This window comes from Phoenix dactylifera, chromosome 14, assembly GCF_009389715.1.
Source record: "Phoenix dactylifera cultivar Barhee BC4 chromosome 14, palm_55x_up_171113_PBpolish2nd_filt_p, whole genome shotgun sequence".
Taxonomy (NCBI): domain Eukaryota; kingdom Viridiplantae; phylum Streptophyta; class Magnoliopsida; order Arecales; family Arecaceae; genus Phoenix; species Phoenix dactylifera.
The window spans coordinates 17,266,001-17,337,358 of record NC_052405.1 but is presented as its reverse complement, the minus strand read 5'-3'; the positions used below and the strand labels follow the sequence as shown (position 1 = coordinate 17,337,358).

The window sequence follows — 71,358 nt, the reverse complement described above, 5'->3', positions numbered from 1 at the left end:
TGTAATTATGACCCCTCCTAGCTTATATTGTCATTCAGTTAAAGAACAACTAAAATAATTGCCAAAAATGCGATTGCCTTTATTAAATCATAATTATATTAATGTTAAAAAAATAATTAAAACGTAAGGTTTTCCAAAAAATAGATGGACAATCATAACCGTTGATTCTTTTTATCTCACAGATGCTTGACAGATGCCAAACATTATTTTTTTTTTCTAAAATCAAAACATTTAATAGTAAAAAACAAACAAAAGTTAACTTCTGCTCCCCGACCTCGTCCGTCGTGGCGGCCAGCCGATGCAACCAAAGGGAAAGAGCAAGGGAAAAATCCCCGCGCATTTTAGCAGGGCTCCTGCTCCCTATTCCAATTCTCTTTTCTCTTGCGCGCTTCTGTCCTCCTCTCCATCGAACTCCCCACAGACCCTAACCTGATCCCAGATACTCTACCGAGGGAAGGAAAGAAGGCGATGTCCAGACCCTGGGGAGGAATCGGCGCCTGGGCCCTTGATGCCGAGCGCGCCGAGGCCGAGGAGCGCGAGGGGGGCGGAGGCCGAGGCCGCCGCCCGCCCCCCTGCCCTCGCCGCTGGCGAGCCTCCCCAGAGCTTCCCCAGCCTCAAGGAGGCCGCCGCCACCAAGCCCAAGAAGAAGAAGGCCGTCCCCTCTCCCTCTCCGAGCTCACCATCGGCGCCTACGTCGGCCCTGGCGGCGGCCGCCGCCACCCATCCTCCCTCGAGCCCCGCGGCCTCACCCACGACGAGATGCTCCGCCTCCCCACAGACCCCCGCATGCGCTCCGCTGAGGAGCTCGAGCAGTCCCGCCTTGGTGGCGGCTTCCGCTCCTCCGGCTATGGCGCCGGCGGGTTCCTCGGACGGAGGTCCGACGATGGCAGGAGGACCTACGGCGGCGGCTTCGAGGAGGAGCAGCAGAGGGGTCCGCCATCTAGGGTGTCTGACCTCGACCAGCCGTCGAGGGCGGATGAGGTGGACAACTGGGCCGCTAACAAGAAGACATTCACCCCGGTGGCTTCGATGGATTCAGGGCGGCATGATCGGTATAGCTCGCTTGGCAGTGGCAGCTCGTCCAGGGCTGATGAGGTCGATAATTGGTCTCGAGGAAAGTACCCCAGCTTCGGATCGGGATTCAGGGATTCTTCCGGTCCTTCAGATTCCGATCGCTGGGTCAGGGGAGGAGCTGGAGTACCGCTGCCGCGCAATGGGGAGCGCGAAAGACCGAGACTTGTACTGGATCAGCCCAAGGGAGAGACTTCCCGGCGAATCGGGTAAGGCTAGAAGGGATGGTAGGTCAGCGGCTTCATTCAGCAGCGGCAGGGGCGTCGGCAGAACCTGCAAGGAGTCGGCCTAGCCCGTTTGGTGTTGCGAAGCCGAGGGAGGAGGTTTGGCAGAGAAGGGATTGGATTGGAGGAAGTTTGACTCTGAGATGGAGCTCAACAAGACGAGTAGGCCCACTAGCTCTCACTCCAGCAGGCCTTCGAGCGCTAAGTCGAGTAGACCTGGAAGCCCGGGATCCCAAGCAGCAGGAGGAGGAGGAGGAGGAGCTGAAGGGAGCTCCAAAGGCACGGCAGAAGATGAATCCTTTTGGTAACGCCAGGCCGCGAGAAGTTCTGTTAGAGGAGCAGGGGAAGGATTGGAGGAAGCTAGACCTGGAGCTGGAGCATCGCAGGGTTGACAGGTTTTAACTTTCTTTGCTCTTCACATGGTCATATTATGACTGACACTATGTTTCTTAATATTTTCTTTCAGTGGCACATTCCTGTAGTTTTCTGTTGGTAGTGACGGCAACCTAACCTGGATGTCTTCTTGCGTCCATTTCATGATTGACATTGTCTACTTCCTAGTTGAAAGTTATTTGCTAATGCAAAAACATCTTGAAAAGTTCCGAAGTGTTTTTTTTTTTTTGTCATATTTTGTTAAAATCGGTGCTTCAACTGCAGTGTTACAATTCTCCCCTAAATAAAAAATTAATATTAGTTGTTAGAGCGATGGAAGGGCGATGGATTTTCATGAATTTCTTTATCTTTATTTTGTTCTATAAAACATAATGCTTCTTATTTTCTTTTTGTAATTCTAGAGTAAAATCTTTACAGCAAGGAAGTCTAATTAGAAGGTAGTTGCTCTATTTCAGGCAAAGTAGGGTAGGGTTAAGGTATTCAGAGGGGATAACTCATTGATAACTCAGTAGAGAATTAACCACCATTGGCTTTTTATTAGCATGGATATCGTCTTGAAATTCACATTTAAATTCTTGCAATATGCATGTCCTTGCTTTCTCATAGTAACCACTTTTAATTCATTAAGAAAGTCATTTGACCTGATATTATTCTCCTAGTTTGCCATAGTTTGTAGGTAGGGTCCATTGTTCTAAAATTGGTGCCCCTGGAGGCTGCTTGTGTTTGTGTTTGCCATATTATGCCTATAACCCATATGAAGATTCTTTTAGAACTTGGTTCTAATTTTGGTTTAGGTCGATTTGTGTATAATTTAGGTTTCAAAGGCTCTGGTCTGAAGTTTTAATCAAAAAAGTTAAAATAAAGTCAAGAAATAGATGAATTAAGTGGGGAAAAGGAAATCAATTCAAGCTCACATCATATTGTTGTATTAAATTTCCTAGGATCATAATGTGTATCTTGGATAGCTTTAGGTTGAACTTAAATTGCATGGATACTGAATGTAGTAAATATATGATAGGAGTGCACCAATCTATTGTGAATCGATTTCAAATATGACATAATTAAATCGATACTAGCAAGACATGCATAGGTGTAGTCATAATCGTTATTATTATTGCAATCTTGTGGAATTTTTGAAGATCCATCCTTCAAACGAGGATAAAGTTACGAATCAAAAAAGAAGGATAGCTAGTATCCGTCCCAAGGTTCATCGTATCAGTACACCTCATACCGGGCACACTGTACCACCATATTGGTACCGGAGATGAGACTCGGTACGGGAGGTATACCGAGTTTCGGTACACTGAATTGACTTTGTATCTGGCATGCTAACATTGTACTAGCATGGTACCGGGATGGGATCCTATACCGAGACGATGAATCTTGATCCATCGTATCTTTCACTAACCAATAACTAAACAAGTGGAAGGCATTGAGATTTTGTTAAAATAGGAAATCCCATACCACTCCCCAAATAGCAATAAAATCCTATTTGGAAATAGATTGGACAATTTTGGCCGAAATTGCCATTCAACTCAAATTCAAAAGTTGATTGAAACTAAGCAAAACCAAAAATTTTGGTTGGTTTTAAACTATCTCAAGTCAAAACTAATTTGTTTTGGCCAAAACTTCCAATCCTTGTCAATACTTGGTTGATTGCATTTGCTTCCTTAGCAAAGCTTACTTCTTGTGGGTGATGACTGATGACTCGTTGTTTGAGATTTTCTCCTCTCTTTTTGAAGTTCCATCACTTCAATATGTGTATATAATATATATATATTATATGTATGTATGTATGCATGTAAGTATGTATGTATTTTAAAGTTCGGTATGCTCTTGATCAGGTGTTTATATCTTTATCTTCATCATATTGTTTGATCATGTAAATATATATTATATTTGCGCCATAACTTAGTTTTATTCTACTTGTATCCTACAGTTTAATTTGAGATTTGGAAGTTTTTTGGTGAAGGAAGTTACATATTTGGACCTTTATTTAAATGGATTGGAGAATTGGAGATCACTAAAATTTAGAATTGGAAATTTTACGTAGAGAAGATAGCTTGATTTAATCAATTTTGTGATTATCCTTTCTTTTATCGTGAGCTCCTTCTCTGAGCTCAAACTTTTTAATCGCCTCAAAGAAAACTTCAACTTTAAAATGCCTTGATTTTGTACTTGGACAAAATCTGTTTTCTTCAAAAAACATAAACACCAAAAGAAAGATTATTCTAACTTCTAGTGGTTGATTAATTTGGAGATGTTGAGCCTCCTCTGAATAAAAATTATATCTAATTCATAAATGTTCACTCTGCATTATCATACGTAGTCACAACTTGTTGACTATCAACTATGTTCAAATCATTTTTCATTTTTTGTTATTGATTTTAACTCATATAGAGGCTATTTTGATGAAGAAAAGTGGAAGCGCCCATCTTTTTGATCTTATCAACTCCTTAAATTGGGATGACCTGGATAATTGATCTATTGTGAAGAAGCATTTACTTAGGCACCGATGGATTCAAGCAAAATAGGTAGAATAGCTTGCTTAGGAGTGGCAAGGTTCACAATGTTTGTCTCTGTGTAGTAGAAGTTTCGTCCATCTATGCGAGCCATAAATTGGATTTAGGTTGAGGGCACATTTGGTGGTGCTTTAAAAGAAGTCCTTTTGTGACTTATAAAATAAAAAAGGTGTTCTCTAAAAAGGATATGTGTTTGGCGACATTATTTACAAAATGCTTCTTATAGAGAAGTACAAGCAAAAAAGTGGCTTTTATGAGAAGCTAGAAAAACTAGCTTTTGGTTTCTACTTGCAAGTTTGTTCCTTATCTTTCATATGTGATAAGCCCATCCATAAAGTGTAGTTTCATAATATCTGATTACCAAACTCCCAATATACAAAAAAGTGCTTTATGTTTAAGAACTTAAATGAAAACACTTCTTGGGAATGACTATTAAAAAGTAGATGCAACGCTCAACATGCCCTTATTCCTATAAAAAGTTTGGCTTTAAGTAGCTAGAAGTGAGTGTTGGTGCGAGAAAGCAACAATGTCTAAAAAGTGGAAGGATGAAAGCTCCTGTTAAACATCAATACAAATTTATATATTTTAAATTTATAAAAATAATTATTAAAATGAAGGTTACCGGTATGAGTGGCGTACCGACATTTGGTATGTCAAAAAAATTTTGTACCGTATTGTACCGATACCGTGCTAGTATAGCACCGGTACGGGGTCCGACACCAAGACGACAAACTTTGATTAAAATTCTAGATTTTTTTAATATGTAATCCTGGCTTGAAGAAATTTCTCAATGTATTATCTGACATTTTTTTCAACTACTAAAATGTTAATAGGAAAAGATATTTATTCTTATGTTAGGCAAGAGTCAGTCATGACTTAGGAAATATTGCTCGATATAAAATATTTAATAAAACATTAATCATATATATATATATATATATATATATATATAGATTTTATTTGCTATCATTATATTCAAAAATCATCTAGATATATTTTAGATACCATCACATTTGTTTATTTTTCTTTCTTTTTCCCTTACCCTACCATCATCACAATTAATGAAACTAGCTGGATCCCATCACATCAACCTGCTCTCTTGTTTCCCCTTCTCCACCTATCCTAACTTCATACAGGAGAAATCTTTACATGAGGGGTGAGCTCATCCCTGCCGCCTCCCCTCTCTCTCTCTTTACCCCCCTCCCAAGGCCAAAGTAGTTTCCCACACTGCTATTATTTGAACTATAAGTGAATGATCCCTCCACCACATAAACCATGATCGATGGCAGCTGGAGGATGGCTAGCCTTAACCCCACCAATGCTGCAAACCTTCAACACCTCTCCACTCACATCATCATCATCCCCTCTGCCCATCACAAGTTCATGCTACCTACCTTGCCTCTCTCTTCCCTTAGCGCTGACCATTGTACTTGAGTTGTTTACTTTCTTTTTTCTCTTTTATTCTTAAGAGAAAACTCTCTTGTTTATCTCAACAACCTTATCTCTCTTACCTACTTTCTCTTAATTATATTTAGAATTTTATTGTTTGTTTTTGGCAGATCCTTATTTATAATGTTCTCAAGCAAAGTTGTCAAACCAGTATTGGTGCTTGTATCGGCTGGCGACCAATTCGGCTTGGTATAGGATGTCGTGGAAGGATGCTTTTGTGGTCTCATGTTGTTCATACATATCTACAAAATTTGATGGATTTTTTTTAATATTTAGGCCCAAAATGGTTCATGTTTTCAGATGTTGGGCATTGCAGAAGGTATAGGTACATAGGATGATTGTGGTAGAGATTTTTATTCTTGAGGTGGATGTGGGGGTATTGAAGGAGTCACACCAATTGTGAGCAGAATGTCCAACTATAATGAAATAATATGGCCTTGTACACTATAATATGATGGCCTTCCTCTAGGGAGAGGCTTGGGATTTATGTTGAATGCTCAAGAAAGACAGGAAGGTCTAGAATAATATGAATAAAGTTATACAAGAGGAGTTGTAGAATTTAACAGTGCAATGGATTTAGCTATGCATTTAAACTAGTGCTATTAGAAGCACTCATAAAGCTGATCCCTTGTAGCTGGTGAAGGCTAGCTGGTCATATGGTCTATTCTGCATTTACTCTCAAACTTCACAAAGCATAAGCACAATCTCAATTTCAGCTCTGCAAAATTAGTAAGAGCCACTATGCTCAACAGGTCATTTGGACAGGCAGATGTCCGCTTGATTGGCTTTCAACAATAGGTAATCAGCAAGCCAGTCTGTCCTCTCTAAAATATCTACTACTGAAATACTGAGAGCGTGCACCAATTTGAACCTGAGCACACCATAGGATGTTCAGATCAAAACACGCATATTCCAACAATTCACATTACTGATAATAATAAAATAGTTGATAGGAAATAAAGTAAAACCCTGAAGGTTTGTGATACCTGTTGCACTAAATGCTGTACATATGCAATTGATTTGCAGCATGAATCTCTTGGATGTTTGGAACTTGTTCATGCGCATGAGAGAGAGAGAGCTTTTAGTGATTTATGTTAGATATGTCTCTGTTTGTATACATCTTTCCTTGTACGGTTGGAAACAATATTTTATTTATTTATTTTTTTGATGTAATATGGAGGAAGGAACACCTTCCCCTGGTGGAAGATTTTTTTTATCAATATGTGCACTCTATAATTTGAGAACTTGAAATCTCAGACCAGAGACAGCTGAAGAAAAGCTGCTGAAAGAAGAAATCAATCATCTGAAGAAGGAACTGAAAGAAACAGAAGGGAATTTGGGTGGTGATTCTGTGCAAACTTCTGCTGAAGAAATAACCAGTCTACATGATCAGATAATTAGGAGAGAGAAAGACTTGGAGCTACTTATACGTGAATTGGATGATAAGGTTCGGTTTGGACAGAGAGCCACAAGTGATATTAGGCCTGGTTCTGGATCAGGCAGGATTGCTGTGTTTCAGATAGGCAACCTTCACATTCTGGTATATCAGAGGACTCGAGGAGTACAGAGTTCATGGAGAGACCACGATCCCGTGGTGGGAATGGGAGACATGTGGGTCAGGGCCGATGGATGATAAACGCGGATCTGAAGGAATTGGAGAGAGGGGCTTTTTTTGGCAGCAGAGTTATGGGACAGGTACATTCATTCTTTTTCCATGCTGACTTTCTTGTGCTATTCTCATATTTTGAAACTTCTGTTACTGGGCATGGTATCACCTGTTTGATGTTGTGTCATCCTAAGATCTGAATAACCCACCCTTTGTATATTCACTTAAATTTGGATTGAAGCTATCCAACTACACATTTTCCTTTCTGGGTGGTTTAGCAAAAGTTATACTCCATTGAAGGTCATCTTTATTTCAGTGCCCCATTGTTTCTTGCACCTTGATCATTAGAATGCCAGCCACTCTATAATTATTATTGCTTCTAGCTAGTCTGTTTTTCTGGCTGTGAAAGAACTGACCATATGATTAGGCCATCCGTTTCATTTCTGTTTGCAAAGATATGAGTGGGTCCCATGTAAATTATGAAGTTAGGGCATCTAGAGTCTTTGTGGTTGCATTCTGATAAAATTTCAAATTATTAATTCAGAGGACCAACAGGGTATATTGATCATATCTTCACAATGCTACTTAGAAGTTGACTACTATTTTTATGACAATTTTTTGTGAATGGTTGTCGTCGTTCTCACCTTCCTTTTATTTTCGGGTCAAAGTCAAGGAGAGATGGTGAAAAAGCTGTTGCTTTGAATCTTTTTTGTTTTCTTTTTTTTTGACACAAAAAACAAAATAAGCTGTTTGTTTTTTATATTTTCCTTTTGATCCTCCTTTCTTTTTTGTTTTGCTATGTAAGGTGGCAAGAAATCATGTGTAACTGAGTTAACATCTTGTCACGTAATTTATTGCTACCTTTGATGTGGTGTATTTGAATTTTGTTTCCATGTCAAGGCAAGTGGCAGCAGCCTTTGTGACTCTTAGAAGCGTAAGTGTGTTTTCTCTACCTCTATGGTCTAGTTTTATGGTGGTGTCTCCCTGTAAGCCATCCTACTGTTGAGGACGTGCTGTGTGCTTTTAGAAGTTAGAACATTATATCTTTTGATGTCGTTTGCTCATTGAATAAGCATGGGCTTATCAGCTATGAAGTAGAAAACTTAATAGTCTGAATATTCTCTCTTTCATCTCATGTGTGATGATCTTAATTAGTATGAAGTACGAATGGGTGCTAATAGTCCTGATTTGTGCTTGCATGCATGTGCCTGTGGATATGTTTGTATGCATATGCATGTGACGAAGATGATTGATGTTCTAAGACTCCAACTTTGTCAGGAGCTGCAACAGGAAAAAGAAGAGAACAAATCTGAGAACTATTGGGGAATTTGAAAGTAGAAAAGAAACAGGGATAAGTAGAAGACCTTGGGTTACTCATTGGCTCAACAAAGGGAAAAGGTAAAGTGACTTGAAATGGCATCGAAGCCTTATTTAGATATGTTTCCTTCTGTAATGGCTCGAAGTGTGATGGCATCAGATTCGGAGCTAATAATATAGCCGCTAAGCGGCTATCATTATGATAGATTTCAAACATTTTCTAGATAATCATGAAAATTAATTTAGTTTAAGTTTTTGGATTTTTTAGGATATTTAACAAATTTTAAATTCTGAAAAAAGGTCATATATTTATCCTAAAATTGATATACGTTGCCATGCAGCAGATAGTGGTAGAAACTTAATTATGAAGTCAATATTAGAAAATTCAAGTTAGAGCATATTAATTTTTTTTGTGGTATTTTGTGTTTAATCCTATAATCAATCAATATTTGGTGGAAAGAAACAAGCGACAAAGGTAGTATGTGAGATGCAGAGTCATTCTAGAAATGTTGACCCTAAAGATTTGGTTTAGATGATGCAAAATATTTGAGTAAAAAGTTTACTAATCAGTTGCTTAGGTATACTTGAATGTTTGCAGAAAGCTAAGAAGAAGGCTTTTAGTAACTCTCAAATGAAGAATAATTTTCCAAAGCTCTACACAGAGATTCAACTCCAAAAGAATCTTGAAGTAACTCTTAAATCTTCGCATGCAAATATAGCAAATTTTGACTTGGGCTATCTCAAGAATCGGCCCCTAGATTACAAGTCGACCCGAGCATACTAATACAGACTGATACACTTTTACAAGTTAACTTCTGCAGATCACAAATTGACCTCAGAATATGCTTAGAAGAAAACAGAAAGCTGTACAATATATTATATTGGCGAGTCGACCCATAAAGAATACAAGTTGATTCTAGTCATATAAGAGTCGACCCTATAAGCAAACGAGTCGACCCCTAAGTGACCATAAACAAAAGACAGAGAGTTGTAGAATTCATCATATTGGCAAGTCGACCCATGAAGAATATAAGCCGACTCTAGTTTGACAAGAGTCGACCCGAGAAGCAAATGAGTCAACCCCTGAATGACCATTTACAAAAGTCAAAAAGCAATAAAATTCAATTTGTTGCAGAGTCAACCAATGAAAATAACGAGTCGACCCCACAATGGTCACAGGAGAAAGACAAAGCGCAACAAAAACAATAGCTAGTTTGAGTCAACTCTTGAAGATCATGAGTTGACTCCTGAAAATTATGAGTCGATCCATCTGTACCTAACAACAGTAACGACTAGTTTTTCTGTGAATCAAAATGGCTATTTTTGTCTCACAACGGCTCTCTCGACCTATCTAATAGCTAGGAGCATCTTCTAACCATTCCTAAGTAGTACAAATGCACGAGAACACCAAAAGGAAGAAAAGAGATGGAAAATAGAATGAATTAAATAGCCAAGAAAAAGAAGAGAGATTAAAAAAGAAAAATATTCAAGTGTATTTACTAACATCTGAAAGATAACATCTTCTATAACTGAAAGAGTTGGTGAGGTGCATTCAAATTCAATCAAGGCTAACCAACTAATTCAGAAATCCATTTATTTTGTATATATCTTATTTTGAGAAGCTGTAATCCTATTGCTTTATATTTTCTTCATACTTTGTATGACAAGTTTCAAGGTTCAAAACTTGCGAAAAACTTGAATTAGATTGTATTGAGCCTAGAAAAATGCTCGGATATGATTTTAGTTGATTGCCAGTAAAAATCAACTAGATTGATTTTGAGCCTGGCTAAAATAATCGAACTGTAATCTTAAAAAATTATAATAAAAATTTTCAAAAAGGGCGTCTTGGAGAGTGGACGTAAATGTAGGGTTAGCACCGAACCACTATAAATTTATTGTATTTGTAGTGAATGAATTCTGTGTTTTGATCTCTTGTATATTTATTTTTGTTAATTATTCATTGCAACTCACACACGTTCATCAAGTTTTATTCTGCTATATTTTACTTAAAGTTTTTGAAAAGCCCAATTTACCCCCCTCTTGGGTTACATAAATAGGCAACAAGAAACTACCGAAAGATTAAAATGCAAAGTTGCTTTTTATGTTTTCAAAGAAAGTTGTTTGTGATCAATTTCTTACAATTACCAAGTTAAATAAAGTGAAGCCATGATCAGAGGTATCCCGAAACCTTCAACAACTATCTAGACTTAGTGTAAGGAGTTTCTATGGAGCAAACTTTTCATGAATCTCTTGTATATTGATTCATCAACATGATAATCATTCTACCCTGATGAGTCTCCTGCCTTGTACTCAATTATCCTTATCTTATTCAATCCCTTTAGGTTTGTTTATTTATTTGCAAATTATTACAATCTTTTCTGCTTGGTTCTTTTGATTGGTTTTCTTTTATTATTTTCCATCTAGCAGAAATGTTGAAGTCCTCTAATCAAGGCAAAACCAAACCCTATCTCCTAATAAACAAAAATCATTGACCGATCTGCTTGATCTAAGCATGCCAACATCCCATCACCCATAATAGTTTCTTAAAAAGAAATTATTTTTTATCCTGTGTATATAGGTAATTGGATTGTCACATATTCGACCTTAAGTCATTCTCTATACTTGTGCATGAAAATACCATTATTTAGTTTGCATACCTTCTTTTGTAGTTGGTGATATTATCAGCTCTAGCAAAATGCCAGTTATTTTTCATGCTTTCTTATTAATTATAGACGAGGTTTAGAAATTAGGGAACTAGAAAATGGAATCACCCTAATAACTTGCTGCTATGTTAAATTCTTATTCTAAAAGGAGTTGACACGATATCTTTATTGTTTGGGGGGAATAAGATTTTTTCCCAAATGACATAAATGCCCCTAAGAAGCCGTACAACTTCCGACCCCGGACGGCCGAAGTCGGCGCCCGACTTCGGAACGCCCGACCTCGAGACCTCCGGCCTAAGAAAAACCCCAATGTTCGAGGTCTACTCTTGTCAGCCACCTACTACGGCCGTGCGCCTCTGAGGTCTGGCCGAGGACCATACCCTGACGCCCCTCTGGCATTTATTGCGCATGGTCGCTGTAACTCTCCGGCTTACTCCACAATAAATGCGGATCTCCGGCTTACTCCACAATAAATGCGCATGGCTCCTGTCATCTACGGACTCTCAGCTCTCCACGGCAAATCAGCCCAGCAGAGTCTAGTCAATTATGATAAGTCTCCGATCTCGGCCATACCTCCGACACCAATGCAATAATTCGCCTGATAGCGTGCTAGTTCGGGCTGTACGACGCCCTCACCGCCGACATCAGTGCAATGATTCGCCTGACGTGCGCCGACCCGAATGACATGCCGAGCCGTACTACGGCTTCGCCCTGTTACATTGCAGGTAAACCGACCCCCGCCTATAAAAGGGAGCCTTGGCCTCTCAGGAGGGGGTTAAAAAAATTGAAGCACTCTACAGACACTGTTCATCTCCTTTCTACACTACTTGCCCCCTCCCTGACTTGAGCGTCGGAGGGCCGGCGCCGGAAAACCCGGCCACCGGCTCGTGTGCAGGCACCCAGACGGAGGACGCCGCCAGCTGACGGATCCCCGCCTCGCCGCGTGGGCCAGCCGTCCCTTCTCTCCGACGCCTCAGACGGAGGACGCCGCTCGCCGACGGACCGCCGCCCGCCGTGAGAACACGCCGCTCCCTTTCCTCGACCGAAGATTGCCCTCGGGTCCAATTTCCAGCAACAGTTGGCGCTAGAGGAAGGGCCCGAGTAGCAGTCATGAAGTTGAGAAGTAAGGGAGCCTCTAACATCTCCCGGCGTCCCCCGCAAAGCCCTGGACACTCTGTCCAGAATTCTCCAACTCCGGCTGACCCAGTTCCTCAGGTCCAGCCGGAACAGTTCGACGCCTTGGTACAGCAAGTCCAGGCCCTGGCCGCCGCCGTTCAGAGTCTGCGGCGCGAGGAAGCCTTGCCTACGCTCCCCCCACGGGCTCAGGCCCCGCCGGAGTGTCTCCCCAACGGCCCGGTTTTCCCAAGCCAAAACTTGCATGGCTCTTCTAGAGCCAACAACGGAGAACGAGCTTCTCCCCGGAGGGAGTTACCGGGAGAAGGTTTCGATCGGAGACCCCAACTTTCTGAGGCAGAGTCAGCCCCAGATCACCGTGAGCCGGCGCAAACCACAGCGACAATCCCACGGGTGGGGGAGCTCGACCGGAAAGTTGAGCATCTGGAGCGTCAGATTGCGGCGCTCTACAGCAAGAAGGCAAGACAAGAGGGAGACTTTGAGTTCACCACCAAGTCCCCCTTCTCCCGCCAGATCGAGGATGAGCCGGTTCCCGCGAGGTTCAAAATGCCTCAGGTGGAACCCTACAATGGGACGGCCGACCCTCTCGACCACCTGGAGAGCTATCGGGCCCTCATGGCCCTACAAGGGTCTTCGGAGGCCATACTCTGCAAGGCCTTCCCAGCGGACCCTCCGAGGGACCGCTCGGCTTTAGTTTCTGGACTGAAGCCGAATACGGTTGTCCTCTTTTGAGCAGCTCGGCAGGCAGTTCGCCACCAACTTCGCTGCCAGTCGGCGCCAGCGACGGACGTCAGACTCCCTCCTCGACATCAAACAGAAAGAGGGGGAGCCCCTCAAGGAGTACCTGGACCGCTTCACCGCCGCCACATGGGAGGTTCGCGAGCTAGACCAGTCGATGGCTATGTCGGCTCTGAAGACTGGGGTCCGCTCCTACCGATTCCTCTTCTCCATCGAGAAGAGCTTCCCGGCCGACTCACTGAAATGTTGGCCCGAGCCCGGAAGTATGCCAAGGCCGAGGAGGCAGTTGCATCCAGGCGGGGGGCAATTGAGCCCGCCTCCAAGAAGCAGAAGGAAACGCCGCGAGGAGCGCGGCCGACAAAGGAGCCGATCCCCCCGCCGAGAGAAGAACCTCCCCAGACTGAGAAGTCCGCCCCGACAGCAGAGGCGATCTCAGCAAAGGACCCCTCCTCGGCCGAGGTCCCCACCACGGCCTCGGACGTACCCGGGAAAGTACGAGAACTACACACCCGTCAACGCTCTCCGGGCCGAAATCCTGATGGAAATCGAGGGTCGGGACTTCTTCCGACCCCCGCCTCCTATGCGAGACACGGGATTCTCCCGGAATCCCAGGAAGTATTGCCGCTTCCACCGAGATCGTGGGCACGACACGGAGGACTGCTACCAACTCCGGGATGAGATAGAAGCGCTCATCCGACGGGGAGTACTCAACCGGTTCGTGAGGAACCGACCTGAGGAAAGGAGGCCGGCGGAGAATGTCGCACCCAACCGAAAATCCGGGCGACAACAGGCCCATCGCCGGCACCATCAACATGATCGGGCGGGCCTCGGCAGGAACGGCCACCCAGGGAGCACCCCCGAAGCGCCCACGTACTGGTGAAGTCATCTCGTTCTCGGACGAGGACTTAGAAGGGGTCGAAACCCCCCATGATGACGCCGTGGTCATCTCTATGATTGTAAATAGGTTTGATGTAAAGCGTGTCCTAGTTGACAATGGAAGCTCAGCCAACATTTGTATTATCATGCCTACCAAAAAATGGGATTGACAGAAGGACATCTCCGGAGAGTCAATGCCCGTTGGTTGGGTTTACCGGAGATGCAGTCCCGGTTGAAGGTGAGGCTAGCTTCCTTGTCACAGTCGGCCTCGCCCCCCGGGAGAGCACTGTGAGGATGGACCTCCTGGTGGTCCGTCTGCCCTCGGTCTACAACGCCATCCTTGGGCGCCCAGGGCTAAATGCCCTTCGAGCCGTGGTTTCAACTCGCCATTTGCTCATGCGGTTCCCCACCGACCAAGGAGTAGGCGAGGTCCGCGGAGACCAGCTGGTCGCCAAGCAATGCTACATGGCGGCCCACCCAGTAAAGCAACCAGCCGAGGCGCCGGACCACCCGATGGGCCCTTCGCTGCCCATAGAAACCCTCGATGCGAGGGACACCCTCTGGAAGAAGCAAGTAGAGCCCGGTGAGCTCCTTATTCAAATCCCACTACAAGAAAATTTTTCCGAGCTAACTGTGCAGGTCGGCTCCGGCCTCGGCGCCCGCGAGAGGGATTGCCTTGTCAGCTTCCTGCGGGACAACGCTGACGTCTTTGCCTGGTCGCCTGCGGACGTGCCGGGAATTGACCCTGGAGTCATGGTCCACCGACTCCATGTAAGGCCGACCAGCAGGCCTGTGAAGCAGAAGAAAAGAGGCTCTGCTCCGGAACGACAACGGGCTGCAGCTGAAGAGGTGGACAAGCTCCTCGGAGCCGGTTTCATCCGGGAGGTCTCCTACCCGGACTGGCTCGCCAACATAGTCCTCGTAAAGAAGGCCAACGGAAAATGGCGTATGTGCGTGGACTACACCGACTTGAACAAGGCCTGCCCAAAAGACAGCTTCCCCCTCCCGAGCATCGACCAGCTCGTCGACTCCACTTCAGGACACCAACTGCTAACTTTTATGGACGCCTTTTCAGGATACAATCAAATCCGAATGGCGCCAGAAGACGAGGAGAAGACGGCCTTCATCACCGATAAGGGCACCTACTGCTACAAGGTGATGCCCTTCGGCCTGAAAAACGCTGGGGCCACCTATCAGAGACTGGTCAGCCAAATTTTTAAAGACCAGATCGGCCGGAACATGGAAGTCTATGTGGACGACATGCTGGTAAAGAGCCGAGCGGCGGAACACCACATAGCCGATCTCAACGAGACATTCGCCAAGCTCAGAAGGTACCAAATGAAAACTCAATCCGGCGAAGTGCGCGTTCGGGGTCACCTCGGGCAAGTTCCTGGGTTTCATAGTGACCCAGCGCGGAATTGAAGCCAACCCGGAGAAAATCTGGGCACTGCAAGAGATGTCGCCTCCAAAGACAGTTAAGGAGGTGCAACGGCTCGCGGGGCGGGTTGCCGCCCTCGGAAGGTTCGTCTCTCGGTCAGCCGAGCGATGCCTCCCCTTCTTCAAGAGCCTCAAACGGCCGAAAGACTTCCGATGGACAGAAGAATGCCAGCAGGCCTTTGAAGAGCTTCGGAGCCTTCTGGCCTCTCCCCCGCTGCTTACCAAGCCCCAGAAAGGCGAGATCCTTTACTTATATCTGGCCGTCTCTCCAGCTGCAGTGAGCTCAGTTCTCGTCCGGGAAGAGGACAAGCTCCAAAAGCCGGTCTATTACACCAGCCGGGTTCTCAGGGATGCTGAGACTCGATATTCTAAACTTGAGAAGACCATCTTCGCTCTCATCATCTCGGCTCGGAGACTCAGGCCTTACTTCCAAGCCCACATGATAGCCATATTGACGACCAGCCTATGAAGCAAATACTGCAGAGGTCGGATCGTGCGGGGAGGATCGCCAAATGGGCAGTCGAGCTCGGGGAATTCGACCTCGAATATCGGCCCAGGCCGGCTATCAAAGCTCAGATACTCGCCGACTTCATCGTGGAGTGCACCCTTCCGGACGACCCCGAGAGGCCACCCGAATCCGTAAAGGAGGCCCCGAGGCAGCCATGGGTCTTGCACTCGGACGGGTCTTCGACCTCGGGGGGTAGCGGGGCCGGACTCATCCTCACCAGTACAGACGGAGTGGTGGCAGAGCAAGCTTTGCGCCTCGAATTCCCGGCCTCGAACAATGAGGCGGAGTATGAGGCTCTCATCGCCGGGCTCAAGCTGGCGAAAGAACTAAAAGTGGAAGACCTGACGGCCTTCAGCGACTCCCAGCTGGTAGTGAACCAGATCCAAGGAGACTTCGAGGCTAAAGAGCCATCCATGCAAAAGTATCTCCAAAAGGTGCGGGAACTCATATCTACCCTGAATTCCTTCAATATTCAGTACATTCCCAGAGCGGAGAACCTCAGGGCAGACCAGCTATCCAAATTGGCAACCTCCCGCATGAGCGAGCTTTCCAAGGGAACAGCGCTCGAATATCTTCAGATCCCCAGCACGGAGGAACCCGAGCCCACCATGTGCATCGACTCCGAGCCAAGCTGGATCGATGGGCTCGTCTGCTACCTTCAGGACGGAACCCTACCTCACGATGAGATGGAGGGCTCGCCGAATCAAGCGCCAGGCTCCCCGGTATGTCTTGTACGAGAATAAACTCTATCGACGATCATTTACTTCTCCCCTTCTCAGATGCCTCCGCCCCTCCGAGGCGGACTATGCCCTCCGGGAGGTCCATGAAGGGATCTGCGGAAATCACCTGGGGGGTCGGGCACTAGCCCATAAAGTCCTGCGACAAGGATATTATTGGCCCACACTCCAGAAGGATGCAACAGATTTCGTCCGGAAGTGCGATCGGTGCCAACGAAACGCCAATATCCAGCGCCGACCCTCAGCTCTGCTGACCTCCATCATCGCCCCCTGGCCGTTTGTCCAATGGGGGATCGACATCCTGGGGCCCTTTCCCCTGGCCACCGGACAGAGAAAGTTCCTGGTCGTCTCCATCGACTACTTCACCAAATGGGTTGAGGCTGAACCCGTCGCCCGGATCACCGAGCAAAAGATGCGGGACTTCATGTGGAAGTCCATAATCTGCAGATTCGGACTACCCCGTATCCTTATATCTGACAATGGTCGACAATTTGACAATGTTCATTTCAGGAAATTTTGCTCTGAGCTCGGCATTGATCACCGTTTCACCTCAGTCGCTCACCCCCAGACAAACGGAGAAACTGAGGTAACTAATCGCACTATTTTGCAGGGACTCAAGGCTAGGCTTGATCGGTCCAAAGGACAGTGGGTTGAGGACTTGTACAATGTTCTTTGGGCGTACCGGACCACGTTCCGACTGCCCACGGGAGAGACCCCTTCAACCTAGCATACGGCACTGAGGCCGTCATCCCGTTGGAGATCGGCCTGCCTTCTCCAAGGGTGGAGCATTACGACCCCAACACCAATTCTTCCCAGCTCAGGAGCAACTTGGACCTCGTCGAAGAGACAAGAGAGGTTGCCCGGGTCCGCATGGCGAGATACCAACAGCGAACGGCCCAGTACTACAACTCTAGAGTCAAGCCCAAGCTCTTCAAACTGGGGGACCTCATCCTCAGGAGAGCCGAGGCTTCTCAACCGACTGAGCAAGAAAAGCTCGCCCCAAATTGGGAAGGGCCGTATCAGATCGCCCGGGTACAACGACCAGGGGCGTATAAATTAAAGTCCCTAGAGGGGACCCTGATCCTGCGAAGCTGGAACTCCGAGAATCTACGAATGTACTACCAGTAAAATCCCTAGGGGTTCAAGACAATCAGGACAATGGACTCAGCTTCCTTTTCGCAAAACAATTCTCTTATCTTGATGGCTGTAATTCTCTTCTAATATTGGGTCGTCTGTGATCCTCAGATTCCCCGGCCAAAATCGGGATGCCTCGAGGCTCGACCGTAGAGTCCCAAACTCCCTTGACCTCGGGAAGAATCGCAGGACGACGAAACATCGACTTGGCGCGAAATTCCCTCGACTAAGGTCAGGATGCCCCGGTTCGTCAGGATGCCCCGAGACGTCGGGATGCCCCGGCTATAGGGATGTTCGAGACGTCAAGATATGAGTACGGTCCTCTCTGACCAGACGAGCTCGGCTCGTTCTCCATCAACTTCCATCTATGAGCACGGTCCTCTCTGACCAGACGAGCTCGGCTCGTTCTCCATCAACTTCCACCTATGAGCACGGTCCTCTCTGACCAGACGAGCTCGGCTCGTTCTCCTACCTCGACTAAGGTCGGGATGCCCCGAGGGTCGACCGTAGAGAACCAGACTCCCTCGACCTCGGGAAGGCGCCGTGAGGGGTGGAAAGGGTGGCTCCACCCGGGGCGCCACAAAGTGGACCCCCGGGAGCGGTCGACGATCCCCGATCCCCGAAGCGAGCAATCCCTCGACTAAGGTCGGGATGCCCCGAGGGTCGACCGTAGAGAACCAGACTCCCTCGACCTCGGGAAGGCGCCGTGAGGGGTGGAAAGGGTGGCTCCACCCGGGGCGCCACAAAGTGGACCCCCGGGAGCGGTCGACGATCCCCGATCCCCGAAGCGAGCGACCCCTCGACTAAGGTCGGGATGCCCCGAGGGTCGACCGTAGAGAACCAGACTCCCTCGACCTCGGAAAGCGTCGCAGGTCGGTAGAGCGTGCCCAGACCCGCCGACCTGACGAACGATCCCTCGACTAAGGTCGGGATGCCCCGAGGGTCGACCGTAGAGTCCCAAACTCCCTCGACCTCGGGAAGCACCACAGGTCTGCAAAGCGTCCACGGACTCGCCGACCTGACTCAAGATCCCTCGACCAAGGTTGAGGCGCCCGAGGTCCTACCATGGGGTCTGAAACTCCCTCGACCTCGCAGAAAGCTACAATTCAATGAAGCCTCGCCAAATCCTCTCAACCTCGGTGGGCGCTGTTGGGTCCGTGAGAAACCCGAGCCCCCCTTTAAGTCAAAATGACTCCGGAGGTCGACGAGGAAAGGAGGCAACCTACTCCACCATGCGAAGCATAACTCCGAGAATGCAAGAGGTACGTCTAACTAGATGCCCTCCTTGTCAAATTTTATCTACATACTGCTGAGTGGAATCTCAACGTTGGAGTCTTATCACGCCCCAAAGCCGGGCTTCTCCAATAGGTCGGCTTAAGACCGACCCCCTAACTACGCTATGTATGCTCCATTCGTCAAGTCTCCGCAATTTGTGCAAAGGCTTCATAAATTAGGGCCCAACCCGGCTCTTCTACGTAAACTCCGACGTCCGGCTGAGAAAGTGGTCCCGGCCACGAGTGTACCAGCCAAACACGGGTACCAAGGCAATCTCTGGAAATCCCGGCCTTGCTCACCGAAATCTCGGCAGAATCCGAGAACGATAACTACGAAAATCTTCGGCAATAACTTGTTTATTAGCCCGCGCTCCCTACGAGGGGTTCGGAGTTGAGTTCGGAGATCCGGCTAAACTCTCCGAATAGCAGCACGCACAGACCTAGTCCGGTCTTACTTAAAGGGCCAAGGCCCGACCTCGAGCCCTTGAGATTTTCTTGAAGGCTAAACGTGATGACTTTCACGACACTCAGATCCGAGCTATAGGACTTAGAGAAATTTTCTAAAAAACCTAAGACTCGGAGCTCCTTTTGGTCGGAATGACTGGAACCCGAGAAGGCTAAGACATAGCCCGGAAAAAGAGGGCAACTTCGTTAAGCAGCCCGGAAATTAAAATACAAAGTTAGAGGTCGTCGAGGCGGTTAGCTAAAGCTCTAGCCTCATCCACGACAACAGAGGGAAAGATGAACACGGAATGACAAAAATATCTTTTCATTAACAAAGGGCCGGAAGGCCAATTACAAAATTGGAAGTCGGCCACTCAAGGGCCGACCCCGGGTACAACGAAAAAGAAAAGAAAAATACGCTAAGTCCTAAGCGGCGGGAGCAACATCCGGGGGGTCGTCCGGCACATTGATGACCTCGTGATCTTCATCCGGAACAGGCTCGGGGTCGGGGGCAGGGGCTTCGGGCACCGGCTCCGGGACGGCGTCCACCTCGGCCGCTGGAGCCGCCTCCACGACATCGTCCGCCTCGGCCACCCCCGTCGAAGGCTCGGCGGGGTCTTGTTCATATATTCCCGCCTCGGATGTCAGGATGGCGGGAAGGGCTTCCACGTCGGACCCCCAGCCCAGGTCCTCCCTCGGACGGACCGTCGAAAGGTCGTACTGAGGGCAGTACCGGCGCATCTGCGCCCGGAAGTTCTCGAAGCCCCGGAGGAAACTGTCCACCGTCTCCTCCTCCAACATGTCGCGGAACTCTTGCGACTCTTTGAAGAGTTCCACGGCATGTTCGGCTCGTTCGAGCGCCCTCCTCTCCCGGGCCTCAAGTTGCTCGATTCGGAGGCGGGAGACCCCGTCCTCATACTTGAGGGCCGCGACCTCGGTCTGGACCTCCCCCAAGCGCGCCTCCGTACCGCGCATGGCCGACCTGGTCAGGGCGTGAGCCGCCCTCTCCTCCTCAAGCGCCCCCGCCATAGCAAGGCGCTCGGCCTCGGTGGCCGTCCTCCGAGCCTCGGCATCGGCCAATGCCGCCTCCAGCTCGGCGACTTTCTTCTTGGCCGACTCCAACTGTTGGCCGAGCCGCCAGGCCTCCTCTTGACAGCCTTGGGCGATAAACACCAAGGCGTCGAGCTCGTGGACATGCTGAAAAGAAAGGAACGAAGATATCGTGAGTTGAAAAGCATATGAACTCGCCAATGACTCAAGGCAATCAAGGAAAGAAACTTACTCGGGCAGTGTTGCAGTAGGCGCCGTTGACGACCTCCTCCAGCGGAATGTTCCGGAACTCGGCCCGGTCCGCTGGGAGCATCACACGCCGCAACACGGAGCGTGCGACCTCGGCATTACGAAAAGCCGAACTCCCCTCGGGAATAGAGGAGTCCGGCTCGACTGACTCTTCTCGGAAAGCCCGGGAAGAGCTCGGCACGATCGAGCCCGAGGTCCCGGAGCCGCTCGCTTCGGGGCCTCGGGCAAGCCCGGGTTCTGGCTGCTGCGGCCGGGCCATGGACGACTCCCCCCGCTGGGCAGGGGGGCAGGGCAAGGAAGGGCCGATGGGCCCGCGTCGCTGGCGACCCGCGCCCGCCTCGGCTCGGCTGCAGAGGCCCCCGCCTCGGGGCCACTCCTCCCGGCCGACGTAGAGGCGCCGTCCGTCCTCGCCCTCTTCCGAGGCTGGGGCGTGGCTCCCCCGGCCTCGGCTTCTCGCCTTCTCAGGCGAGAAAAAAGTGATGTGTTGCTGGTCGGCAGGCGGGGAATATCTGAGATCAAAATTTCGTTAAGTGTCAGACCAGTGACAGTAAAAGCAAAGAACGAAGAAAAAATAAAATAATGTAACCACCCTTACCCTCGGGGCGCGCCGAGCTCAGACCTACGCTCGCCAGGGCGTCCTCCCGCAGGAGCTCGGTCAGGTCGTTGCCCCTCCCGAGGGCTCGCACGGAGTCCAGGGTCCTCAGCTCCCTCCTCGAGGGCTCGGAGAGCTTATTGAGGGTCTTCAACCGAGGGTCCCTCCACCTCGGGTCGAACCCCCAAGGCGCCTCGGACGCCAGGAAGAAAAACTTCCCCTTCCACTCATGAATCGAGGAAGGGGCACCCTGGAAGAGTGACATACCGCCCCGAAAGGCGAAGTATAGCCACCCTGCGTCCGCCGGGTTCTTCTTTAACAGAAAACACCGGCGGAAGAGGCCTACCGAGATCGGGATCCCGTGCCCGAGGCACAGGGACAAGAACCCGATTATGGTCCTCCACGAGTTCGGAGCCAACTGCGCCGGGACGAGCTGGTACTCGGCCAGCAGCTGGCTCACGAACTCGTGGGTGGGAAAACGCAGGCCAGCCCAAAGTGTCTCGCGGTAGACCGCGATCCGACCTGGGGGCGGCTGCGTCACCCTGTCCTCCAGCCCCGCAGTTTCAAGACGAAACCCGGGCTGGAAGAAGAACCGGGAGCGGATCAGCTCCAACTCCTCCCCCGACAGGCTCGATCCCACTTCCTCAGGACCCAAACCCATTCCCACAGAAGAACGAAATAAAAGTTAAAAAAAGCGGAAAATGGAAGCTGGGGAGGAGAAGAAAAGAGGAAACCCTAGTGAAAACAGGGTGAAAACCTACTGGACATCGCCGGAAATTGCTCCGGGCACCGACGGCAAGGTTCGGTTGAGGAAGGAAGTAAGGGAGAAAGATAACGAAAATGAGAAGCAGCCAAACAAGACCTTTAGGGCAACCTCGAGGGGTTTATATAGACCCCCCTGACGGCCCAGATCGACGGGGTCGGTTCCCATCCCCCGATCGTGTTGCGCCACGTGTCGACCTCGGAAGCCGAGGCACCGTATTCACTCCGGATTAATAAATCAGGTACGAAATCGAAGCGTTGTCCCGTCGGATCTCGGGGCCTCATCATGGGTCCGCAAAATCAAATCATCTTGAGGAACGAGCGGACGCCGCCCCCGCTCCCCTCATTTAATAAGATCTGGGACACGTGGAGCCTCGATGTGGCCTCCACCTCTCCGGAATTATGATCTAGTAACACGAAATCGGAAGCGTCCGACCTTGGGTCACGCCGCGTGTCCGTTTTAAACCCCGTAACGGCACACTCATTAATGAGCGAGAAGCCTCGATTACGGGATCGAGGCACCGCCTCGACGAGCTCGAGGACCCCCATCATTAATCCGCCGTAAAGCGATCCTGGCGATTCAAGAGACGCCACCTCCGCTTCAAGAAGCGTAATGATACGAGCTTCATCATAAGCTCACTGAATAAAGCAGCCCCGAGACGCCAAAGGGCGCAGGTTTCACCATGAAAGCTCCGAGAAGCGCAAGGGGGCGGACGAGACTCGCCCCCCAACCTTAGTGACAGACTTTACTTCCCACGTCCGAGCCCACAAGTCGCTCGAACTCGGAAGTCGGGGGTAGTGTTGGGGGGAATAAGATTTTTTCCCAAATGACATAAATGCCCCTAAGAAGCCGTACAACTTCCGACCCCGGACGGCCGAAGTCGGCGCCCGACTTCGGAACGCCCGACCTCGAGACCTCCGACCTAAGAAAAACCCCAATGTTCGAGGTCTACTCTTGTCAGCCACCTACTACGGCCGTGCGCCTCTGAGGTCTGGCCGAGGACCATACCCTGACGCCCCTCTGGCATTTATTGCGCATGGTCGCTGTAACTCTCCGGCTTACTCCACAATAAATGCGGATCTCCGGCTTACTCCACAATAAATGCGGATCTCCGGCTTACTCCACAATAAATGCGCATGGCTCCTGTCATCTACGGACTCTCAGCTCTCCACGGTAAATCAGCCCAGCAGAGTCTAGTCAATTATGATAAGTCTCCGATCTCGGCCATACCTCCGACACCAATGCAATAATTCGCCTGATAGCGTGCTAGTTCGGGCTGTACGACGCCCTCACCGCCGATATCAGTGCAATGATTCGCCTAACCGTGCGCCGACCCGAATGACATGCCGAGCCGTACTACGGCTTCGCCCTGTTACATCGCAGGTAAACCGACCCCCGCCTATAAAAGGGAGCCTTGGCCTCTCAGGAGGGGGTTAAAAAAATTGAAGCACTCTACAGACACTGTTCATCTCCTTTCTACACTACTTGCCCCCTCCCTGACTTGAGCGTCGGAGGGCCGGCGCCGGAAAACCCGGCCACCGGCTCGTGTGCAGGCACCCAGACGGAGGACGCCACCAGCTGACGGATCCCCGCCTCGCCGCGTGGGCCAGCCGTCCCTTCTCTCCGACCGCCTCAGACGGAGGACGCCGCTCGCCGACGGACCGCCGCCCCGCCGTGAGAACACGCCGCTCCCTTTCCTCGACCGAAGATTGCCCTCGGGTCTAATTTCCAGCAACATTTATCAAAACTATTGTACATATTTAATAAGCTAAAAAAAAAAGAAGCATGCTATGTACGTGCCTATTTTAGGACATCATCCAAAAGGAACGTCCTCTCCTCCCAAGAAAAAATATAATTATGCAATAGTTTTTCTTTTAAGTGAAGTAGCTAAAGCACACTAAGTGGTCGGACAATAACAGCATATGATTTCTCAATAATTGCAACATACTTGAAAATAATTAATCCTGAAAATATACTCATGAGAAAACTATAATCATTCTGTTGCTTAAAAAAAATAAACAAAAATTAGTTCATTAAAGATTTTTAATTTTAAGAAACAAATTTCAATGAAAATATAGAAAAAATGGTTTAAATACAAATTTGTTGTTTTATTAAAAATTATGAAATAATGGAGCTAGCTATTTAATTTTCCTATTTAGGTAAACATATGTTAGTTAAATAGTAAAATGAAATGTCCTTCATGAGAAATTTTTGATTTTCAAAGACATTCAAGGTCCTAAGACCAATTCAGAATCTTTTATTTTTTAAAATTTTTTTTTGATACTTCACAATCTGTCACAATCTAGAATTTGTCAAGGAACAAGTTGACATTATTTCACAGCGATGTTCTTTGTACACAAATCTAGAAGTAGAAAAGCATACTCATCATAGTTTAATTCCAAAACAAATTGACTTGTGTATGTATTCTTATCAATAAGATAATTATGCTTCATTTGTATTTCATTTCCATATAGTTTAATTCTTCTTCTGATCATATTAATTCTTCTATATAGTCAAAAGGATATCGTTGAAATGCCTCTATTTTTAATATTATCTTTACTTTAAATCATCTCTTTCAGAAAATTCTATGGCTTTCCAGAGTTTGATAATTTGACAGCTATATATATGTGGTTCTCACACCTGATGGGCACAACCAGAAGTTCTTTTTTTTTATTTTTTTTAAATTATATATACGTGGTTCTAGTTGATGGGGGCAACTAGCAGTTCCCTATGGACGTACTATATGCCACCTTCAGCGTTGTCAACGTGGCTATCATAAAATTATAGCCTTACAATCAAGAATATCCTCCCTTTAAATTTGGTGAAGTATTTTATCTTATTCCATAAACCTTTCGTTCTCCCCACCACACAATACCTCACTAAATGAAAAGATAGAAGTCAAACATCTGTATGAAACTTAGGTGCATCACTAACTCCCAAATGATAACGCCAACATGAAAGACTTGGTAACAAATTAAAAAGGATTCAATAAAAAAAAAATTGAAAAGGAACAGGTTTAATCGTTTGCCAAGTTCCCAAGAGCACAGACCCCAGCACCTTTTCCATTAAACCACACATTAGATGAAAAGTTTGGCGGACTAAAAATTTATAGCTGTAGCTTTTAGCATCACAAAGTCTTTTAGCACTCAAGTAACCAGGAAGAAGACTACTTCAATACGTGGAGGGCAACAAGGTTTTAGGGCACACTAGAACAATACACACTCCATCCGTTATTGCTGCAGTGATAAAAGCCATGCATGAGTTGCCTACTTCTTGGCCTTCTTCTTCTCCATGACAAAGAAGAAGAGCAGCGCCACCACCGAGAAGGCCGAGAAGCATCCCGCGGCGATGTCGAGCGAGGCATGGTGGCCGGTGATCCCGACGACATCAAACAGGTTGGTGGTCTTCTTGGCATCAGTTGTCTGCCCGTAAGCGAGCTCGGTATCGGAGGCATCGACCACGTATGCCCGCACGAAGTAGGTGGCGGTGGGCACGCTGCGGTCGACGGTGTACTCAAAGCTCCCGCCGCCGGCGTAGGGCTGGTTGGTGATCTTGAACTGGCATGTCTTGTCCTTCTTGAGGTTGTCCTCAGTCTTGCGCCACCCCCGGTCTTTCTGGCTCACCGGCGCATAGCAGAGCTTCACCTTGACCTTCTCGTATGCCGCATCGGTGCTGGCCGGCAGGGAGCTGTTCAGCTTCCATGTAACAGTGATCTTATCTTCTCCAGCATACAGCACTGAATTATGTTCCCAAGAGGACATAACAAGATCAATGTTAGCTAGAAGTTACAAAGAGAATGATTTGTTCTTCGAGTGGATCAATATTTGATGAAGAGACTATGGACAGTTAGAGATATGCAATCTTTAATTTTGGTATGTTTAGCATGTAGTGGCTGCATTAATAAAGATTTCATGTCAAACAAGAGAAGATATATTTCATGTGGTTGTATTGTATTTTTATAGGATGTTTGATTATTCTTTCCACAGTAGAATATAAGGAATAACAGGTAAATATCCAGTGATCTAGAGTTGTTTTCCTTCCCCACCTGCATGTCCTCGGCTCCAGCATATCATCATTCTTGAGTTTTATAGGAGGAAGAGAAGTTGTATTCAAACTTTCTAAGCGAATTAAAGAGAACTAGGAAAGCTATGCAGTTACTAATGTTTCGGATCACTAAGACATAGATCAGGCAAAAAGGATGCTAAATGTCTCAAGGCATGTTTTGAGAAAATATCAAAGCTTTCTAAATTTCAGGGTAAATTTTGATGAGATTGAGATGAGCTCATTTGATTTTTTTTCTAATTATTCTTTTTTATCCTGATTTCCTCTAATTAATCGCAGTCCCACAAGATAAGAAGCTAAAAGATGAAGGATCAAAATATGTAAACACCATCAAAGAACAAACTCAGGTTTTACACTCCTAAGATCTTACAGGATTGTGATGACATAGTGAAAATAATTACATAACAAAATTTTCTTTCCTTTTCTAGAAAAATAATAGATCTGAAAATCCTTTTTTGAGAGAAAGCAGATCCAAAAATCACATATAGATAATAAAACCAACATCTATTAGTATTATCATTTAGAGAGAGAGAAGAGGAGAGAAAAAAAAGAAGGGTACAAACCTTGACCAGATTTTGGAGATGCGGTCACTATGAGAGTCTCTTTAAGGTCGGAGAAGTGCACTGATCCCATGGAAGACCCTACATAGCAGATGAGGAGGAGAAAGGCAGTAGCCTGATTTGAGAGCAGACGAGCCATTTCCCTTTCCCAAGTGAAGAAGAAGAAGAAGAAAGAAAGAAAGAAAGAAAGAAGTCTTCTTTGTCTTCAACTATGGATCTCTCTGGTTTGGTGAGGGAAACAAAGGGTAGACGACCTCTTATAAATAAAGCCCACAGTCCCAAACAACCGACCAATGGGAAACTGTCTCGTTAGGCAAAAGTCAGATGTGATGAAACACTTTGCCTCCTAAAAGGGGCTCTTTAAGGGCCCCAAGGGATGGTGAGGGAGGGATTTTTCTCAAGTTTTAAGTCGTCGTCTACTAATCCTTTCTCTAATACTAATACAAGGAGATTAAGTCTTTGATGTCTCTTAGCTTTGTCTAAAGGGCATGGAGAACTTTTTGACTTGGCTCCTGGTGGTGGCTTCATAATGTAAGAATTGACGTGATACCTTAGAACTGTGGGGGTGACAAATTAAGGATCGCGTGTTCGGCTAAGTATATTAAACCAGGAAATTCAACCAATACTTTACTGCCACTTGTGTGGTTCATGCATGACAGTGGTGTTTGTGGTTTTACGTGGCAGAGAGGATTGTGTTTTATTTTGGTGTTTGGTGTACAAGGGGAGTCAGCTGTATTGGCTACAAGTATCTTATTTTATCCTTCGTTGTCGATGCCAGTTTTTCCTCATGTATTGGAAGGAAGGAAAGATCACAAAAGAATAAAGGATGAACAAAGCCAACGCGTTATTAAACTGCCGTTTGGCAGGATTCTAAAGTTGGTGGCATGAGATGAACATTTGTGTTATCTTTTCCGATCCATGGGAGCCACCTTTGATTAACAAACAACAAACTTTGTGACACTAAAAAATATATTCAATAAAATATTCCTTAAATTTCTGATATCATTTTTGACCTTTATTAAATTAGGAAGTGTTGTTTCCTTCTTGGAATCAACATGGCGAATTGACAATTAAGTGCATACATGATACATTCCCATGATTTGTACTTTTGCGGCAAAGAAAATTAAGATGACAAATTATATCTGATCAAATAATTTATGTCAAAAATGAAAGGCTATATGTGTAGAGTGGCATGGAGCTCCTCTAAGCACAAATTTCGGTGAACGAAGTAGTGATGAGTTACAAGGATTTTTATGTTTCTGCTATTGTATCGGTTACCAAGAAAAAAAAAATTCTGCTATTTTATCTCATTTATTTTTTATTTTTGAAGAAAAATCTCTTTTTCTCTATTCTGATGTAAAGAATTGACAAAGGGTGACCATGATAATTACATGGCTTAGAATAGATTGGACTACAGATGGGATATGGTCGTCAAGCATAAATAAGTCATTGATTGATTTCTCATGTGATCGCAGTTTGATGGAGAAATTATTTGTTGGACCAGATCCACCGGCTCAGTGGTGGACCAATCCAACCATGGAGCAACATGCAGACACGAAGAAAAAAAAAAAGAGGAGAAAAATTGGAGCAATACAGAAATATTTGTGCGTATTGCTATGCAGTTGGACTGGCCCATAGCCAATCTAGTGGACCTGATCCAATCAATAATTTTTTAGTTTGATGAGCTGGTTCTACTATTTCTAGTGCCATTTCAAACTATGGGTTTTCTTGAATGAAATGTGATCAAAGAAGGAAGAGCATGAGCTCGAATTATCACTTGGCAAGACAAGATGCGGCATATATAATTGCATATACAGTGTTTCTAGGTTTTTTTTTATGTTTGAGTTGTATCTTTTATGTGAATGACTCACATTCTTTCGTGATGTCAACCATTGATCGTGCAATTGCCACTTCGTGACCTTTGTAGGTAGATAAAAGAAAGTTTGGAGTGCTTTGCGATATGTGCAATCTGCAATCCAATGGTTGATGTCGCAAAAGAAAATCAATTATTCTTTCGTATGAAAGATACAACATGAACCCTACAACACACGCACAGAGAATAGCGCCTCTTAAAACTTTCAAATATTCAATCTCACTAGACATGCCTTGGGCCATGGTCTATTATTGCTTTTGGAGATTAATTACCTTGGGCTCAAACAAGGATTAAGGATATGATCATTAGGGCAAGCCCCAATTCATATCTACAAATAGCTAGAAGTGGTCATAAGTTCGAAGCATCCCCATTATAATTTGCAAAAAAATATAAGAACTAAATTAAAACTTCAATTAACACTCTATATTAATCCAAACTTATGCTTTATGCACTCTAATATGCATCGAAGTGAAGCCCTAAATGATCTATGAGAATTTAAGGGCTGAAAAACAAATGGGGAACCACTCACATCATTACTGAAGTAACTTGGTAACAATTATCTATTACTTTAGCATTGATGCGATATGGAGCGTTGTTGTAGATATCTCACAAAGTCTTAGAGACATTCAATTTAAAAATAATGTTTTGGAAAGTTTAAAAAACCAAATCGACAAATTGAAAGTAACAAGACTTGAGAACCAATATTGTAATATATGCTAGAAATTACTCTAAGGGTGCTATTGCTTCACTTTTGCAGAGTGGACAATGCAAGCATTTCCACAAAGCAACAAATTTCGGCTTAATCTAGCTCTCTCTTGGTATTTAACATGAGCATATGGAAAGGTTATACTAGGATGCAACCTATTAATAAGGCTATGCATGACCTATCAAAAATACAATAGAATCATTAGGCTTTCTTTTAAGATCCTCAGCTACAACATAGTTTCAATTCTAATTTTTGGGAATACTTTCTACTAAGATGCGAAACCCTCGTAGGACTCCATAGCCTTGGAACTTTGTAGCTCAGTAGTGGTAATCTTAGATCTGCAAATCAGTAGCCTTACCTCTAGATAATAGGTCCTCGAGCTCAACCTATCATCTAGAAATCCTTTCCATCTCCTACTCCAAGTTATTCATCAAAATTAATAAATAAGAAAGTTAGGGTTTTACCTCAATTTAAGGAAATAAAGTGTAAAATTCCATGCTAAACTTCTTCTTGTCTGGATGACTCCTCTATGCAAAACCACGATCATTAATTAGAGGAGATTTGCATAGGAAATAAATGTTACAATAAAAAAATATGAGGAAGAGATTGAAGAAGGACAAGGTTAGCCTAATAGCGACATCTAGCGGCCCGAGTCAATTTGATCTGGGTGAGAACCGGCTATATTGTAAAATGAGAGTTTAATCAGAGCAAAGTTAGTAAAATAGTGGCCGTTAATGGTGGAAACTAGTGATGCCCAACAAAGGGTGTGGTGGAGGCCGACACGATGAGCGGTCACAAAAATTTAATTTTGGATCCTCTACTAGATTTAATTGAGAGACACATAAAGAGAAAATGAGAGAAAATGATCCTTTGCTAGGGTATAAGGGAGGGAAAGAGAAAGATGTTAGACAAGGAAGAATGGAAGCTAGAAACAGGAGAGAAGAAAAGGTTGATTTCATTCCTTTTTCTTACTTCATCACAGTACATATTAGTGGTATTTATGCATCTTTGAGCTAGATTAAAGTGTAACTAATCTAGCTATTAAGCAATGTAAATTGTAACTGAATGTAACTAATCTAAAATTCAAAAAGATGAAGCTTCCGAATCATAGAGTTCTGAGTTAGTTTCAACTGATTTTCGTTTCAACAGTTACTGTTATGAAACGTTTAAACCGTTTGAAAAGTTATGGCTGTTTGCACTAAGAGAGCCGTTGGAGCTCTCATGGGAAGAGGCTGCGTTGCTGGGAAGAGTTGACGGCAACACAAACACAGCAGGAAGATCTTGGAAGGAGTCGATGGTGCTGCTGGTAGTGACCTCAGTGGCTTTAGTATTTTGAGACTCTCCCTCAAGATGGGCATGGATGTTCAACGTGCCCATCTTGGATAGTAAGAAATGAAAGAAGATAGCAAGCAGAGCTTTTGTGAATATATCTGCTAATTGTAACTTTGAGCCAATATGTATTGGATTAATAACTCATGCTAGAACCTTTTTCCTAATAAAGTGGCAATTCAGTTCTATGTGTTTGGTCCTTTCATGGAAGACTGGGTTCTTGGTGATGTGAAGAGCAGCTTGATTATTACAATACACAAGTGCTGGCTGTGCATGCTGTATCTTGAACTCCTTTAGCAACGCAAGTAACTAGATAGCTTCGCAACTAGTGTGAGCTAAGGCCCGGTACTCTGCTTATGCAGAGGATCATGATACAGTGGCTTGTTTCTTGATCTTCCAGCTGACCAATGAGTCTCCAATGAAGATGCAAAAACTAGTAATAAATCTTCTTATTTCGGGACATGCTGCCCAATCTGAATCATTATAAGCTTTAAGATAAAAAGGAGATTGAGAGGAAAACAATATACCTTGGCCTATAGAGCCTTTCAAGTATCTCAAAACTTTGTGAGATGCATGTAATGGATTTGTGTTGGTTTATCCATGAACTGGCTGAGGACATTCACAGCATACGTTATATCTGGCCTTGTAATTAGTAGGTAAATGAGTTTGCCAACCAATCTTTTGTAACTTGTGACATCAACCAATGAATCTTTGGATGAATGTAATAATTTGTGATTGATTTTCATTGGAATTGTGACAAATTTGCTACCGAGAAATCTAGTGTCCTCTAGAATTTCGAGAGTATACTTTCTTTGACATAAGTGAATGCCAGTAGCCGATCTTGCAATTTCTAATCCCAAAAAGAATTTCAGAGTTCCCAAGTCTTTTATCTTGAATTAGGTATGTAGATATGCCTTGATTGAATCAATTGTTGTCAAACTATTATTGCCCACAATAATATCATCCACATAGACTATAAAAGCTACAAACCTATGCTCATCATCTCTTGTGAATAGGGAATAATTAGATTTTGATTGTTGAAAACCAATGGCAATAAGAGAAGAGAAAAATTTTGTGTACCACTGCCTAGAAGCTTGTTTTAGACCATAAATGGATTTGTGTAGTTTGTAAACCAAATTCTTGTTAAATGACTCTCCCTTAATCTGAAAACCCGGAGGTAATTTCATATATATTTCTTCATCTAACTCTCCATGAAGGAATGCATTATAGACATCTAACTGTCCCAAATGCCAATCATGAATTGCTGCTAAGGCAAGAAACACCTTGATGGTTCTGAGTTTTGCTACAGGACTAAAAGTCTCTTAGTAATCAAATCCTTCTCTTTGTGTATATTCCTTAGCCACCAATCTAGCTTTGTATCTTTCAATTGTTCCATCTGATTTAAGCTTGGTCTTGTAAACATACTTGCACCCTACAGCTTTCTTCCCCAGAGGTAAAGGAGTAATGGTCCGAGTTTTATTTTCCTCCAGAGCTTTTATTTCACCTCTCATTGCATCTTTCCAATGTTGAGAAGTTATAGCTTCGGTATATGTTTTGGGTTCTTTGATCAAAGAGAGGAAGAGTGTGTAGGCTTTGTGGGATGATAAAAGATTGTCATAAGATAAATGCTTGGGTAGAGGGTGGAAGGTAGAACATAAGCTTGAGTGTTCAACAGGTGCATTTGTGGCTAACTTGCAATAGTAGTCCTTCAAATAGCTCGGTGGAACTCTGATTCTACTAGATCTTCTAAGGGGAATATTAGTGTTGCGATGTTCATCCTGTGATGGTGACTCATTTTGCATGGTTAAGCCTATAGAACTAGATGCTGGAGAGTTGGAAGAATGATTCATTTCTGTTTGAATGAATTGACTTGGTAAGTATATGTCTGGTAAGGCTAGTGGTAAGGCCGGTTCTGATGGAGTTGATGAAGTTTCAAGTTCTTCGACACTGAAATTTTGAAAAGAAAAAGTGGATTCATAGAAGACAACATCTCTGGAAATGATACATGACTAAGCTTCTAATAAGTCATAGACTTTGTATCCCTTAATCTCAGTTAGATACCCAAGGAAAATGCATTTGCTAGCTCCGGGACTGAGCTTAGTTCTGTTGTGTTTGAGTGTGGAAACAAAGCACAAACATCCAAATACTCCTAAATGGGTATAAGAGGGAACGGAGCCAAAAAGGGTTTCATATAGAGGTTTGTTTTTGAGAGTAGGAGTGGGTATTCGATTGATTAGATAAGTAGCTGTTAGGACAGCATCTCTCCAGAATTTTATTGAAAGTGAAGCTTGAAAGAGAAGGGCTCTAGCAACAGTGAGTAGATGCTGGTGTTTTCTTTCTACTATCCCATTTTGTGTTGTGGTGTATAAACACAAATTTTTTGATGTATAATTTCCTTGGAACTATAGAACTCGGGCATATGAAATTTCATGCCATTATCAGTTCTAATTTGCTTCACCTTGGCATTGAATTGAGTTTGAACCAAGTGAATGAAAATTTGCATAAGGTATCTAGCTTCAGATTTGAACTTCATGAGATATACCCAGGTTACTCGGCTATAATCATCAACTATGGTTAGAAAATAGTGATGACCTTGAATTGATGCTTGAGAATAAGGACCCCATATGTCACAATGTATTAAATCAAATGGAGAAGAAGTAACAGAGTTGCTCATATGAAATGGCTTTCTTTTTTGTTTAGCTAACTGACAAACAGTACATTGCATTGGCTTATATTCTTTTACATCAGAGACATGAGATTGAATTAAATTCAATCGATGATTGGATAAGTGTCCCAGTCTAAAATGCCAAAGATCAAAGGAATGTTTAGCTTTAGCATGAAGAACCTGACCTTTGGAAAATGAAGTATGCTTGGGAAGAGTAGTTTGGTTGACTACAGAACTTGGAAGGAGGAAATAAATACCATTATGAACTTTTGCAAGTCTAATCAATATCCATGAAGAGGGGTCCTGTATAAAACATAGTTTTTCCAAAAAAATAAGACATAAGGAAGCATCATGGGTGAGTTTACTGGCCGAGAGAAGATTAAAGGTAAAGAAAGGTACCCATAAAATATTTGTGAGTGTTAGATATTCTGATAGCTTCACATTGCCAATATGAGTCACTCTTGCCTTAGTTCCATTCGGCATCTGAACATGGACATGTGTTTCAGAAATTGTGGATGTAAAAAAGGAAATGGAGCAAACCATATGGTCATTGGCTCCTGTGTCAATTATCCATGGAGTTTCTTATTCTTTGACTGGTTTAGAATTCTGATTGATAGCAGAGAGTGCTGAAGAAGTAATGATGGAAGTGTAGGGGAGAGTAGTACCTGCCTTGTTGGCTTAAGAGTGAGTGTTTGATGATTCTATGGATGGCTTGGTCATCAGGAAAGGTGAGTCATTTGACTTAGGTTGATGAAGCATCTGAGCATTGAAAAGATCAATGAGTTGCTGCATTTGAGCTTAAGTGAGCACTATCTGAGATGAGATTGGCTCCTTTTCGTGGCTCTGAATGATTGCTTGATTTGCTGAATATTTGTTTGCAGTACTGTTGGGATTTTCAGATTTAATTTTGGTAAATTTGAAGTTGGGTAGAAATCCTATCAACCTATAGCATTTCTCTTTAGTGTGTCCAATTTTTCCACAATGATAACACACTAATTCAGACTTTTCTCTCCTTTTTGTATGTGCCACAGAAAATGCAGAGGATTTAGAGGTAGAAAGCATTAATGTACGTGCTTGCCTTTGCCTCTCCTTTTGTAAAACTAATGAGAAGGTTTTATCTAAAGAGGGCATAGGGCTCATAAGAATTATCTGACCTCTTATACTGTTGTATGAATCATTCAGTCCCATTAAGAATTTGAGCACATAATCCTTCTATTGGGCTTCACTGACAGTTCCTACTGCATTACATGTACAATGTCCACAAATACACGAAGGCAGTGGTCTATAGTTTTGTAATTCTTCCCAAATGGCATTGAGTTGAGTGAAATAATCACTTACTGATTGGGTTCCTTGCATAACCAAGCTGAGTTGTTGTTGAAGATGGTATATCCTCAAATTATCTGGTTGTGCAAACCGGGTCTCTAGCTTTTCCCATACTTCCTTTGCAAAATTTATATACAAAACACTAGATGCAATTTTTCTTGAAATGGAATTCAGAATCCATGAAAGGATCAAATTATTGCATCTCAACTAGGATAAGTAAAAGGGACTAGTTGATTCTGGTGTGGGAATAGTTCCATCAAGAAATCCCAGCTTATTCTTGATGGAATGGCCAATGTGAAGGATCTGTTCCATGAGAGATAGTTGGATCCAGTTAAAGGAGGAGTGATCACCACAGTGTTAGCATTATCACTGTGGTGAAGAAAAAATGGACTGTTTGGATCTTCGGAGGGAGAAGGGATGTGAGTTGAAGAGTAGGCAGGGGATACATGAGCTGAAGATTCTCCATCTGCCATTTTAGAACAATCCTAAGAAAAAGGAATGGTTGATATAGCTTACTGCATCTTCAAGGAAGAAGAAGAAGAAGCTTGATTTAAAATTCTAGCACTTACTCTGATACCATGTTAGAAAAGGAAGAACGGAAGCTGGAAACAGGGGAGAAGAAAAGGTTAATTTTATTTCTTTTTCTTACTTCATCACAGTACAGATTGGTGATATTTATACATCTTCGAGCTGGATTAAAGTGTAACTAATCTAGCTATTAAGCAATGTACATTGTAACTAAATGTAACTAATCTAAAATTTAAAAAGATGAAGCTTCTGGATCATAGAGTTCTGAGTTAGTTTCAACTAGTTTCCATTTCAACAGTTACTATTATGAAACGTTTAAACTATTTGAAATGTTATGGTTGTTTGAATTGAGAGAGCCGTTGGAGCTCTCATAGGAAGAGGCTGTGTTGCTGGAAAGAGTTGACGGCAACACAGACACAACGAAAAGATTTTGGAAGGAGTCGATAGTGCTGCTAGTAGTGACCTCGGTGGCTCTAGTGTTTTGAGAAAAGAGAAAGGATCCACATATCCGACCAAGTCTAGAGAGAGAAAATATTAGAGAGAATTTGCAAGAGAGAAAGAGGGAGAGGGAGATTGTGAGAGAGAGTAGGAAGGGCTTTTTTGTGAAAAATAAGAGAAGGTAAGGTAACGCAAGGGAGAGAGAATGATAAAAGGAGCGAGGGAGAAGGTTTGATGGTCGAGGTAGTGGGCGACAGTCGATGGAACGACGATAGGCAATGCAGTGGCAACGTGGTCTTCGTTTTAATCCTAAAAATTCCATGAGTGAAATCTCAAAGTTGATAGTACATATTTAATCCTAAAAAAATATGTTGAGTCTTCGTTTTCTTTTGTTTGGATGAGATTTCACTCGTTGAATTGGGATGGTTGTGTTGGCTTATGAGTTATAACTGTGCAAGTTGAGATAGACCGGGTTAGGTTAGAATAAATCTAAAAGTTATGTCAGGATGGTTTGGGTGAGGATGATGCAAGCTTTTAATTTTAAAAAAAAAAATAGAAATAAGTCTGGTTGCATCAAATAAATTAGAGAGGTCAAGTAGAGATGGTACAAGCACATTATGTAGGTATTATGGGTCAATTGGTCATGCAATTATCATTGATCATAGTGTACTGATAATTAGGGTTGGTAATTAAGATGGATCGAATTAAATAAGGGTTGAGTTGAATGCAGGTTGAGATGAATATATGCCAATATAAACCCAACTCATTTCTTAAATGGGTCAAAAATCCAAACTTGAACCTCACCTTTTTGACTAAACAAGTAACTTGACCCTACCTTGATAACCCATTTAATAAACAAGTTAAATTAGGTTAAACGGGTTAAACAAGTCTTAAATATATAAACCATGTTAAACATATCTTAAATAGGTTGGGTTATGATACAATCCGACTACTAAAGGAGTAGAACATGGTTAAACAAGTAAAAAGTCTAAATTTGAAACCAGTCTATTGAAGAAATGGGTTAGGTTGAGTCGATCTATTTATAATCCAAACCTATTTATGCAAACCTAAACCTATTAACCCAATAGATTGATTTTGATAAGTACAAAATATTTGACTATGATACTAATGATTTTGTGAAGTAGTCAAATTGTTTTATAGGGAGCTCAATGAGCTTAAAATGCTAGAGAAGTAGAAGAAGCTTAAAAAAAATATATCTCAAAGTTGGAAAAGTATCTGAAGCGTTTCGAAAGCTTAATTTTATAGTGAAGGAGTCGGCCCCAAAATGCTGCAGGTTGAAAACAGAAAGCAGTAAAAAATAATCTTTTCATGAGTCAACCCCTGAAGATCAAGAGTCGACTTCTGAAGATCACGAGTTGACCCTAAAAATCACGAGTCGACCCCTGAGATCACCTATCAACTCCTGAAGAAGACCGAACGGGGGCCCCCTATTTCAGCAATTTTCGATGATTCGCCGGCTCCAATCATGGCAAATGAGGCTGGAAACAACAAAGAAGAAAGAGAAGGAGAGGAAGGAACCTTATCTCAGTCCAGTGAAGCATTCCAACGACTCTTTCCAGCAGAAAATGGAGAAAAAAATCGAAAAGAAGAACTTAAAATTAGAGTGATTTTTTGCCTAATGTTTGATGGATCTCAAAGGAGGAAGATGAGGGGTCTCAAAAGGCGAATCCGGTCATTGGATCGCCTTAAAACCTCCTATTTTTGGATGACCGATCGAGATCAGGGAGGAAGAAGACTTCCAACCAGAGTCTTCCTTCCTCGTTTTCCCCATACATGTGAGGTTTTGTGGGCCTGGTCACTCCGAGCTGGCCCACAAGCCTATGGGCCTCTACGGGCCATTACACCTAGCCCACCAAAAATACCACAAATTAAAATCTTTAACATAGTTTCTAGAACCTTAGAAACATTCACATCTACCCCATGATCCTAATTCTATTCTTTTCTTTAGATTTTTATTCTATTGTTTTTTTCTCATGTGCATCCATGTTTCCCAACCTTGCATTTCTCTGTCTTGCACATGTTTACAACATCAAAGATCATTGCTTACTCTACCATATATTGTTCATTTATTTAGATAAACTTTTATTATTTAAAAATAAAATTACTCGGCCATTTTACATGCTACACAAGAGGGGGCAAATGATATGAACAACTCGATCTCATCTCAGAAAATACTCGGTTTAAAGCAAAAGAAATCAAGATTGAACCAGCAATCTAGGTTCAAAATGACTTTCAAAAAGAGCCAAAAATAGACCTGACTCGATCAAACTTAACTCAATTAGGCTCCAAAGTATATTACATATATAAGTAGAGAGAGGTTTTTGGATGTTAAATCTAACAATCCACACTACTACAATCATTTCAAGCTTAAATATTTATCTAATCTTTGAGTCAATTAAATGTTAATTTAGATTTGATCCAACCTCGAATCAAGTCTTAATTTGAGTTTGAGCCGAGCTTGATTTAAGCTGGAATTGATTTTTGGATTATCAAACTGATGAATTGGATTTATGCTTGGTTTGGTTCAAAATTAAGCTGCAATTGTAATAAATAGATTAAATTTGATCTCAATTTGAAGCTTCAAACTAATTTCAAACCAGCTCGCTCCGCACCCCCTCTACCCATACTAGCATGAATTGAGTTCCCGAGAGAACCAGGAGGGTTTCGCTTCACGCAACTGCGAACCGCCGCAAGGTTACCATCAGCGCCGCAGAAATGGGAAAGAGAGGCAAAAAAATGGAGGTCGAAGGCGAGGGAGAAGAACGAAACTCTGGCTCCATTGGAGAAACCCAGCATCGCCATGGCCTCAAGGACAAGGAGGAGGAGAAAGAGAAGGAGGGCAGCTTCTTGCTCGGCTCGCCGACGTTCGTGGACATCGGGAATGGGCGGTTCCGGTGCGTGGAGACGGGCCACGAGCTGCTCGCGAGGGACAAGGACTCTTACGCCCGGTCCAAGGCCTGCCGGCTTGCCCTCATCGACGCTGCCATCACCCAGAAGAAGTCCCCGCTCAATATGTTCCAACCCCATCCTCTCTCCAAGTAAGATGAATAAAACCCGAGTCTCTGTGTAGGGGTTTTTTTTTTTAATTAATGGAAGTGGATTGGTTGCAGGTCACAGCTGATTTGCAAGATGACAGGAGACACAGTCAATAAAACGGAGGAACACATCTGGAAGCATATCAATGGAAGGAGATTTCAGAACAAATTAGGTAGTTCTTCTTGAAAAAGATGATCTTTTTCCCCCTTTTTTGATTGGGTTAGTGGGTTTTAAGTATATGATAGCTGAGCTGCAGATATTCTCATCGACAAGGAGATTCGAGAATAACATGGTTAGATTGCTTGAAAGAAAATGATGTTTTTGATGTGTTAGTGGAGTCTGAAATCTTGAATTCACCATTGTGGAAATGGAGAATGAAATTTACTTAGCTAATTGGTTTTGAAAAATTTGATATTGGGGTACATATGTTAATTTGTGTTGACAGGAGAGGACAACCTTAGGATTCTTGGGTTGACCATTTGCCTTTGCTTAGTCTAAATGCTGCAGCTCGTCTTGTTTTGTTGAGCATTTGTATTTCTTGAAGGTTTAATGATATGATCTCCAGGTTATTTAGTGGTTGCAATTCTAAGATACTCTATCCCCGAGTTCCTTGCTCACATAAATCTCCAAGTATGATCAAGAAATTCTAAAATCTCGTGTTCCATACACAATTAAATCTCCAAAGTGTGATTGAAAAATTCTAAATTCTGTTATTTTTTTACTTGTTGTGATATTTTTGGAAGCATATAAGTCTCCATCTCTCTATTTATCTCTATCTCTCCTCTTTCTTCCCTCTCTCCCCCTTCTCTCTCCAAGTCTGCTTTTAGAGGTTTAGATTTTTCTAAAAAACAATCATGATTCTATTTGTTTCATGAATTTAAATTTTTGAATTTTAAAAGTTGAGATTAGTTTTAGAAAAAACATTGGTTGCTATTTGTTAATTAGAGAAAGTTCAAAAATGAAAAGGAAATTGAATATATGAAAGCAAGAAAAACATGCATATGAAAAATTCTACTCAAAGTAGAAACTTTTCAATTTCATGATTGTAGGACCTTTTTGAGATTTCATCACACTACCAAATGCTCCACATAAAAAATCATGATTTGCATTCAAAAAATATGAAAATACATAATTTTCCAGTACATCAAAACATAACCTAAGTTAACCCAATTTCCTACCCCTTCTCTCAAACTTTTTGAAAGTGATGACTAAATACTTTACTATGTTGTCATCTCTGAATCATATGGACATCTTTTTGAACAGAACAAAAGGAAGCAGAAAAGCTGGCCTCAGCTGAAGTAGTGGAAAAAGATACAAAACAATCAAAGAAGCTATCAAAGTCAAGCACAAAAGCAACGAAGAAGGATAAGAAGAAAAAGGATGGTGAGAATGCTCCTCCAACAAGGAAAACCAATGCAAACAGCAGTGATTCAGAACAGCCTGATTTCTGGGTCCCTCCTATTGGAAGTCGTTGGGATTTTGATGATGGAAGAGATCGCTGGGAATCTTGTAAAAGCTCAGGTCGTGAAACAGATGATGGCACTGGGTTAGGTAATATCAAGTTGCCTTTCATGTGTGGGCTCGTATATAATTTTTTTCTTTTTCCCAGGGTTTTCACACTTGATTCTAATCTGCACAAGTTGTTAATATTTGCTTAACCACATACTCCTTTGCGTCTATAAATACAATCTATCCCTTTTTGAAAGGGCTAAAACACAATTGAAGTTCTAAACTCTACTGGCACAAGGTTTGAATCTTTTATTTTTAAATTCTTCTTATATTACCCTTTTGGTGTAACTATATTGTAGCTTGTTCTTGGTGTGGAGATTGCACAAACTTGCTATCATTGGTCATCTAATTTTTGAAGCATGCATGATCATAATTAGATTAATTACCTTGCTTGTTGAATGATTGAACTCTGTCTCTCATGAATGCAAGTAAATTATTTTCGTATCTTCTGTAATTAATTGTAGATGTCATATGTTGGATAGCTTCTGTAGAACTTAAGCAGGCTTTTATCAGTGAGAAATTTGGGCATACTGTTCTCTTCCCATCCAAGGTTATAAACTGATTAGGATAGCTGTGAACATATGAAAAAGATTTCCAATGCCTTTTTAATACGATGATACTATTAGGTGGCTCAATAAGCTCTAAAGAAAGGAATGGTGGCTATTTATGACCAATGCTCCATTAGTCCCGTTTGGTAGTATCTATATCATGGTTGCCATGGTTCTTTTGGAAAAACATGGAGGGAGTTCTACCCTCTTTTCTGCCTCACTTGTCTCTCTAAATATTTAGATAGAAAGAATTTTCATAGACATTTTCTTGGTTTTCCAAAAGGTTTGCATGCAAAGATTGATAGTTAACAGTACATAATGTCAAGGCAGAGCTCTGGAGAGCGTAGAACCATGTCGACTGGAATTTCTCATGGATTTTTTTTATTACTATTGCTTTGGATATCAATTGCTAAGGTATAAAAAGAAGTGCCCTCTTTGATGCATTTCTCCAAACCACATAAACAATTCTTTGGTTAGTTTTTGAATTTTTAAGAGCTTTAGTTTTGGAGATGAAGTGACCTCACTTTTTTCTAAGGTCATGGAATTCTGAAGTACCTGAGTAGAATTTAAAATCTCAGTAGAGCCAGAAATCAGAATTATTGGAAGAAATCAAGGTCTAGTAGATTGGAGTTTCTATATTTCATTTGTTCTCTCTGATAATGCAATGAACATTATGTCTAGCAAAGGAGAAAAGATCAAGGCTATATGAAAAGAAATCGATGATTCGTGCATCTATTCAAATTACGTATGGTTTGCCAAGAAAGAGGATAAAAAAACTTCAAGTTCATTGCAAGATCCATGGATCACAAATATTTGAATGCTATAGTAGTAAGGCGAGAAGAATATATTAATATAGTTGATTCTGAGATAGGATGGGAGTTCTTTAAATTGGGAAAACCTGTCAAGTTACTTGCAAGACCCATGGATCAAAAATATTTGAATACTATAGTAGGAGGTGGGAAGAATGATTTGATATAGTTGATTGTGAGATAGGAAGGGAAGTTCTTTAAATTAGAAAATATGTCATTCTGTAGAGAAACAATATTTTCCATTGACTGATCTGCAAGCATGCTTATCCACTATTTATGCCTCTCCATAACACCCTATATAGTTTAAAGTTTGAACGCACCCAAGGTTCTGTATTTGTATAATATAGGAGACAGATAATTGTGATGGTAGAAGAAAACATAATGAGAATAAGACCTGGGATGGGAAAGCAAAATCGGACTGTTAATGAATTTCTTGTTGGCTTTGGAGATGATGTGATAAATGTTCTTTGCCTGTATACATCCCAGGATGACTATTTAAACAGGAATCGAGTTATGGGGCAAGTGATATCTTCAAGATCTTCTCTTTGGAGGAAAAAATGTGGGAAAAGTGATAGTTTAAAAGGGAAGTAACGGTTTGAAAACAAGCGAAGATGGAAGAATTGAAGTTGGTTGTTACTTTTTGATGCTTATGTCAGATTTAGGATCTGGTCTGGAACAATGTGGGTTCAAATCCCACTGATATCAATTATTTAAGTCAATCGTAAAGTTGGTAAAATGTTAGATGGTTGTGGTATGATAAAATCACCACAATCATGGAGATGATGCTTTTTGTTGTGGTTACATGTCATAATTCAAATCTTTTATTCGGAGGTAGAGTAAAGGAGAGAAGGAAGGATAAAAGAAGAAGAGATAGCTTACAGGAATCTCACAATCATAACAGTGTAGATGCTTGAACATTCTCCTACTGCTTCAAACTAAATAAATATCTGTCATCTTTCATTCCTAAATATTACTCATTATATAGAAACAATTATTATAAAAGAGACCTTGATAAATTGGCTTACTGACTGAATCCAAAAGTGTTCATATTTACTTAGACTTTAAATATAACCTATATCGCAGAGTAAAGATATATTATCTCCAATGAAATGTCGGGGGCTTTCCAAACCAAGAAGTAGGAAAAAGTCATGTATTTTGTTTCAAAGGAAGAAGACATGTTTGCTGTTTAATTTTGACTTTGAAGGGCAATTAAAAGACATGTTTTAAACACCAATATTAGGGTTGTTAGCAGTTTTGAGCCAGAACAGTATGGTACCGACTTGCCCCATGCTGACGCATGGTGTGTCTTCATAACGGTCCCATACTAGGATGCTAAAACATGATTTTTTTTTTACTTTTTTATTTTTTTTTGGGGTTTCTATGCATGATAAGGGTATTAGGGTGATTTTGTTTTGTACTTTTAGTGTTTCAATTGTGTTTTTCAACAGGTTTGTGATATCAGAATGTTGATATCGGTATTGACACTCAATGATTAATAAGCTAGTAACATTTATAAGTGATAGTATTTTAAATAGAAAATGCATAATAACTCAATTTATAACTTTAATACCATGGAATGTCACTTTGGTTTGCAATATAGGAATTTTAAAATTCATCTTGTTAAGTGTCGATGCATGTTCTATGCTTTTATATTTATTCATTTTTTTATTTTTAAATATTTTTCTTAAATAGTTTAAGGTCATGAAAATTCTATTATTCGCTAAATGCATGACAAGTAGTTTTATAAATCACATTTATATTTTAGGAAATTCTGATATTTGTTAGTCATTTTTTAATGAAAATATAATTAAATAATTATAAATATTTTGAAAGGTGGATCTGAGGCAAAAAAAAATTGTAGCATGCATGTTCAATATATGCAAGCATACTACAACTTTTCAAATCGAAATTTCATTTATTTTTAGCTAATATCCTAATCTAGAATTATCAATGATTTATAAAAGTAAAATATTCATCGATAAAATCATCATGTTGTAGGGTGTTGTTGGTCTTATGACATATCTAAAATTCAAGTAAAACAAAAAAAAGTACGCGCATTCTCCTAATTTTTATTGTTTTTATCATTTTTTGGTTTAAAAAAGAGGGAAGAAGGGCCTCTCTTGGTTTGATTTCCCTCTATTGCTCATCTACTAGCATCCTCTCCCATTCAAGACCTTCCTCCACTCTCCCCCCCCCCCCCCCCCCCCCCCCCCTTTCTTCTCTCATAGCTTGGGCAAAAGGAGCTCAGCCTCCTCATGAGATGCCTTAAGGCATTGAGGGACAACCATGACCACCAACCATTTTTCTCTTAAAAAATTACCTCTATTGGGATGCCTTCGAATCACACAAAATAGGGTCAGCACTTGGAGTTACCAACCTGTTTTGGCCAGGATGCACGATATGTGCGTCATGTAGACTGAACCTTGGTACTAGCAAGTACCAACCTGACCAAATTGGGATGCCTAGTTTTATATGTTTCGACGACCTAGGGGTGCCTCAGTGTTGGAATCTGTTTGGAACGATACGGTACCAGTTGTAATGTTCCATTTGATAGTATTTAAATCCCTGATTAAAAGCTTTGTTAGTTTCATTCATTAATTTGTCACCGGGTCTTTATAGAATTGAACTTTTAGCTTGCTGGTAGGCTTGTTAAATGGACTATCTATGGATGCAGGCCTTTATTTCATGTCAAGCTTATAGAAAGGAAACTTAGAAGGTCATATTTTGTTTACCCCTAACTTGATCAACAAAATTGCCATTTCTATCTTCCAACTCCATCATGCTTCTATTATTTTTCACCATACACTTTTTGCTGCTCATAGATTGTCCGTTAGCTATTAATTTCTCTTGGTGGTTAGTCCTCATTGAAACATTACAAATCCCATATGGAAATTCCAGGTATGGTTCAACTATGTACTTTTCTTTGATTAAGGTACATCCATACATATTAAAGATGGTTGGAGTGAAACTTTTGAATCGGTTGCCTTACACTTGCTTGCTTGATTTGAACTTCCATTTGGCTTTATTGGAGGATATACTAACTTCTAATGATTGGGTAGTGCATGTATTTAGTAGAGTTGACTATTTCTCTTCACAATCATATATGCATGGTCTTGCAGAAAAGAATACTGTAGTAATTATGGGTGGCGCTGAAGGTGGTTTTTGCAAAACTAGTTGTAGTAGTCATGAACGAGTGAAATAATCAACAGCAAAAAGACAATTGCTTGCTGGAGGAAATTACAATGAAGATGACACATTGTAGCTTATTCAACCTTTTTTTCTCTATACCTTCCTCCTTGTCTGTACATGTGTCCCATGTTATCATTTAAAGAGTAATTCAGTTGATGTAAGGGTTGTTCTCATCTACTTCTCTTCTTGGCTGTAACATATGCCCTCTAAAGGCTTCACATCACATGCTTAGCAACGAAGTTGTTGCCAACAGTCATTAATGCATTGCCTTGTTTTTTTCCGCTGATGAGATCTTTTAAATTCTCTTTCCCCACTAGATGCTTCCTTTTCTTCCTCTCTAGATACCGAAATCTTGTTCTCTCATCTCTGTCTTGCCATTACCATCTACTGTTGTCGGAACTGTTAAATGTTTTTCAACTTGCTTCCTTGTCCTTCTACTCTCCATAGTTTGCATTATTATTTTTTTATGTCTCTGGACTGCCTGAGCATTATTTTCATATATGAACCCACTTTGAACTACTAGTCAATTTTTAAGGTTGCTGGTGCTATTAAATCTTTTGCTTTCTTCTCTGTTTTGCCAATACGGGCTCGTTTGGTTCGCGGGAAGCATTTTTTTTCCTAGGAATATGATTCCTGGGAAGTAGATTCCTGGGAAGAGAATGCCTGGAAAAGTACTTTTGGCATGTTTGGTTGACCATGGGAAAGTGACAGATTTCCAGAGCGCTTATGTTTGGTTGACCATCTACTTTCCTAGGAAAGTTATGTGTAATTCCTATTATACCCTTAATAAAAATTAGGTTTTTAATGCCTCTTTAATGCTGAAGGGTTTTTTTAGGAAAAAATAAAAATGCGATACTCTAGCCCCTTGACAGGTAGCTTTGCCACCATCAAATTTGGATCTAGCACGAGTTATGATTGGTAATTACAACAAAATTGCCTACATGAATACTCATATGCTGGATGAAGCATCTTCACACTTCACACTTCATCCAGCACAATGATGAGGGGAAGCGTGTGGCAGAGACTTTGATGTTCGATTATCACAGGTAGCATGGCATAGGTGAAATACTGTTTTTTACTAACTGGAACTTAATTTTCTAAGCTTTTGTGTCTGAGTTAATGGCTTCTGCTCAGTGTTATGTTTATTGTGAGTCCTAATGCTTCTCGAAAATTTCTATCTTTTGATGGATCTTCTGTAACAGAAATTCGAATTGCTAGAATTTTTAATACATATGGACCACGGATGAACATTGATGATGGTCGTGTAGTGAGTAACTTCATAGCCCAAGCACTCCGGTAATACTTCCAAGGGCCCTTATTTTATTTTATTTTTCTATGAGAATTTTAAGGACTTTTGTCTGCATTCCAACTTTCTAATTGACTCCCATCTCATCACTTTTTGTTTATCTCGTTGTAATCTTTCTTACTTTCTTAGATGTCATGCAGAGGTGAACACTTAACAGTTCAAGCACCAGGAAGACAAACTCGAAGTGATATTAATAACTCGTTGCCTACATGAATACTCATATGCTGGATGGCCTACCCAAATCATGATGATAGTGACCAATAATAATTCATGAAAAGAAGGATATTAATAACCATTGTTATCTATTAAAGTAACCATCCAAATTCATACAAGTAAGCATCTAGCAACATACGAAACAAGAAACAACATAAAGAAAGTGCAAAACATGAACTTGTAGTTGATCCAAAAGTAGTGTTTACATCCATTGTTATCAATAAGGCCTACACCAAAAAGCTACCCAATACATAATATCCCAAAAAGATACACAAACCCTACCCAACTTAGCTACATCCCATTTTGAAACTCTGAGCAAAGAGTTAAAACATATGCCCTTCTATAGTCATCTGGAAGACTGAAAAAGTAATCAGTCTCCAGTGGGTCCATTGCAATTTTTTTGCCCACCTTAAGAATCTCAGATTGAGAAAGACCCTGCACCTTCATCACCTCAGAGACCACTGTCATTCTTCTATCTGCAGTCTCAGACTCGTGCTTAAAACATTGAGCCAATTTCTCAATATGATCTCCAGCAGCTGCCATCATGCCTACTACCTTAGTCATCTCAGATGTAAGATCTCTCACAACCTCAAGGGCCTCATGCCTAGCTTTCTTAGTTCTGGTTGGCCTACTTGGACCTGCAACTTCAGTATGAGTAGCTGTCTGGGGAGTATTCATATTGACATTCTGACCAACAAAATTGCTATCTGCTTCTTGGCTCTCATTGATAGCTGGTGATGTGTACGGATACTGTTGCTCCTCCATCTCTATTTCTTCAACAGCATCTGCAGGTGCTTCAGCTCCCATTCCGGTAGCACGATCCCTTCCAAAGATATTAGTCAAGTCCTCAAAGTGAGGAAAAGGCTTGTTCCTCATACCTTGAGCATTTGGGTGACTCTACATTAAAAAAAATAAAAAAAAGTAACACAACATGTATGAAAGGTATTCATAGAAAAAATAAACAAATTTATAATGCCAATTTACCTTAACCCATTCCTTGAAGGTATCCTCCTCACAGGTCACACACTTGTTGATGTCATCCCATCCAAATCCACTGCAGTTAGGTCCCAACATCTCTGCAATAGCATTGTATTGTTTCTTCAAGAGCTTGACCCGAGACTCGATATGTGGTATTGCTTTCAGTCCACACCCAGGAAGCTTCTCTTCTATTAGTCTCTCCAATTGCTGCAAATATCCACTCCTAAAAGTCCCATTATCGCCCCTCCAACCTCCTCGGGTTACCAACTCAACCAATGCCTCAACAAGCTTTGCATCCTCCACATAACCCCATTTTCTGTTGCACTTTGTTCTTTTGTTTCCTGTTGATGCTTCTCCAGCTATTGAGGTGCTCATATCTACATTCACAATCTCATATATTATAAATATACATTCACAATCTACAATGTATAATAGTTATACATTCACAACCTCACGACATGATCTTACATTTGCATTATCTAAATGAATGGATACAAGGGAACTATTAAGTAAGAATTTGACATAACACAAGATTATAATATAGCAAGAAAAATATTAAACAAGGATTACAGCATAACACATAATGTTCATACAAATATTAAGAGCCCCAAATATTAAACACAACAAACATCACAATTTTTTCTCAAATTCTATTATGCTGCCACTCTTCAAACATTTGGGCAGCAAGATTAGCTCTGAATGCATTCCAAGATGCAGATGACTCAATATACTCAATATATGCACCCTGCTCCTGTGGAAAATTGCCATGAGAGCACTCCTCTTCATTGTACAAAGCCTCAATAGGATCTACAGACATCTCTTTTCTAATGTAGTTGTGCAGCAAACAACATACAGAAATGATCCTACACATTGTCTTAATAGGGTACCAAGTATTGCTCCTAAGGATTGCCCATCGCATCTTTAATAGGCCAAAACATCTCTCAATTACATTCCTAGCTTTTGAGTGCCTCATGTTATAGAGCTCCTCTGGTGTAGTGGGTTGATGACCATGTCTCCACTCATTGAGGTGATATCTTTGACCTCTAAATGGAGTTAAGAAACCTTCAGAATTTGTGTACCCAGCATCGCACAGGTAGTAATAGCCTACTCATTCAAAAACATACAAAAAAAGTGAAATCAGAAAAAATTAGGTATCCTACTCATGTAAGTAAAAAATAGCTGCAATATTAGACTTAAAATTACCTTGCGGAACTTTTAATCCATTTCTACGAGAAATGGCATCCCTAAGGACTCTATTATCATGTGCTGACCCCTCCCATCCTGGTAGCACGTAAATAAACTGCATATCTTGTCAGCAAACGCCAAGTACATTTGTAGAAATCTCATTCTTTCTCGATCGATATCTAGGTTTGTCCTTCTCCGAGACCCGCACTCTAATATGGGTACCATCCAATGCACCTAGACAATTCTACAATGCAAGTATGAATATAATAATCAGTACTTTTAACAATTTAATAGGCCAAAATATTGCCTTTAAAAATGTGAAATGTAATATTAACTTACCGGAAACCACATCCATTTCTCATCTGTTGATCTTTCTGTGACAGGCTCAGGATTCTTTAGCAAGTGTCTATGTAGCCTCAAGATAGCATTCAAGACAACATTAAAATGCCTACTTACTGTCTCACCCGATCTACGAAAGTACCATTGCATAACTCTATTTTTTGAGTGATGGCCTAGGGTGTGAAGGAATATTGCAACCATCTCTTCCACTTGAACATTTCTATTCCCTTCCAATTTGCTAATCGATTTAAGCATTTCACAAAGCTTCCAAAATGCCCTCCTATCCATTCTAAGTTGATCAATACAAATTTGATCACTCTCCATTATCATAAGCCTAAGATTAGCTATTCTATTCATCACCCTCTCATCAAGTGTTCTATCAAAAACATACACCATTTCTCTAGGAATTCTAACATTTACTCGTGCTAACGTTTCAAGAATCTTGGCCATCATTGACATTATCATCAACATCATCTCTGTGTATATTACCAAAATGGTACTTGCCATCTTCTTCTTTTTAGAAACAAATAAACGAGCCATAACTGCCATAAACAAGCAAAAAGTATTACAACAAATAATTAAATTATCTATAAATATGTTGGTTCTGATCAATCAAAATAAAGGAATGCATAGACCAAAAAAGTTTCCTTTACGCTAAAGGAAGGGCCCATGATACTGATTAAAGAGATTGTTTACAATGTCAAGCAAGAGCAGAATAGGAAAAGGTAATCCCATGGCACTTTATGGTCAAGGTAAAGGAAAGAATTTGTTCAGAAAGGGACCTCTCTATAATAAAAAGAATTTGTCCCATCCCACCATCCCCTTCAAGTGAATACCCAAGCGGCAACTGCAACATCACAGCACAGCAGCCATTCAATCTCCAAACTCTCTCCTTTTCTCTCTCTACCAGCCAAGAGGGGAGAAGAGACCGAGAAGAGAAAATTAAAAGAATCTCCACCCTCCAAGAAGTCCATCTCCAATCCCCCTATCTTTCTTCCTGATGGCCCAGCTGGATCAGGAGTAAGGTGAGGGAAGGAAAACCAAGACCAGAACCAAAAAAGAGAAGGGATGAAAGATAAGAGTGGCTTCAGATGTGTATCAAGCCAACCAAAGAACTCCTCTCTCTTTCTCTCCACCCAAAACAAAACTACTGTCCCCAACTTCCCAAGGACTCTATTAAGGCCAGGAAACTCTCCACGTCCCTTCCCTCAAGAGGGAAGACTCGTAGCCAGCTCCTGTTCCCTTTTTATATGGGGCCTTTGCTTCCTTTTGGTCATGGTTAGACAAAAAACAGAGCAAGAACCCTCCCGGCCTTTGCTTCCTTTTGGTCATGGTTAGACAAAAAACAAGGCATGGCAAGAAACCCTCTCGGCCTTTGCTTCGTTTTGGTCATGGTTAGACAAAAAACAGGGCAAGAAACCCTCCCAGAACCCCCCAAAACGAGAAAGAAAATCCCTACGACCATAAACCAGGAATTCCACAAAACAAAAGGAGAGGAAATCTTTATCAACCTACGACCATAAATCTGCAGAATACTCCGAAATCGGGAGGAAAACATCGAATTGGAGAGATGAAACCCGACTATCATGAAAAACAGATTGCAGGAAAAAAAAAGTTGAAAGGAAATTATGCTTACCTCTTTGGATTCGAGAGGAGAATGGTAGAACTCGAATTCTTCCCAAGATTTTCGTCGGAGCTAACACCCACGAGATCGAGAGAGTGAAGTAAGAAAGAGGAAGATGAGCGGGCTTTTACGATGGAGGAGGGTTTGAGGAGAGAGATCGCGATGGTCGGTCGTAGCTTTCCCACGGAAGGGGCTTTTACGATGAGGGGCTTTTTGGAGAACAAAAAAATATTTTGATTCCTGCCACACGGGAAAGTTGCTTTCCCATGTTCCTCATGGGAAAGACTTTTCCATAAAACATGGGAATTACATTCCCCCGGGAAAAGAACTTTCCCATCTCTCTCCTTTGAAAACTCCAACCAAACAAGAGCCATTTTATTATTTTCCCATTGACCATACTTTTCCCCCTTCTTTTCCCGCGAACCAAACGAGCCCTACATTTAATCACTGCTTTAATTAACAGTTTTGTGGGGAATGGATTGTGAATTCTCAATTGATTCGTTTTAATCCTTGTTAAGCTTATGTGTTCTCCAAAAGAATGTTGTCTGCATCATACAGAATCCCTACGTTGCATCAAATTAGCAATAGAGGCATAAGGACTCATCTATAATTTGATAAAGTTTTGTTGGTCTTCATCCAAAAGAAAAGGTGCAGAATATTACTAGTTTTAGACTCAATATTTCTAATGAATTACTATGCTATCAAGTTTTATCCTGTAGTTTAACTTGTGGATGTTAACGAGTCTGATACAGAAGGTAGATAGAACCGTGATGGCTTAATTGTGAAAGTTCAGTTACTAAATTTAGACTTCAAGAAACTTAATATAGTAGCTTAATATGTATGCTACTTAAAGAAGGTTAACTGCAATGTTCTTAATGATACCATAAGTGAAAGCGCAACTTGCTTTGCCAAATGGCTTTATTGGCTAGTTTCGGAACTCCTGTTTGCAACTCAAAGATGCACCTGTCCTTATAAATGGCGTAGCTGTTTAAAAGGTTTTCTTGCTCATAGACGATTGTTAGAAAAGATACAATCTTTTCCTTGCTGTGTGGGGATGGAGATCTTGATTTGCATGTATTAACACTTGGCATGTTGGATGTACTCTGGGCATTGATAGGAGATTAGGGTAAACACCTGCAGTTTGCAGATTGCAGCTTATGCTGTGTGGTGAGAACCACAAATCTAAAATGATTGTTTAGTCTAAGATGAGAGTGATAAGTTATGAAGCGAAGTGTTCGTCACAGTGTTTTTGCTTGAGTTTCAGTGAGTAGACAAAGTAGGCAGAATTGGAGGCTGTGATACTGAATCTTTCACTTGAAAATCTTTTACTTTTCCTTTAAACCTTAAAAATCCGCTTTCATGATTATGCATGGTTTGGAAGTAAATCTAATATAGTGCAATAATATGATAACCAGATGGAAGCAAATCACTCCAAGCATCTATTTTATGGCAAATTGCTGAGTTCAATATCTCTGGTCTTCAATATGCTGACTAGAATTGTTGCAAGTATGGGAAAATGATGCACTTTTATGGGTATGACTGGTACTTGTAAGGGGGTTGGGAAAGGGGAGGGGGGTTGGGATATAAAATTTTGATGGTAAAGGCGTAAATGGACCGAGTTCAACTAGCTCATGCTTGAGTTGAGAAGCAGCAAAACTTGCTCAAGTGGGTATGTGCTTGTCATGAAGTGGGCGTTCATAGCTCAATTTCACCTGTTCTAAAGTTCAGCTCGCTCGGGCTTAGTGCAATTGGGCTTGACGAAGATTGAGTGCTTGAGGTTGGTAGTCAGTGCAAGCATCAAGGTCGAGGGTGAGACTTAAGGCTTTCTTCTTAAAGACTGAATTGAAATATTTTCATACATACTTATGTCTGTCTATTTCAAGCTTAATCGAGCAGAAAGCTGGCAAGTTGCATGCATTTCAAGCTTAGCTTATTTACATTTCAAGCTCAGGTTTCAGGCTGAAGTGTGTCTTTTTTCATAATGAACTTAGCTGTTATCAAGCCAAAGTTCAAATCAAACACTAGCTTCTCGGAAACAGCTCTCGTATTTAAAATATTTATTTGAAAGACATCAAGAGTACTCTTTCATGCCCATAGTGTTCTGGAATGGCTAAATATTGCCGCCTTTTGGGAAATGTTTGGGAAAAGCTACTATGTGGACTTATACAGTTGAATTTCTATATGTATACATGCATACACACATTTATACATATGCATATGGATATATATGTATATATACACACACATACATACATATACATAACATATACATGTACGTATACACATATATATATATATGTATATGTATATGTATATGTATATGTATATGCATATGCATATTATGTGTATATTATATGTATATATGTATAATTGTATATGTATGTATGTACGTATGTATACATATATATGTATGTATGTATATGGGTACACCCACCATTATGTCCAAGATTTTAAAAAAATACGGTTGGAGTTAATTTTACTAAACATAAAATTCAAGATCTAGAAAGAAATTATGAAGGTTTGGCTGGCTGATCAAGTTTTGGTTTCTGTATTTTTTTTCTGGTAGTTTCAGTTCAATTTTTGGAATTTCAATAAAAAAATTGATTAAAAACATCAAGAAAAGTTGAAAAATTGCTATATAGATATATAATATGTTAGTTGAAGATAAAAAGGACATGTTAATGCAAGGAAAGATAAATAAAGCAAGTCATGAATATTTGTGACATTACTTTAAATTTTTTTGCAGTACTTGCATTTTGGGTGCATAATCTTGATTCTTTTAGCTAGTATTGTTGATATATTATAAAATGCCTTATAGAAAGACTAAACTGCATGTTTCACACCACTTTAAAGTGCATATTATCATTTTCTAATATTCTTCAATTAAAATCTAAAAACATACATCAATGGCCGATGCAAGTATGAACCTTTGAGGCAAGTACCTATGTTCATATCTAAAAAGAACAAGAAAAAGAATAACATATCAATATTTGTCATAAGAAGTTGCAACACTTTAGGGGCTGTTTGGTTTCCTACGGTGCAAATCTAGTAACAGTAAATGAGATGCAGGTGGCTATTTGCAGTTGTATTGTCACTTGCAACTTATTTACAAGGCTGTAATTGAATTACAAAAATGTTTGTCAAAAATTACAAAGAGTTGTACTGTCAAAGTTGACCTTAAAAGCTTTTGCAACTGATGTTGCAAGTAGGTTGAAAAGCTTCTCAACCCACTTAATTGAGAGAACACTTTTTGATGCCTAAGATTTCTCACCCCCTCCACCTCCATTAGGTGGAAAAGCTTTCCCTTCCAAACCAAAGAGATTTTTGAGGCCCCAAAATTTTTACATCTCTTGAACTTTTCGCAAGTAGGCTCCAGGAATAAATTTATGTTTCTTTCTCTTGTTTGAAAGAGGTTATGAATCTGGAATATCGTTATCGTATTTTCTTATTTATAGTGAAATAAGTTGGGAAGAAGTTGTCAATAATAGATTACCTAAAGAAATAGGTAAAAGAAATTTCCATCCAAGATTTAATAGTTGGTCCATTCTTATTTTGAATCATAGAACGTTGGTTGATTCTATTTCGCCATTTTTGAGGTACTAATCGAGACCATTTTGTCTGAGATAAATTGTATTGATAATGGCCCTGCATTGATGGGCCCATTAATACATTCTATGAGCCGATGGTTACTTTTGACTAGAATGTTGAAAGAAACCTTACTTTTGAAATTGAGATATTCTAATCTTGGTCTTGGAATTTCAGCTAAGAGTTAGAACTTAGAACCATGGTTGTGATGCATGCATTTTTAATCATATTTTCAATACTTACTAGTAAGTGAGTTTTTCTTGAAAGGCGCGAAGAGCCCAGCCAACCTTCCATAAAGGAATTAGTTTAGTTACAATATGAGGGGAGAATAGAAGTTGCATGCGAGGACCATGTTGATTACATGATTTGGAGAAGTCGAGGCATTTTTTAGATCCATTTATGTCCAATTGAGGAACAAAACCCTAATCTTAACCTGATGTTGCCTTTTAATTTTCTTTGGAAGTGTAAGATTGTTTCTTCCAAATACACTAGAATATGTTTGAGCAAGAATGTCCTTCCGTGGTTTTAGATTAGCTTTGATCCTCTTTGTCTTAAGAGTCTGGAAAGATTTATTGGAGTCTGTCCATCCTCGACCACCTGTATTAGATTTGAATATGATCCAAACTCCCTTCAAGATGGTGCACCTTGGTGAAATGGTCAGTGGACTTAGTGGTGTCATTATATAAGAGGATAACCAGATGGTGTAGGCAGGTTGCATTTCCTCGATTTCTCCTTCATTAGAATTTTGTTACCAGTGGCTAGCCATGAGAAGAATTTGACCTTGGTGAGTAGGTTAGTTTTCTTTCCATTATCGTACATATCCCGCCATACGCCAAGAATGGCTGCAATGCTACTCACCACTTATTCTCTTTTTCTAAGCCTTACCTTGAGTTGCATGATTGTGAAGGCATATTACAATGATCAATAACTTGGTGCCAAGAAAGGTATGAGAGAGAGAGCCATCAAATATCTAGCATTGGAATAAACTTTTCTTTACTTTAACTATGGTGCACAAGAATTAGTCACTTTTGAGTTGTTGAGAAAATGATAGGAGAGGCCTACCAACAGATCGTGAAGGTTTTCCAACTCATGAACTTTGGTTTATTGTCACTCCCTAAATTTAGGCTGCTAGACTGTTTGAGCATTTCGTAATTGTAATCATCTAGCGTTTTTCCAACTATTTGGGGTTGGTTTTATGGATCCTCATTTCCTAAGTATTCCTATCTAGGGCTAACTCAGTTGTTATTCCAAGTTTCTCTATATCCTTCCTCGCAACTTCTATCCACGTTGATTTAGGTTTTCCTCTTTTTTTCATACAATCTTCTCAAACTAAAGTACCTCTTCTTATGGAGACCTCCTCGGATCTTTATCGTGCATGCCCATGCCATCTCAATCAATTTTCCATCACTTTGCTTTTAATTTATGCAACATTTATAGCTTCTCGTATGTATTCAATCTATCATTCCTAGTTTTACCACTCATGCATCTTAATATTCTTATTTCTGCCATATTCAATATGTTTGCATACATTTTTTCATACAACATTGCAGGCCTTATGATTATTCTATAAAAGTTTCCCTTAACTCTACTAAGTATGTACTTGTCACATAATATTCCAGATGCACCTCCTATTTCATCCAAGTAGCTTTAATTCCACTACATTTACCTTCATCTATCTCTCCATATTTTGTATAATAAATCCTAAATAACAAAATCGGTCACTTTGCAATATCCCCTATCCCCTTTATTTCGGCATCTACTCTCTCTAAAGTTTTTCCACCAGAACCTCTTGGTCATCGAATATATTGTAGCGGTTTGGTCGCATGTCAATATACGTGAAGCCATGCTCACACATGAGGTCTCCTTTCTAGAAGAATGTGCTAAATGGTAAACTTCTCATACTCCCAGTGGTCAGCCCTTGATCACCCCCACCCTTCCTCTAGAAAAAAAGGCCACCTTGGTCTTCCCTCAAATATTATTTTGTGATAATTGATTGTGGAAGATGACTGCCTTGCACAGTTTCTTGTTTGATAACATTGTCAATCTCAACTTGCTCAACGCCACAGGTTCATTAGCTTAATGTTCATAATATTTTTACTACTTTACTAGACAAGAACCTGCACTCTTCGTTACATTACCTTTTTAGAGATAACCCATTCTAAGTTTGTCAATTTTTTTGATGACCCATGATAATATAAAGAGGACAGAAAGAAAATATATAGAGAGAGCTAACATGACCAAATTGATTAAAACTAGGCAATCACCCAGTATGTTAATATTTGAAGCTAAATGATTATCCAAAAAAATATTGAAGTTAATTATCAATATGTTTCTTATGATGTAATATTAATCAAAAGATTATCCATGTATGAACCAACAGTACATGTATTCTCCTCAAAGTGACAGTTTAGCAGAGAGAGGTTGCAAGTCTTATTTAAATAATGAATCCATATAAAAACACAAATCCATGTAAACTTCTAATGACAGCCATCACATGTGTTCATCTTTCATTGCTTCTTACGTGCATGATTTACCACAGATATCATGATAGATCTAAATCACAGACCCTATTACTAATGTTTGAAGCCCTCAAGAATGTGGAAATGATGAATCAACTAGAGGTGTGATATTTGAATTTTACTGTTGCCAGAAGTTGGTCTGTTATTCATTTACCTTTAAAACACGTGCAATGATTTTCAGACATGTTTAATGATCTGGCCGGTCTATGGTAGAATTAGAATGGCATTCTTTTTTCAGTTTTAATGTGTAGGATTCTATGTTTTTTAATTTGAATTCTGTGTCTGGATGAATGCAAAGAGTTAGGGCTGAAATGGATCAGATATATCTTCATATTTCTATAGATAGTGTTTAGCAGATAGGGATACAGATATCAATTGGATGTGTAACCACATTTGTAATAATTGGATACGGATATTTGTGAGATATTAGATCCAAAGGTACCGAACTTTGAGGCCACTATCAGAATCCTGCTTTATCCTAATCTATGGGTACTCCAATGCGCTCAAGGGTGGTTTATCTATTGATGGAAGATCTGTGCTCTTTTATCTATGTTTGTTCTAGATGAATAGGAATCATCATCACCTAGCATTCCAAGTAGTTTTCAAGTTCAATCATAGAATACCACTGCAGGAGATGATTCCCCATATTTGGTAAAAATTGCAATTATACTTTTTTCAATTGATTTATTTTTCCTTGTTCATCTTCGTAATAATTTTGGAACATGCAGCAGCATCTAGTTGCAACAGACATATCCTTTAGCTTTTGATATTTTGGGGGTGGAAGGATCTGGGACAGCAATGGGTGAAGGTGTGACGGGTCAGGTGGATGTGGTGGTGATTCCACAGGGCACCAACAAAAGAGGTTAGGGAGAAAAAAAAATCCACCTGCATGCATGCATTCAGACACACACACACACACACACAGAGAGAGAGAGAGAGAACCCTAAAAGAAGTGATGAACTATTCAGAGTGGCACCATTGGACTGTCTGACACCAGCAGGAGGTGATGCATGTTTTATACAAGAAAAGTGGCTTGGGAAATGTCCTAGGAGTCGAGGAAAAGAGAGATGAGAGATAGATCAGTGCCTGGGGGTTGGTGGCAACAATTGGTTCTTAGGACATGGTGGTCAGCAGTGCTGGGCTTGGAGTTGGCAGTGGAGGCAAAGGGAAGTCTAAGATATTGTTGAGAACAGAAAAGAGGTGAGGAAAGTAAAATCCAGATCTAAATCTGGAAAAGAAATTAAAATCCAGATCCAATAGTTTTTGTTATTGTGTCCAGCCAGGATTGGATTCATATTCACCATGCAAATGCAACCTGATTTATGAGTGGAACTGGGTCCGGTCGAACTCTTCCAGACCCACTTTCAGCCCCAGAAAAAGTATTGCATGTACCTGGTACCTGTATGATTGTAGGTATTTCCAATACTTCTTAATCAATTAAAAATTTAGAATTACCACATAACATGGGTACCAATGCAAGGGAAAAGCTAGTCGTGTCTTTACTTTAATGTGGTATGTTTCTATTTAAGTATATTGTGCTCAATCCTATTATGATCTTGCATGCTTTTTGTTTTTTCTTTTTTGTTTGCAGAGATATTCCCATCAGTCGTGAGGTTTGATAAGAAAAGAAGTAAAACATAAATTTAAACAAGCATCATCTTGCTGGAATTAGAGTGCATCCAATATAGATATGATAAGCATCTCCATATTTTTGGTCATAAAATTACATTGTTTTTCCATATTTTACATCAGATGAAGTGGAAGAAAAGGATGATCCTGAATCAGGGGAACTCTCCATGCGGTATGTTAGCCTCTGGCTTCTTCGTCATGGGGCGTTTGCTCAAAATACTTAATTATTTATTTGTTTACTTGTTTTTTAACCAGGACAAAGCGCATGTCAATAGCTGTGGGCCCAAGCAGCTTTGCTTCAAGGAAAAAGAAGATTAAGAAGGCTTCTACAAATCCTCAAAATGAGAACTAAAATATAAAGAGGTTTATTCGCTGAGATCCATCGTTCATGGGTCATCAAATTGTCTTGATTGGTCAAGCTTGTCTGGTGGTTGTCAGACTAATGGAATTTTACATATAGATTGATCAGCAGGATAAATTAGTTGTAGCATTATTACAGGTCATTTTGGTACACTGGCTTTCTTATCTATGTAGATCACTCAAGCAGGAAAAGTTTCTGAAGAGATTGAACCATATGTACTGTTAGTGATGATGCATCAACAACTGCATTGATCGGTTATCAAATGGCCCATCCTCATGCGATTTAAGCCCTGGCAGTGGTAGGGCATCTTCCACTAAAATATGTTCTCCATTGGTCATGTCTTTTTTGGATAGCCATTTAAGGTTCTTAAAGAGGGTGGGACTTGGTATAATGGTAAGGTTGCTTCGTTATGATCTAGATTTAATAGGTTCAAAATATGGAAACAATCTTTCTGCTTGAGGAGGCAAAGGCAAGGTTGTGGATATCTGACTCTTTTTAGACTCTATAGTGGCAGGCGTCTTTTGTACTGGGATGTCCATTGTTCAAGGTTAAAGTGAAATTGTCTTCTAGTCGGAGATCTTTTAGATTTTAACAATTGAACTAATGCAGCTATCCGCAAAATGAATTTTCTGTTACATTCCTTAAATGTTACGGTTAAACATGTCTTGTTTGTTACAGTTAATCATGTCTTGTTTCTCTGCCAAAACTTTGCGCTTTGAAGTCATGATTTTTCTCTACTCTCGCTGTCTCAGGATATCTTCAACTAGATGAGCTGAGGCTTTCTCCATGACGGAAAATATGAGTTCACTAGGGGTCCCCCACAAAATCAAACTTCCTGGCATGAAATCGTAGAGGTGTGCAGGAGCTGGTTATCTAATAATAAAATTGTTAGTAGTGGCATATATCTATTATATGCCTCTGCAATATATATCATATTTATTAAATTTCCTATCTCTGTGGTTAGATTATTAAATTCAGCTTAAATTACCAATATCTTATATATATGCTGCTGTCGATGTATCCGTAAATTGTTGCAGTGAATAATACATGAAAAGAAATTGAATATGGTAAGACTGAAAATATTAAAATGGATGTATGATAATATTGGAAAGGATAGTTTAAGAAATGAACATATTTGAGGAGGTATAATAGTTGCATAAATTAAGATAAGATGGTGGAAAATCAATTAGGATGATATGAACACGTACAAGAAGATCTGAGGAAGTTCTTATAAGAAAAGAAAAAAAAAGAAAAGGAATATCTAAATTAACATGGATGGAGGTTATAAGGAAGGATACTAAGAAACTTGAAATAATATTATAGATGATCCTCAAAAAGAATACTTGGCGAAAAAAGATCCATAAAGCCGGTCCTAAATAATTATGGAAATATTGGACTATTATGATGATTATGGTGAAGGAATTTTAGTAAAAAGATTGTATATCTTTCCTTAGATGACGCTAAGCATCTTGTGATTATTTGATGATCATTGGAGGTATTTATTTTACAAATCAAATTATTGTCTCTTTAACGTCCAACCAACTATTTATGAAACATTAAAGTATGCAAGAGAGAAAATTCTAACATATTATGAATGCCATTATGGGCTCTGTGCACTTGCACAGTAGAGACTTTAATTATTATCATCTGGATAATCAATTTTTTTATAAAAGATAAATTTCTTTGCTCTCAAGATAGCTCTGTTTTATCTTTGTGTGTGTGTTTATCTTTGTTTTCTTCTCTTAAGATAAGAGTATAGGTTAGAAAATTTTAAGCGTCTCCTTCACTGAATATTAGCTTCATCAAGAGAAGAAGAATCTTGACTAACTGAATCCTTCATATGTATAGCATTATGTTTTTAAGTTAGAGATTGAATCAAGACTAAGTACATTCTAGAAAGGATCAAACTTTGACGTGCATGATGAAAGAATGCAGAATTAAAAAAAATACAATTTTTCCTTAGTTACCACAAAAGTATGTAAAGTATGAAACTCTTAGGATCTTGAAGGGTTAAACCATGTGCTCTTTTGCTTCTGAAACTCACTCTAAGCTAAGTATGCAATTAAAAATGGAAAAACATACAAAATCCACTGTGCAAATGCTCTATGTGCAAGAACAAGGCTAGGGAGAGTTTTCTCTAGGTGTTTCCTTACTTTGAAATACTTAGAAGTGCTGAGAGAAGATTTCTTACACGAATAGAGGTAGCATAACTCAAACGTAAGAGGAAGAGGGAAGCATAAACTATCCGGTAGTTTTTACATTCGCAAAACCACTCCATCTCATGTCTGAGTGCTTTAGATCAGACTAGCCTATCATAGATGATCCAATTGTTAATCATAAATTATATTGGGCTTAACCACAGTACCATTATGAGCCATACGTCTAATCCGTTTTATAAAACAAAAATACACAATCATTGGAAGCCCATATTTTGAAATTATTCTAACACCAATTAGATCCAAAACCCAACAATGCATGTCCACATTTTCATGCAAAACAAATAATCTTAACTAGTTGTATCTTCCTGAGATTAAGATTGCATTCTCCAACTGTATCTTCTTGAGATTAACGTTGTATTATAAGGGGAAGAATCAAGACTTAAATTTTGGCTTTAGATTCACAAATGGTTATGTGAGTGAGGTCTCAAGGAAATAATGTAAAGGAGAAGCATATCTTTACAAGATCTTGATCTCAATATGAGGAGAAGAACCAAGATTTTTTTTTTTTTTTTTTGATTTTGGTTAGCGAATTATTATATTCATAAGGTTTCAAATCTAGAAGTCTTTTTGGTTGGATCCTTATTATTGTCACAAAACAATCTACCAGCCACATCAATTGTTGAGACCGGTCAATGTGACATTAAATTTTGAAGCTGGACTCCACCAAACCAAGTTGGCCATGGGACCATCGTAAGCCAACAAACCCCACGGAAGGGTAGGAGGGAATGGAACAAGCCAGCCGGTGACCCAACCAACCAACCACCTCCTCCCCCGCTCCCCCTCCCACTTCTCCTGTTTTTCTTCCATCCACACCGTCCATTAAAATCAGACGCCAGAGATTTATCTAGCTTGATTGCTTTAAGAGTATATGCTAAAAAATTATTAAATCTCGTTGGCAGGATAAAAGTATAAATTATGAATATTGTTAATATAAAATTATTGTTGGTATTAAAATAATATAAGATGATCTAACAAAGAGAACAAAGATACCGAGCGGATCTACTGTCTTTTCGAAAACCAGGAAGGAAAATCTCAGCTTATCACAGCCGTCCATCCATGCTGATCTCGGGCAAATACAAGTCATACAGCGGGCAGGGAACAAATCACATGGGGCGACACAAAAAAAAAAAAAAAAAAAAGTGGGGCTTCTTATTTTACCATATTACTTCTAGCACCAATTTTAAAGAAAAAAAAATCTAAAAGTCAAAAACGAAGTATCACTCCCACGATTAAAAAAATAAAATAAAATATGGTATATACTATATGATCAAATAATATATATTAAGTAAATTAGTTATTTAGCAAACTAATACACATATTTTAAAAAATCGATACACAATTCAAAAACATTGTGTTCACCAGTACACGGTACATGATTAGAGGATACACATTTAGTAATTAGTTATTTAGAAACTTAATATACATTTTCTAGCAAATTGATGCATAATTTTTAAAATATTATATTCACTAGTACCACTATATGGCTGGTAATATATTCTCATCGACTTTTCGATATATACTGCAAACTTATTTAACTATACACCTAGCAGTGATTTCAATACACACCTTCAAATAAATCGATACGCAGTATCTAGAATATATTTTTTACCAGTAATACTATATAGTCAAGTTATACTAAGGCTGCAAATGAGTTTGGGTTGACCCGCTTAAACCCGACCCGATCCGTTTTAAAGGACTCGTGGGAACGAGTCGGATCTTAAAATTGGACCCGTTCTATTTTTCGAATCGGATCTGGGTTTACTGAATTCAAATCCGACCCGACCCGACCCATTTGAAATTTGGGTAATTTTGGATTTTCAATTTTACGACCCGATCTGACCCAATCCGAATCTGTTAAAATTTTTTGGGTGCAAACATAAGTTCTAAAGCCATGATGGGGTTGATCCGAACCGGATCCTAATATTTTGGGTTGGGTCAGGTCTATACATGGACCCATCCCAAACCGATTGACTCGTTGGGTCACAAATTAAGCGATGGACCCGATCTTTTATTGGGTCGGGTCTAAGTCCAAAATTAGAACTCGAATAAGGAGCAGGTTGGGTCGGGTCACTCAAGACCCGATCCGACCAACCTATTTGTACCCCTAAGTGATACGTATCAAGTAAATTAATTATCTTGCAAGCTAATATATACCCTCTAAGTAAATTGATATATAGTTTTTATTGGTACCGATACATGGTTTATTAACTTTGGCTGACATGAAAAAAAAATTATATACATATCATTCTGAGATTCCATAAAACTCTTAAGTATAAAGATTCTAGAAAAAAAAGAAATTGAAGGAGGAGAAAGAAATTAAAAAGAACAAGAAAAATTTCATAGATGGGATAAACGACTTGATAAGAAAGAGGGTGGATGAAAATGTCGATCATGGAAAAAAAAAAAATGCACACGGTCTCTCTTTCTTTGGTATACTTAATTTTTTTTAATTGTTTTTTTAAGTTATAGGTCCGAGTTCTATCTTTATTTAATTTTTTAATTTTTTTTTCCAAATAGGCGCTGTTAAGTTGGGTGGGCACACGCCTCGTTTGCTGGAGGTAGGGTTTCTAAGAGGACTATAATAGCAGACCCGAATACTTACCAAGCGAATCCTTGACTGACGCGGCAATATGCTATTTGTTATTTTAATCACGTGGTCCCCCCACTTTCCTTCAAGGGGGCCACATCGGATCGAGGAAACTTATTTGGTGCATGGTTTGGGCCTTTTAAAAAATTATTTCCCATTTTTTAATTAACAAATTAAGAAAATCTTGCAATGAATATCAAATAGATTTTGTGCTCACCTACCGAGCCGCTCTGCACGGTATATATCGACCTCCAAATCCTCGGCTTCTTCGCCGCTCTCTTTGTTTCGTTGGGATCCAAGAAAGAGAGCAAGAGAGAGATGGGGAGCGATGCGAAGGTGTACACGCTGGAGGATGTCTCGAAGCACAATTCCAACGAGGACTGTTGGCTTATCATCGGCGGCAAGGTTATTCTTGGATTTAATCATCGATCTGGGTTCAAAAATCTCAGCTTTTGGTATTTCTTCATGTCCCAATTCGTACGTCTTTGTCTGGATTCCATGAATCGATCCCCCCGTCTGTGGATCCGTTTCTGGATTGATTTTAGGGGAACAAGGTGAGATTTTTTTTTTGGTTGATGATGTGGAGAGAAAGTGGGTCAAAAGGGCAGAGGGGATTTTTATCTTCGATGGATCGATTCTGTGATACCTATGTAGCGGAAAAAGGCGGGGCTTTTTTGATTGGTACTCTCAAGGAGAGCAGATCCCTCTCAGAGGAAACAGAATATTTTGATATACGAGGATTTTTATATACAATCCTTTTGTATCTATAAGTACATAGAAAATATTTTGCTTCACACTTATATTGTGCAATGAAGATATCAGGAGATCTGACCGTACTCTAATTGTTTGCACGATTGGTGTATTTGATAGTTACCCCGTGCCATGCACGTGTTTTGAAGTTTTAAGTAATTCAGAATGAACAAGAATGGACTTTGTTCAGAGATCACAAAAAAAAAAAAAAATCTTAAAGATTATAATTTTTTATTAAAGACCTTTGTCTAAAAATTTGCACAATCTTATTTATGTTTTTTACTTGGTATTCAGAAATAGTAAGGATGGCTTGGTTCCTGCCAGTGAATGCTATTCATCTTAACATGGAATAGGATAGAAAAATGAAAAAAGTAAAGAGAGCACACCTGCTGATGGTTATGTTTTGTCGAGTCAACACTTGTATGCTGTTAATCTGGTGGGGCTTCATTTCAGTTGTACCTCTAATGGGCAAACCCTTCCTAAATTGCAGTTGGTATTAGTAGATTGTTTAGTGGCTTTGCCTTTTTAAATATCTCTTCACGTGCATTGTCAAGCTTGTTTTTGTGATGAGTCTGTTTGCATGTGTTCTACAATCCATCCAAATGCTACTTGCCTTTACATTCTTCCTGTTATCTTCATGACACTCTTACTTTGCTGTCTTTCCTGCCCTCCAAACTGAATTTGTAGCTTTGTTGATTGAGCCAATGATTCTACTGATCATTCTTTTATTGGCTCTTCTATCTTTTCTAGAAAACCTCATCTTACAAAGGGCAGCTAGATTTTATTGCTTGTTCCAATAGCTTTGCAATGATCTAAATGCTAGTCTGGTTTTCTCAATTGCCCTCGTACATAGGCAACACAGGACCAACTTATATTATGTTGTAATACCTAAAGGTTGTCCAGATGGCTAGCAATCCAGTTTCCCATGGACGTGTTTTTGATATTGTCTTTGAATATCACAACAAAGACACATGCTACTTCATGCATTATGGAATAATCTTTATCTGTAGTTGATTGTGTGTTTCAAAAGGGGGAAATAAATATTGCAATTCCCTACACTTTTACACACACAAATGTTGTGCATCCCTATGTGACATCAGTCATAATTTGATTTTTATAATCTAATGATAGTGTGTGTGTGTGTGTGTCTATATATAATGGCTCATTAGTAGATAGTTCTGGCCATTTCATTCATCAGAATACTTTCTCTGCAGCTTTCTGAAAACGTACCCTTTTTAAAAGTTACTATTAACATCATATCAGTTTTCTTATATTTGAGGTGGGCCAGTATGGCTGAGAAAAAATTATTCCATCAGTTTATTGATGGTTCCGGTATGGATTTGCTCTTATGTGATCCATATCCATTCCATATTTTAGACAAGTCACATTTTGTTGATCCAAATCTGATCCAAATGATTGGGTTAGATTGAATTAGGTTATTTTCACTGAATAGGTTCAAATTCTTTAGATTGGTTGTGGACCAAGAAGAGGTTAATCTCTTCCACTTGCAGCCTTAATAGAAATAGGAAAGAATGAAGAAGGGAAGGAAGGGAGGAAGGAAGGAAAGAAGGAAAGAAAGAAAAGAATAAAAGTAAAAAAAAGGAACAAGGAAAAGAAAGAAAGGAAAGAAGAAAATACCTAACAAAGAAAGAAAGGAAAGAAGAAGAGGAGAGAGACAGACATAACGTGTCGGGACCACTTGACGGGTATGACCATTGGGATAGGGCAGGATAGTAGGGCATGATGGAGAAACCGGGGCACCCTGCATGTTATGGGATTTAAATTTTTTATCAAAACCTTCATGAAGTATTGACAACATTGCTGTATACACATATAATGAGAGTCAACATACAAGAGATACTCCTAAAATTTTTGAGGCCATATTTGTCTTTATATGCTTAGACATTTTGGTTCTTAATTTGAATTTCACAATTAGAATAGTGACCCGGTATAGTTTAGCATTATACACAATATAGAAACACTATCTCATCTAATTTACATGAGAAAGTTTGATGAATTGAGGATGCATTTGATACATTTATTTCCTCCTATGTTTACACACTGCTTTTCAAATCCTTCTATCTTGACCTTAAAGTTATTACAATGTACTTCAATTAAGTTCTTTATATATCCGTATTATTAGGAAGGCATCACTTCTTGGTTGTATATGTTAGGGATATCAAGGTCTGCAGTTTGGATACTAGACACCATATTAGTACCTTCTAGTATAGGCTGGTTTGATACGATATAATGCCGTGCCACCACATGGTATGCTGCTGGAGTTGAGACAGCAGCTATACCATGTGTCAATAGGCCTACTGAAGCGATACTGAAGTATTTTCATATCACACCTCTCGGTCTCTTATTCCCTGACAAGAGACTTGATCAATTCAACCAATTGACGCCATCATTTTATTGAAAATTTTTAGTCACATACTGGTCTTTGATCAGTCATTTGATGTTGGAGTCACAAGAATTGGTAATTCCTTTTCATGAAATAACGAATCAAGAAAGACATTTGTTGTCATTGATCATAACAATCAACTTCTCACAGGTTATTCATTTTGTCATCTGTCAGCAAATGTCGAAAAACCTTTGCCTCCAATTTGCATGTCTTCAATTATTGGATCTGAAACCCAATTTTGTCATAAAATTTGTTAGATTTCTTTGTTTGTATGCTGGCTCATCCTTAAAATCTTTAGACGTCTTGTTCTCCTATACCTACAAATGCTTGATATTGATATTTTTCCATTCATGCTTACTTATTCCCTCAAAAGTCAGTTGCCTTCTGGTGCTTTTGATGTTTGAGTATTGTGTTGTTATAAGGGAGAATGTTGCCTTCTCAATTTCACTCAGCAAACAGATAATGCAGAATGTTTAAGATAAACTTCTGTAAGTACTAAAACATAATTTTGTTGTAAAATTTGTTAGATTTCTTTGTTTGTACGGTGGCTCATCCTTAAATCTTTAGACATCTTGTTCTCCTTTACCTATAAATGCTTGATATTTTTCCATCATGCTCACTTATTCCCTCAAAAGTCGGTTGCTTTATGGTGCTTTTGATGTTTGAGTATTGTGTTCTTATAAGGGAGAATGTTTTTTTCCCATTTCACTCAGCAAACAGTTAATGCAGAATGTTTAAGATAAGTTCTGTAAGTACTAAGGCGATAATGATTAGTCCTAAGGATAACTGATAGGTCAAAGCTGCTGAATATGCTCTGGTTGGTAAACAATAGAGGAAACAGGAAAAAATAAGGGAATGTCCACATAAGCCACAATTCAATCCAGACAAACTATGATAACCTGAAGAAGTCTGTGTTCTTTGTCTAATGACTGAAAGTTATTTGAAAATTCAAGCAATCATGCAATTAATATAAAAGAGCACCAAGGAGGATGGTTAGAATTGCAAGCTATTTAAAGCAAGAAACCACATATGTTGAAGCTTTAAAAAAATGTATTAGAAATTTAGAACAACCATAGATTGAATAGAAAACAATAGATAAAGGGAGAGTCAGGAAGAAAGATAATGAGTAAAAACCTAAGAGTAGGGGTACAAGGGTGAGATATGGAAGGGAGTGGCCATACATGTCTGTTTTCTGCTCTCTCTCACTTCAAGCACTGGACATACCATTGAACCTCCCTACTTGCCTATTGGACTCCTTTGAAATCTACTAAACTTAAGCTGTCCATTGTCCCTCCAGCTTGGCCTTAAACAGCTGCTTATATGCCAGTGGTTGCATCTCTCCTCCATTTGGAGGAGTTTCCAGGTTCAAATTCTGGGATATGTTTCCCTAGTGTTTGAGATTTTTCCCCTTTTCTCTTCACACCTTAACCATTTTTCTCTGTAATTATTTATGGAATCAGTCTTTTCTTAGCAACGCTACTTTGTGTATTGGGGCCTATTTCAATTTTTTCATAGAAGACTGACATTATGGCAGATAACAATCATGAAATTGGCGCTGCTGCTCCGAAGTACTTTATGCTCTGCTTTAATCAAAGATTGAACCTGGTTTTAGTCTTGGTTAAGGATAGACCAAATGGGTTTCAATTTCAGTAATTTCAAAGATTTTGGTTAAAACCTGAGTTTTGACTGAAACAAAAGAAGAGAATATTTTGCAAAATCAGAAATAACAGATAAAAATAATGTATGAGTGGGAAAATAGTTAACTGTCATTTTACATTATGATTATTATTACGGTCTATTTAGCTTTTTATGTTGTGTCGGTCATTTTTAGACTTTTACAAACTATCTAGAATATCCAAAACACAGTAAAATTCAAAGTCAGTAGTTGGAAAAAATAGAAATAGAAAACAAGACAAACTACCAGAAAAAACTAAGAAATTGTGTTAGGGTCAAATTGTTAGTTTGTTGAAAATATTAAATAACAGAAACTCTTTTTGTTCTTTACAAAATTAGGATACTTTATCAAATGAATGCAGTGCCTCCACAAGAGCTTGCATAGTTTTTACATATCTAAAACAAAACATGAAGACAAAAAAATATTTGAAACAAATACTCATCTGACAAATATGAATTTAATATTGCGAAAAGACTTCCTATGGTTGTAATTTATTATCCGTGGGAAAGCATTATTTTGATCAACTCATGATATAACCCTCAAATGAGGCATTTATCCTTATTATGAGCAGTTTCTGAACTGCTGGAACTCAAGGAGATTTTGAATTCATTTTTGGCTGCAATTGATCTTTTTCATTTGAACTCTTTGTTTCCTGCCAAAGCTTTGAACCTTGCATGATGTGGATGTCATGGTGTTTTATGGAGCAAAGACTTTTTTTAAAGCATAATCAACTTAATTATATGCTATCCAGATGATAAATTACCTGCAGGCCAGATTAAAACTCTTGAGAAGGGTCTATAATCCATGTTACTTGCATTTGAATGGGACAATTTCACTAAGCAGTAACTTTAGTAACATCGGCGGTAAGGAGGGGTACTTCAATCCTTTTTGAAGAATAATAGGGCAAGGAGGGATGACCTAAGGTAACATCAGAGATAGTCCTAAATAGGAATCCTTGATGATTGAGGATTCTTAAAGCTGGGCCAAATAGGTCAGGCAAGGGTTTGATGATTATGATTATGGTTTTGGATTAGCAACACTGCTGGTAGTCACTAATTCCATCAGGAATTTTTAATTTACAACTATTCATATGGATTCTTTTTCTTGCCTTCTCCATTGCACATAAAATTTGACATCTTGTTTGCATAATCTCTTGTTGAGTTTCACGTCTTAATATGTTTGAACAGGTTTACAATGTAACAAAATTCTTAGAAGATCACCCTGGGGGAGATGAGGTTTTGCTGTCAGCAACTGGTAAATCTGTTTATACTTGCCAATGCTCAAAGAAGACTGAGCTTATTGAAAATGTGGTAATTTACCTCAGTATGATTCTGCAATTTGTAGGGAAGGATGCCACAGACGATTTCGAGGATGTGGGCCACAGTACCACTGCAAGGGCAATGATGGATGAGTACTATGTTGGGGAGATAGATGCAACGACGATTCCCACCAAAGTCAATTATACCGCTCCCAAGCAACCTCACTACAACCAGGACAAGACCTCTGACTTCATCATTAAGCTACTCCAGTTTTTGGTTCCCTTAGCTATCTTGGGGTTGGCTGTTGCCATCAGAATCTACACAAAATCAGCCTAGATATGATGCCAAATTAAATAACTTAGTGATAAGTTGGTATTTGTAGTGTCTTACATTTCTGCAACTTCAATAGTGTCTGGTAACTCTGCTTGTATCTCATTTCTGGGGTTACTTATTTTCATCTGTTATTCCTGTGATACTGGAGCATATTCTCTTCTCCATGCTTAAATTCGTCTGAACATTTTCAGTTATTTCTATTGGCTGAACATTTTCAGTTATTGCCTTTTTGAAATGTTATCTTTAACAATATGTTTCCTGTAGCTGGCTCTAAGTATAGATTAGAGTGGTAGATGCCTGGCTAGTCTTAAAATATGACTCAAACTAGGGTCATGATGCTGCTATATAGACTTTAAGCAAGCTTCATTCACTGAGAGAAACTTTATATGATACTCTCTTTGCACAATTAATTCATGGATCAGAATGATCATATAGCAAGAACAATTGGCTTTCAAGACAGCTGCAATCTAAATGTCTAATTAAAACATTTTGAAAATGGTTGCATTGCATGAAAAAGTAACAAGTAGATTTTAGTTATATCATGTTACCCAGAAGACAAACTCAGTAGGACAAGTACTACAGGACATGATAGCCAGTGAGATTAAATCTTTGTTGATAGGCATTAGTTGCTAATTGTAACTTACAGGGAATTCATTCTGATTTTCTTGAAAAATAAGGCCTAGGGATAGATTTGTAATTGATCTTCAATCAATTTGTCAAATTTAGCTATGTATGAGTTGCACTAATATTTGATATTGCACTTGTTATTACATATCGGTAACCATTTACATAGGAACAGATACAAATTGACTGCAAGGTTTGGTGTTACATAGGATCTTACCCGAAAAGGATTAGTTTTCCTATTGCTTCAGAATCTGTTGCTCAAGCACCTTTGTCTGAGAAAGGCAGAGAATGATAGATGATGAAGTCCATTTCAGCATTGTCATAGCAAGCAACTGGTCAAGAAGACGTTAACTTTCTCCATACTAAACACATGAGCTAAGATGTTGGATAGTTCTAGTGAGAAATGGGAATTTGTACTCTTATATCATTGATCTATGTAGGATGAGGCAAACAGTCAACCATTGGTAATTAGGTTAGAGGGTCAAGTGTTATTTGTATATAGGTATTGGAGCAGTTGAGGTTCATTGACCAAGTACCTCGGCCTGTCATACATATAAACAGTCACCCAATGATTAATTTCCACAATGAAATTATGTAAGCTTTCCACAAAAGTACTTGCGATGAATGCATGTCTATATGACCCTGAAATAATTTCTAGACCATGTCGCACCTGGAATATTATGAGATGAAACTGTTCGGGTCTGCGACCATGAATCTCAGCTTCACATGAATTGTTAATTTCTAAGTTGTTCATCGAGAGTGATAGCATGTTATTGTGTTTACTCCTTTGAATTGTTCTTTCCCTGTATTATGCTACAGAACTCTGATAGATCGGCAAATATAAGTTAAAATGTTTCATGACAACTCATTACTAAGTTGTGATCTTTGCTGCCTGGATAATGGTGTGGTACATGAATGGCAGGTCAAATTCTTGTGTTTTCTAAAATGCATGCAATCGATAAATTCTCTGCAACACCATCTTGATCAAGAG

General features: G+C 40.4%; 5 protein-coding genes across 7 annotated transcripts; 3 read left to right on the top strand and 2 right to left on the bottom strand.

Moving 5' to 3' along the window:
* The first annotated feature begins 130 nt into the window (after positions 1–130).
* LOC103709960 (eukaryotic translation initiation factor 4B1) lies at positions 131–8,383 on the top strand. The gene is given in 8 exon segments (XM_039133848.1): positions 131–540; positions 542–647; positions 650–1,262; positions 1,313–1,392; positions 1,395–1,558; positions 1,560–1,690; positions 6,917–7,167; positions 7,170–8,383. Coding segments are annotated over 8 exon segments (1,713 nt in total). The 5' UTR covers positions 131–468; the 3' UTR covers positions 7,466–8,383.
* A 16,765-nt stretch (positions 8,384–25,148) lies between these two features.
* Positions 25,149–27,110, bottom strand: LOC103709961 (high-affinity nitrate transporter-activating protein 2.1). Its single transcript, XM_008795512.4, has 2 exons — positions 26,807–27,110; positions 25,149–25,917 (listed from the first exon to the last, which is right to left on the bottom strand). Exons 1-2 carry the CDS (start codon positions 26,940–26,942, stop codon positions 25,448–25,450), a joined length of 606 nt encoding a protein of 201 aa, XP_008793734.1. The 5' UTR covers positions 26,943–27,110; the 3' UTR covers positions 25,149–25,447.
* Positions 27,111–38,263: 11,153 nt separating this feature from the next.
* On the top strand, positions 38,264–59,151 carry LOC103709959 (surfeit locus protein 2). 3 transcript variants are annotated; one of them, XM_008795509.3, is made up of 5 exons: positions 38,264–38,724; positions 38,797–38,894; positions 39,986–40,273; positions 58,279–58,327; positions 58,411–59,151. In XM_008795509.3, the coding sequence occupies exons 1-5, from the start codon at positions 38,402–38,404 to the stop codon at positions 58,505–58,507; spliced, it is 855 nt and encodes a 284-aa protein (XP_008793731.1). In that variant the 5' UTR covers positions 38,264–38,401; the 3' UTR covers positions 58,508–59,151. The 3 variants fall into 3 exon arrangements, with proteins under 3 accessions (XP_008793731.1, XP_038989775.1, XP_026661564.1); XM_039133847.1 differs by lacking the exons at positions 58,279–58,327; positions 58,411–59,151 and adding exons at positions 45,980–46,073; positions 46,224–46,311; XM_026805763.2 differs by lacking the exon at positions 58,411–59,151 and having other exon boundaries at positions 58,118–58,282.
* LOC120113090 lies at positions 46,322–50,784 on the bottom strand. Its single transcript, XM_039133846.1, has 3 exons — positions 50,435–50,784; positions 47,281–47,651; positions 46,322–47,193 (listed from the first exon to the last, which is right to left on the bottom strand). Exons 2-3 carry the CDS (start codon positions 47,647–47,649, stop codon positions 46,588–46,590), a joined length of 975 nt encoding a protein of 324 aa, XP_038989774.1. The 5' UTR covers positions 47,650–47,651; positions 50,435–50,784; the 3' UTR covers positions 46,322–46,587.
* A 4,383-nt stretch (positions 59,152–63,534) lies between the features above and the next one.
* LOC103709958 (cytochrome b5-like) lies at positions 63,535–69,978 on the top strand. The gene is made up of 3 exons (XM_008795508.4): positions 63,535–63,727; positions 69,339–69,405; positions 69,496–69,978. Exons 1-3 carry the CDS (start codon positions 63,641–63,643, stop codon positions 69,744–69,746), a joined length of 405 nt encoding a protein of 134 aa, XP_008793730.1. The 5' UTR covers positions 63,535–63,640; the 3' UTR covers positions 69,747–69,978.
* The last annotated feature ends 1,380 nt before the right edge of the window (positions 69,979–71,358 follow it).

Excerpts from the sequence above, each read along its gene's own strand:
- LOC120113090 (XM_039133846.1), bottom strand. The coding sequence starts at position 47,649 with ATGAGCACCTCAATAGCTGGAGAAGCATCAACAGGAAACAAAAGAACA. Across the intron at positions 47,194-47,280 it reads CCTTCAAGGAATGGGTTAAG|AGTCACCCAAATGCTCAAGG; the intron begins GTAAATTGGCAT and ends TTTTTAATGTAG.
- LOC103709961 (XM_008795512.4), bottom strand. The coding sequence starts at position 26,942 with ATGGCTCGTCTGCTCTCAAATCAGGCTACTGCCTTTCTCCTCCTCATC. Across the intron at positions 25,918-26,806 it reads ATCTCCAAAATCTGGTCAAG|TGCTGTATGCTGGAGAAGAT; the intron begins GTTTGTACCCTT and ends AACATAATTCAG.
- LOC103709958 (XM_008795508.4), top strand. The coding sequence starts at position 63,641 with ATGGGGAGCGATGCGAAGGTGTACACGCTGGAGGATGTCTCGAAGCAC. Across the intron at positions 63,728-69,338 it reads GGCTTATCATCGGCGGCAAG|GTTTACAATGTAACAAAATT; the intron begins GTTATTCTTGGA and ends ATGTTTGAACAG. Across the intron at positions 69,406-69,495 it reads GGTTTTGCTGTCAGCAACTG|GGAAGGATGCCACAGACGAT; the intron begins GTAAATCTGTTT and ends TGCAATTTGTAG.
- LOC103709959 (XM_039133847.1), top strand. The coding sequence starts at position 38,402 with ATGGGAAAGAGAGGCAAAAAAATGGAGGTCGAAGGCGAGGGAGAAGAA. Across the intron at positions 38,725-38,796 it reads CAACCCCATCCTCTCTCCAA|GTCACAGCTGATTTGCAAGA; the intron begins GTAAGATGAATA and ends GATTGGTTGCAG. Across the intron at positions 46,074-46,223 it reads TTCATAGCCCAAGCACTCCG|AGGTGAACACTTAACAGTTC; the intron begins GTAATACTTCCA and ends GATGTCATGCAG.